This window comes from Schistocerca gregaria, chromosome 3 (assembly GCF_023897955.1).
Source record: "Schistocerca gregaria isolate iqSchGreg1 chromosome 3, iqSchGreg1.2, whole genome shotgun sequence".
NCBI lineage: Eukaryota > Metazoa > Arthropoda > Insecta > Orthoptera > Acrididae > Schistocerca > Schistocerca gregaria.
Window position 1 is genome coordinate 890,131,724 of NC_064922.1, and position 72,089 is coordinate 890,203,812.

Sequence of the window (72,089 nt, forward strand, 5' to 3'; positions counted from 1 at the left end):
TAACACCGGTAGCATGCCGCGACAGCGTGGACGTGAACCGTATGTGCAGTTGACGGACTTTGAGCGAGGGTGTATAGTGGGCATGCGGGAGGCCGGGTGGACGTACCGCCGAATTGCTCAACACGTGGGGCGTGAGGTCTCCACAGTACATCGATGTTGTCGCCAGTGGTCGGCGGAAGGTGCACGTGCCCGTCGACCTGGGACCGGACCGCAGCGACGCACGGATGCACGCCAAGACCGTAGGATCCTACGCAGTGCCGTAGGGGACCGCACCGCCACTTCCCAGCAAATTAGGGACACTGTTGCTCCTGGGGTATCGGCGAGGACCATTCGCAACCGTCTCCATGAAGCTGGGCTACGGTCCCGCACACTGTTAGGCCGTCTTCCGCTCACGCCCCAACATCGTGCAGCCCGCCTCCAGTGGTGTCGCGACAGGCGTGAATGGAGGGACGACTGGAGACGTGTCGTCTTCAGCGATGAGAGTCGCTTCTGCCTTGGTGCCAATGATGGTCGTATGCGTGTTTGGCGCCGTGCAGGTGAGCGCCACAATCAGGACTGCATACGAGCGAGGCACACAGGGCCAACACCCGGCATCATGGTGTGGGGAGCGATCTCCTACACTGGCCGTACACCTCTGGTGATCGTCGAGGGGACACTGAATAGTGCACGGTACATCCAAACCGTCATCGTACCCATCGTTCTACCATTCCTAGACCGGCAAGGGAACTTGTTGTTCCAACAGGACAATGCACGTCCGCATGTATCCCGTGCCACCCAACGTGATCTAGAAGGTGTAAGTCAACTACCCTGGCCAGCAAGATCTCCGGATCTGTCCCCCATTGAGCATGTTTGGGACTGGATGAAGCGTCGTCTCACGCGGTCTGTACGTCCAGCACGAACGCTGGTCCAACTGAGGCGCCAGGTGGAAATGGCATGGCAAGCCGTTCCACAGGACTACATCCAGCATCTCTACGATCGTCTCCATGGGAGAATAGTAGCCTGCATTGCTGCGAAAGGTGGATATACACTGTACTAGTGCTGACATTGTGCATGCTCTGTTGCCTGTGTCTATGTGCCTGTGGTTCTGTCAGTGTGATAATGTGATGTATCTGACCCCAGGAATGTGTCAATAAAGTTTCCCCTTCCTGGGACAATGAATTCACGGTGTTCTTATTTCAATTTCCAGGAGTGTACATGCAACACACCTAACATACAGGTTAACTGATCAAAGCTACTAGGAAAACTACCGTAGTCTACGGTAGCCAATGGTAGTTTTACAACTCTTAGTATGTAGCCCAGTGGCGAAAAGTATCAGATATATTACTCCTCGGCAGATCGTTGCAGACTTGCAACAGCTACCGTCACACTAGTCTCTGCCAGAAACATTTCGCAGCAATGAATAAATCAGGCTGTTTTGTATGCTCTGAAGTCTATGAAATGCATCACACCTCAACCACACCATCGTTGAGAAAGAGGTCGTTGGTGTAGAAAGCAAATTGGTTGGGATTTGTAATAACGAATGGTCGAGAATGCTGTTCTCCGGCGAATTACTCTTCACTTTGGCAAATGACTCTGGCCACCATTTAGTCTAGAGGAAGAGGGGAACACGTTAAACATCACAGAATGTTCATGAACGTCATAGGTACGACCTAGGTGTTATGGTGTGAGAAGGCATTGTGCACTGCTACATATACTTGCGTGAGGTACCTTTATAGCGCAGCAGTATTGCAGGGAGATTATTCAGAATAATGTCCATCTGTTCAGAGGTGCGGTCGGTCCCGAGTTTCTGTTTATGGACACAGGAGGTCTCGGACACACTGGAAAGTGGAGGTATTGAGGGTGTGGAATGCCCCGCGTATTCTGCGGACCTAAACCCTACAGCGCATGCTTCGGATGCCTTGGCAGACTTGCTTCTCAGCGAACGCCCTCTCCTCGATCTGTGCAAGAACTAAAAATCGCAGAGAGAGAGAGGAGTGAGATAATATGGCCCAAGGATTCCTCGAAAGTTTGGTACTCAGCATGAATAACAGGTCAACAATGTGAATTACTGCCCGAGGAGGACACATTCCTTACTGAGAGTCAGATATCAATATTTATGTTGGGACTCTGCCCTGTGTCAGAAATGTTCGTCGTTTATGACTGTTGTCCTGTTTTCCCATGTGATGAAATCTGTATCATATTTCGTTATAAATATACCACTCCACCTCTAGTACATATATTGTGTGTTTCATGGCGTTCATAAGTGCCTGTGATTATTCCTGTTCATCAATGTCTCTGTCCCTTAACAATTGTCAAGCACTGTAATAGCAACACTTAAACCACGTGTAAGGTCCGATTCACATTTCATTGCATTACAGGCAAAAATTATGTTGGAAAACGTCTTTTAATTCACATGTGTCATTCTGTAAATTCATGCAACGCATGTTTTCACGGGCGGTATTAGGAGTCCTTGATGATTTTAATTTTATGAGCTTTAGGTCGTAGTGGTACTTAATTATATAACTTGAACCACGGCCTATTGGACATAAACCAAAAATATCGTCAGGACGAACATGCCGGTATTTGAGTCCTAGATGATTTTGATTTTATGGGCATTAGGTCATGGTGGTAGACAATTATATAAATTGAACCATGACCTAATGCCCATAAAACTAAAATCATCAAGGCCGAACCTGTGTATTAATTCAACTGCGATCAGTAATAGCAACCAATGTATGAAACACAAATAACAGCTACCAGTGCACGAAACACATGTGAGTAACTAAATCACAGTTCACAGTACCAGCGATGGCAGTTTATTTAAACGTCTTTCACCCTGTATGTTGCACTGCGTATGTCAGTTCAGTGGAAACATATAAAATAGTAATTAGAGTACAAACCACGCTCAAACCACAGTTCGTTACAAGGCGAAAACCAGTCCACTTCAAAAAGATCCTTTGATATCACAGTGTGTTCTTAGCAGTCTACATTATAATACAAGGAAGACGTGTGTTTGACGGTGAAAGCGTTAGTATAACTAATTGCCCGCTTCTGCTGAACTTCACATCTAAGCAAACACATATTCTCTTATGGGGCTACGTTCCATGCCTCTCCCTGTCTCTCTCTCAACGAGTCTCCGCTCTATCCAGATTGCTTCGGTACCGCTTCACGTAGCGGCCTGTCCACGTAGTAGAAAGTTCCCTCTCTCGCAAAATATTAGATGAATTACAGTCCTTTAAAGTTTTCACACGAGTATATAATTTTGTGCCCAAAGAAATAGTGGCTCAAAAGTAACAACATGATATTAAATGAGTAAGTACACAACAGCACAGAATGAAAATAATGAGCATTCCATAATTTCGCGAGTTGAATTAGTAATCTTGTTGAAGAAGACGAGCGCACTGGGAGTTCCAGCACGTCATCAACCGATGAAACCGTGGAAAAAGTGAAACACATGATTATGAACGATCGCCAGATCACAGTCACAGAAATCTCTCATTACGTTGCCACAATGTCACGAAACTTTTTCGAATGTTTTGGTTATGAAACATGTGACAGCAAAATTTGTCCTAAAATTGTCGAATTTCGAACAAAAACAGCGGCGAATGCAAGTTATTCAGAAATCGCCAGCTGAAGTCGATGTAAAACTACATTTGATGAAATATGGATTTAAGGATACGACATGGAAACAAACGCTCAATTTTCCCAGAGGAAGCACTCTGGATCACCAAGCCCGAAAGAAGCTGAACAAGTTGCGGTAAAATGTATAAAATTCTCTCTGTGTTCTCCAGTTTTAAATGCATAGTGCACCACAAGTTCTTGCCAAGTCCAAAGGTCAATAAGGAATACTACTTAGTAGTTCAGTGTCGTTTACGTGAAGCAACTTGAAAATAATGCCCAGATCTGTACCGAGCTAATTAATGGGTTTTGCCCCGCGAGAATGCATCTGTTCACTTTTCGTTGTTTGTGCATGATTTTGGGAAAAGCCAATACCGTAATAATGGCCCAGTCTCCATATTAGACATAGCGTCATGGACATTTTCTTATTCCCAGTAAAAAATGGTTCAAATGGCTCTAAGCACTATGGGACTTAACATCTGAGGTCATCAGTCCACTTGACTTAAACCTAACTAACCTAAGGACATCACGCACATCCATGCCCGAGGCAGGGTTCGAACCTGCGACCGTAGCAGCCGCTTGGTTCCGGACTGAAGCGTCTAGAACCGCTCAGCCACCGCGGCCGGCTATTCCCAGTAAAACGTGATATAACCTTAAATGGCCTTCTATTTACAGGCGCAGATGTAAACAAAACCTTGAAGGCCTGTCAGATTTAAACATATCGCTGAGAGAGCTGGAAGCTATCGCGAATATAGAGTTCTAAAAGTGCTTTGGAACCGGAAATTTCTGGCTTAAACGTGCTATATCTGAGCCTATTTTGAAGGGATAATACTGACAAGAAGAACAAACAAAATTCCTTTAAAAAAAATCCGTTTCTGAGGCACCTCGGAAGCATTGCTTTGGAATGTTTTTAGAATGAAAATTTTTGGCAGGAGTTGCAATCTACACCAAAAGACGCAATTTTTTTCTCGTTTGCGATCTAGTTGGTGTAATGACGTAAATTTCTCGCTCTTTTCATTTGCGGTAAACAAGTGTTTTTCCGTTCCTAATTAAGAAGGTAATTGCAGATAGCAGATTATCAGTATTATTCATAGAAATGTTATTAATGAAATGCCCGATAAGACCGAAAGCTGTAGATAAATATACGAGAGTGTGCTGAAAATAATGCCTCCCAATTTTATCGTGCAATCTCTTAGAATAAAACAACATTAAAAATCTATGTATTTATTCTTCATATCTACCGCTACCTACGGATTATGGCTCGGAGAAACCGTGACAGCAACGCCACCATGTCGAATAATGCTTTTCGTGCAGCCACGGAACGTTGTGTTACGACTCAAACTGTGCGCTATAGGCTGCGTGATGCGCAACTTCACTCCCGACGTCCATGGTAAGGTCCATCTTTGCAACCACGACTCCAGGCATCGCGGTACTGATGGGGCCAACAACATGCCGAATGGACCGCTTAGGATTGGCATCACGTTCTCTTCACCGATGAGTGTCGCATATGCCTTCATCCAGACAATCGTAGGAGACGTGTTTGGAGGCAACCCGGTCAGGCTGAACGCCTTAGACACATTGCCCAGCGAGTGCAGCAATATGGAGGTTTTGGGGTGGCATAATGTGAAGAAGAATTAAATGATCTGCTGAACGGAATGATCAGCCTAATGAGTACACAGCATGGTTTGAGAGTAAATCGGAGAAAGACGAAGATAATGAGAAGTAGTAGAAATGAGAACAGCGAGAAACTTAACATCAGGATTGATGGTCACGAAGTCGATGAAGTTAAGGAATTCTGCTACCTAGGTAGTAAAATAACCGATGACGGACGGAGCAAGGAGGACATCAAAAGCAGACTCGCTATGGCAAAAAAAGGCATTTCTGGCCAAGAGAAGTCTACTAATATCAAATACCGGCCTTAATTTGAGGAAGAAATTTCTGAGGATGTACGTCTGGAGTACAGCATTGTATGGTAGTGAAACATGGACTGTAGGAAAACCAGAACAGAAGAGAATCGAAGCATTTGAGATGTGGTGTTACAGACGAATGTTGAAAATCAGGTGGACTGATAAGGTAAGGAATGAGGAGGTTCTACGCAGAATCGGAGAGGAAAGGAATATGCGGAAAACACTGATAAGGAGAAGGGACAGGATGATAGGACATCTGCTAAGACATGAGGGAATGACTTCCATGGTACTAGAGGGAGCTGCAGAGGGCAAAAACTGTAGAGGAAGACAGAGATTGGAGTACGTCAAGCAAATAATTGAGGACGTAGGTTGCAAGTGCTACTCTGAGATGAAGAGGTTAGCACAGGAAAGGAATTCGTGGCGGGCGGCATCAAACCAGTCAGTAGACTGATGACCAACAAAAAAAAAAAATGTGGGGCCGGCTAGGCCCCTGGTGGTCATGGAAGATGCTGTAATAGCTATACGATACGTGTATGCCATCCTCCGATCGATAGTGCAACTATATCGGTAGCATATTGGCAAAGCATTCGCCTTCATTGATGACAATTCGCGCTCTCATCGTGCACGTTTTATGAATTACTTCCTTCTGGAAAACGACATCGCTCCACTAGAGTGGCCAGTATGTTCTCCAGACATGAACCCTATCGAACATGCTTGGGATAGATGGAAAAGGGCTGTTTATGGACGACGTGACCCTCCAACCACTCTGGGGGATCTACACCGAATCGCCGTTGAGGAGTGGGACAATCTGGACCAAGAGTGCCTTGATGAACTTGTGGACAGTATGCCACGACGAATACAGGCATGCGTCAGTGAAAGAGAACGTGCTACTGGGTATTAGAGGTACCGTTGTGCGCAGAAATCAGGACCACCGTTTCTGAAGGTCTCGCTTTATGGTGGTACAACATGCAATGTGTGATTTGCATGAGCAATAAAAAGGGCGGAAATGATGTTTATGTTGACCACTATTCCAATTTTCTGGACAAGTTCAGGAACTCTCAAACCGAGGGGATGTAATACTTTTTTTGATGTGTTTATTACTTCCGCCCACATACGTCTAAATGATCGCGTCGAGAAAATTCGAGAAATTAGAGCTAATACAGAGGCTTACCGACAGTCATTCTTCCCACGGGACATTCGAGCATGGAACAGGAAGGCAGGATCACTTAGTGGTACCAGATCTGTCCTCCGTCACACACCGTCGGGTGGCTTCCGGAGTGTTGATGTAGATGTAGAGTGATTGTCGGATGTGAGACACTGGACAGTATGGTACGCTCGTGATGGAAGAGGCATTGTGGCTGTGATAGGTGTCAGCCGTTTCGCGATTTGGCGAGGACAGGGGGCTGCGACGCGCCCGTTAAACTGGATATTGTCTGAGTAGGAGAGTCATCCAGATGCAGTGTAGGTATACTGAGAATCGCTCCGTTGGGTGCGTAGACTGCAACCGACTCCATCCAAGACGGACTGAGTTGGAATTCTAAACTTGACCACCGCTTCATTCACAAAGACTAAAAATAATATGTGGAGAGCTAGTTTAAAAAACATAAACTTGGGTTCGAGTACATGATTTTCCAATTGCAACAATTAGTTCCTCTTTCCTAGTGAGTCACTTTAAAATTAACTGTTGCAAGAGAGGATACCATGTTTGACGTTTCTATAAAAGACAAGTCACTTGTAAAATTTATGAAAGTGTTGATTTAGTTCTGCCGTTTAGGTAGGAAATGTGTCTAACATTCCACTATACAGGCTAATCGCTATTGTCTAAGTAACTTGACGTAAACTGTGATGCTTTTAGTTGATATGTTTGTGTTAGCGTGACTAGTAAATGTGTTAATATGAATGCCTCGCTAGATGAATCCCGTTTCTTTATTATGGTCAGTTCTTTTATCTTGGAATAGGTGATTAGTCTTTTACCCAGTCGGTAAAATAGTAACCCTTTTAAGCGTTAGGACTGACATTAAATGTGTCTCACTGCCCTGCAGAAATATTTTATTTTACCACACAAGTTGGAACGATGGCATCCCATAGGTCTACTCCGCGACTCTTTTGCGTAATAATGCTGCAATTGGTTTTTCAGTTACCTTGGACTGTGCGCATGTCATAGTTGTTAACTTTTAGTACTACAAATATGGTAACAGATATTCCGCAAAGAGCCGTTTCATCGCAGTGTATAGGTGTTACCGTGGAAAAATTGGACAACGGAATTTGCTAACAAATAATTTTATCGGCGAGTAATAAATGTGACCTGGCCAATCAAACGTACGGATATGGCCACGCTGAATTTTGCAGAACGTCAGAGGGAGATGTTTTTTATACAACCTCGTACTGCGGAACACTTCGCTGTTAGTCTTGGTGTGAGATATATCAACCTCTGCTGGGAGATCGCTCAGGTTTTTAGACACGGGTGAAACTGATGGCTGTTGGAGTCATTGATCTAAAATGACACTGCAGTAACCTAGCTGCCGCTTCATTCAAATAACGCCCACCGTCCAGGATTGCTCCCAACTCGTATGCAGACGAATCTCTTGAGGTCAACTCATCTGCCTCACATCACCTGATAAAGGAATGTACACATCTGTGTAACGGATCACTTTCCAAAATTCCATTGGCCTCAAAGGAATAATTAATACATTGATATAATCACTAAAGAAATGGCCATGTTATTTTCTTGTCAATCTTATTGTGTGATGTAAAAACGTTGAAAGTTTCAAAATAAATTACTTTTTACATAAAAACACATTTCATGTTTTCTGTTTGGATTTTTGCATGTGACAACTGCAAACAACAACCAACATCATTCAAAAGCTACATGGGGCAATCTCGGAAACACCGGCACCCACCCTGCATCATTCTTCCACCCTGTATCTTGTCTCCTCAACTGCTTACTACTTTGTAGCTGTTTGGCTAGACAGCCCACAGACGCATCTAACTAAAGAAAAAAACAAAAAAATTTTAAAATGATTGTTGCTGTTACCTAATCAGCTTCTACGAAATGGTCACCAGTATTAAGCCACATTCCACCTCCTCAACTACAACTTATAAATGCCCTCACATAGAGTAGGTCGTGGATAATACACTCCTGGAAATGGAAAAAAGAACACATTGACACCGGTGTGTCAGACCCACCATACTTGCTCCGGACACTGCGAGAGGGCTGTACAAGCAATGATCACACGCACGGCACAGCGGACACACCAGGAACCGCGGTGTTGGCCGTCGAATGGCGCTAGCTGCGCAGCATTTGTGCACCGCCGCCGTCAGTGTCAGCCAGTTTGCCGTGGCATACGGAGCTCCATCGCAGTCTTTAACTCTGGTAGCATGCCGCGACAGCGTGGACGTGAACCGTTTGGGCAGTTGACGGACTTTGAGCGAGGTCGTATAGTGGGCATGCGGAAGGCCGGGTGGACGTACCGCCGAATTGCTCAACACGTGGGGCGTGAGGTCTCCACAGTACATCGATGTTGTCGCCAGTGGTCGGCGGAAGGTGCACGTGCCCGTCGACCTGGGACCGGACCGCAGCGACGCACGGATGCACGCCAAGACCGTAGGATCCTACGCAGTGCCGTAGGGGACCGCACCGCCACTTCCCAGCAAATTAGGGACACTGTTGCTCCTGGGGTATCGGCGAGGACCATTCGCAACCGTCTCCATGAAGCTGGGCTACGGTCCCGCACACCGTTAGGCCGTCTTCCGCTCACGCCCCATCATCGTGCAGCCCGCCTCCAGTGGTGTCGCGACAGGCGTGATTGGAGGGACGAATGGAGACGTGTCGTCTTCAGCGATGAGAGTCGCTTCTGCCTTGGTGCCAATGATGGTCGTATGCGTGTTTGGCGCCGTGCAGGTGAGCGCCACAATCAGGACTGCATACGACCCAGGCACACAGGGCCAACACCCGGCATCATGGTGTGGGGAGCGATCTCCTACACTGGCCGTACACCTCTGGTGATCGTCGAGGGGACACTGAATAGTGCACGGTACATCCAAACCGTCATCGTACCCATCGTTCTACCATTCCTAGACCGGCAAGGGAACTTGTTGTTCCAACAGGACAATGCACGTCCGCATGTATCCCGTGCCACCCAACGTGCTCTAGAAGGTGTAAGTCAACTACCCTGGGCAGCAGGATCTCCGGATCTGTCCCTCATGAGCATGTTTGGGACTGGATGAAGCGTCGTCTCATGCGGTCTGCAAGTCCAGCACGAACGCTGGTCCAACTGAGGCGCCAGGTGGAAATGGCATGGCAAGCCGTTCCACAGGACTACATCCAGCATCTCTACGATCGTCTCCATGGGAGAATAGCAGCCTGCATTGCTGCGAAAGGTGGATATACACTGTACTAGTGCCGACATTGTGCATGCTCTGTTGCCTGTGTCTATGTGCCTGTGGTTCTGTCAGTGTGATCATGTGATGTATCTGACCCCAGGAATGTGCCAATAAAGTTTCGCCTTCCTGGGACAATGAATTCACGGTGTTCTTATTTCAATTTCCAGGAGTGTAGAAATCTACTAATCCACCAAGATATCGATGACGCCAACCATAACGGACTCGCCTTAGACTACCATTAACAAAATCAGGAAGAAACAATGTCGAAGATGAGTTCACCTTTACCGACACTTGGACTGCAGAATGAATTGGACAGTGAAATAATAATACGACGTGGCTCGCGCAAACACCACCGGATTTAGACCTGAGCCACAAAACACAGTCCCTGGTAATAGAGCTAGAGTCCAAAATGGTAGATGTGCATATTTTTTACACAAGTTTGGTAAGCAGTCATACCCACAATGTGATAGCGCAGAACTACAAATCATCAGCCACATCGCAGAATAGTGTCCCCAAGGTCATACGATGGTTAGCCAGAAGACTTCCTGATGGCGACCCCATAGTCGACAGATTACATATGTACCTTAGATGTTCGGTTTTAACGTTTTATATTATGTAATTATATAAATTATGCTGTGTTTTCTGTTATTACTTCTATAAAATTGTTTTAAAATGTATCATACGTTTCTAAAGGTGATAATATTGGTCAAAACTAGAAGAAAACCTTCCATAATTATATTTAAGAAAATTAACATCTGTCGAGGTATGGGCTGTTTTACTTGTGACGAGTGGCATAGTAAATTACCACAAGACGAACGTTGGTCAAATGCAAATCTTCGAGCAATAACGGGAGCGAGACACCAGGGTCGCCTCAGTATCAATGTATGGGCAGTAAATGTCGGTGACTCATAGATCCATGCTCTTCACCAAAGAGATCACCAGATGTTGTTTATCGCCTACTTCTGCACAATTAATTATCAGCCCTCCTGGAAAACGATATCTTTGCAGAAAGACAACGATTGTGGTTTATGGACGACGGGTCGACACCCCATTTCCTAAGATCCGAGCGACATTACCTCAGCACAACGTTTCATAGATGATAGATTTGTCTAGGAGGTCCGGTAGCATGGCCTCCCTGTTCACAAGTCCTAAATCCATTAGACTTCTCGCTATGTGGACATTCACAAACATTGGTGTATGCCCAACCCATCGACAATGTGGAGACATTACAGGACCATGTGAGCAATGCAGGTGACGCAATCCGAATTCAGATATATGTATTTGAAAAAGTTCGTGATTCTTTGCGGAGAGTTGAAGGATGTGTCAGGATGCGTGGTAAGCATTTCCTGTATTGTCGATCTCCGCATAACATATACATGGAAATGAGGGGACAGCTTGACCAATATCTCAATGGATATTGGTTTCCGGATATATTTTGTTCTAGTTTTGAGTAATACTGTCTCCTGTAGAAATAAGTGAGTTTAAAAAAAACCGTGTAGGCTATATATATATATATATATATATATATATATATATATATATATATATATATATATATATATATATATATATATATATATATATATATTTCTACTTACTTCTAACAATGTCAGTAGAAACAACACTGGTGATGATTTTGCAGCTACGTTAGCTGCATTACGTAGAAGATATTACCGACTGGTAATACATGTAAATTAGTACCAGTCGGGGACCCGAACGCGGATTCTACGCTTGTCGCGAGATGTTGCCATAACCACCTCGGCTATCGATGCACGCTTCCATATGTCATGCTGTCTACGACCCCATCGCTCGTCACTGTACTTGGATTACTGCCATAGGGTTTCAAGAAGACAAACGTATTCAACGTCAGTATTACGATCGTCATTTTGCCCCACCTAACAATGTCTGAAGAAACAGATACTGGTGACGATCTTGCAGTTGTACTAAATTTATTCGCAACTGTGGAATCTTTCTGACATTAGCTGCATGAGATGTGAAGACATTACCTATTGGTGACACATGAAAGTTTGTGCCAGACCGGGGCTCGAACCTGGATTTTCTGCTTGTCGCCAATAGGCAATGTCTTCATTCCTAATGCAGCTAATACCAGAAATATTCCACAATTGCGAAAAAATTTCGTATATTTTTGTTTTGTCAAAATGCCAGGCGATAAGTAAATAAATTATAAATTGTCCATGTCACATTTAGGTGCATTGTTTATAATTAATAAATGTAATCAATAACACTTAACTTCTCTCCGAGGATAGCATGTAAACCTATCACCATATAAGTTAACTACCCGGCGTATGGCAACGAATATACAACTACCAAGTTTCGACCCCTTTCAGCATAAAAGAGACACTTGGGAAACGGCTGTGCAACAACAGTCCAACGTAGCCGAGAATCATTAAGCGTGGACTTACGTGTGGCAGTATAATTGTTCTGTTCTCTTCCGCTTGGCCCGCACACAGGACTGTGCAGTCGGCTGACGGAGATGCAGGCCGACGTCGCATTAACTACGGCGGAGCCCTGCAGCTGCCGTCACGTCCTGTCGCATAGCTCGGCGACGTAGCTGAGGCTGCCCGATACGCGCGACAGATGAGAGTCAACAGAGACGCGTAGCTACTTAGCATGCGGCACGCCGAGTGACTATCACCGACATGCGTTTGCAAACTTATCGTAGGGCAACCGCAATGTTGTTAGTGAAGCAGGAAAATAGCGTATCTTTTCTGTCCAAGCACAATTTCTATTTCACATCTTCCCTGCGAAATACAAAACGTTATTAAAATGAAGCAAACTTATTTGTTTGTAAAATGAAGAGCCAAGGTTAACTGCTTCCTCTCAACCCCAATATTTCTGGAAAAACAGAAACAGGTTTTTTTGCCTTTCTCCTCCATTCATTAGTGCACAGCTTCTATTTACCTCTAGGAAATTAATGAGTTGGGGAACAAAATTTTTAAACACATATTTTATTAATACGAATATTTTAATCTGGGTCTGTTGATTACCTTCTTGGTAGAGAATGACTGTAGATAATACAAATAACATAGAACAAGAGTGTTAGTTTTTTGTCAGAAGTGTTTCCGAGATACTTATTCACTAGTAATCACAGTGAACATCTTTTGTATGCCAGAACGAGTAATGATGTCCATAATACTAAGCCAAGCCTACTGGGAGAAATAACTTAGTTACTATTAACTTTCCTGCTACCAAAGTGTGTGGTCACTTATATAATGATATAAAGTGCCAGTCAGATAGCAATATATTGAAATATAAATGAATGAATGTTGTCATGTCAAATACGAATTACTGTAAATTACTTTTAAACCGACTCACTCCAAATCGTGGTGCAATATTATAGGAATGTTTCAGAGAACTTCCAACAGCCTTAAGATTAAAAAATGGACTCATTACACCGTCAATATGTGACACTAAAAAGTGTTGAGCAGCCTCAGAGAACTAGCTAGCTATCACTCTAAGTGCACAACACATTATAGTGTCATATATTAACGACGAAATGAGTACATTTTTTAAGCTTAAGGCTGTTGAAATCGAGCAAGGGACACAATGCAGAGACCAGGCAAAAGTGGTAGCGTTTAGGTTACCAGGGGTAAACGGCAGCTACTGCATGTGTGTGGGCATGTGGGCATGTGGCCATATGAGCATGTTGGCATGTGGGCATGTGGGCGTATGGGCATGTTAGCATGTGGGCATGTGGGTGTGTGGGCATGTGGGTGCATGGGGGTGGGGGTACATGGGGGTTGGAGGGGTGGAGGGGTGGGGGTGGGGGTGGGCATGTGGGTGTGTAGGCATATGGGCATGTGGGTGTGTGGGCATGACGGGGTGCGGGCATATGGGTGTGTGGACATGTGGGCATATGGGTGTGTGGGTGTGTGGGAATGTGAGGTCTGGGCATGTGCGTGTGTAAGGATGTGGGGATGTGTGGGGGGGGGGGGGGGGGTGGGTGTGTGTGTGTGTGGGCATGTGGGCTTGTGGGCTTGTGGGCTTATGGGCATGTGGGGGTGTGGGTGTGTGGGTGTGTGGGGATGTGGAGGCATGGGAGCGTGTGTGGGGGGACTGAAAGCTCCACACACACACACACACACACACACACACACACACACACACACACACACACACACACACAAGATGATCACGTCTTAGCAAAGGCAGCAAGCTTGATACTTGCCCCTGAGAGCTCCACTGTCAGTAGTTTGGACTGTTTAAAGTGCTACAAAACTGGTTCTCACTCAAGAGGGGCCGCTGGGCAGGGTCAAGTGACGTAAAACACTGTTGTTCATAGCCGTAAGAGGAAGGACAATGATGTTTAGTTTTCCGCAGAACGCTGTCGCTACCAAACTTTGAGTTTGTTAATTTTAAGTCTAGAAACATCCCTACCTGCCGAGTAGGAGAAGGGGAGGAATCTGACCGTGGTTGGCCAAAGGCGCCCTGGACGTGCAGAATCAGTCGTCACGTTGGCCGAATCCGGTAAAGTGACAGTGGACTGGTGGGTCGAGTACAGGAAGGCGAAAATAGTGCACCACCACAATTCCTTAAAAACCTAAGTTTTTTAATTCAGAGGGAGTTCTCAGAGAGTTTGGGTGCCTACTCCGTCTCGCTCATTACCTGCCTCAGGTAAGCTCCGACAAGTCTGTTTTTCACAGTTGTAGTGCTGCTGTAAAAGTTCGTTCTTTGCAGTGCTGCTAGTGACGGCTATCTAGTGACGGCTATTTCTGTTAGCTCTCACCCATGCACTCAAACACTAACTTCTTTTGTGCAAGAAATTGCATCCTTTGCTTTTATAATGTTTAGAATTAGCCTTTGTAGTGCTGCGAGCATTCTGTCGATTCTCAAGGTGCCTTCTGACGGTGTTTGGCGCTGATTCATGTAAACAACCTGCCTTCACTGGAAGTTTGTCTTTCTTCATTTGTGCCTAACCACATGGAAATTGCAGACTGACCTCTAACCCCCGTCTTCCCTCCATCCTGTAGGCAACCACCTTATGTCACTATATCGTGCGAGGTAATCAAACTAATTAAAAGTATAAACACATTTAAACTCCCGCGCCCGGGTTCCCGGGTTCGATTCGCGGCGGGGTGAGGGATTTTCTCTGCCTCGTGATGGCTGGGTGTTGTGTGTTGTCCTTAGGTTAGTTAGGTTTAAGTAGTTCTAAGTTCTAGGGGACTGATGACCATAGATGTTAAGTCCCATAGTGCTCAGAGCCACGTGAGCCACACTTAAACCAGAAAGCAAACTGCCAGGCAATACAAGAGAATAGAAATCTATGACACACATAAACCATTCGTCTAGATTAATATTACTTGAACTTGTAGCGGCGTTGATGTCACTCAGTATCATAACTAATGATAAACGTACAAAAATCTACGTCTACAAAACAAATAATCTACCTGTGCCTAAAAGCCACTGCAAACTTAACAACAGCCAGGGTTACATTATATTACTCCATGTGCCTTCTCATGAGGAACCAGTACACGTGAGGAGCTAAGAATACCACAAAAACTCATTTCTGTTCGTTTCAATGCTTCCGGCAATATAATCAATCGACAGTCTGATGTATAGTGTTGCGACAATTGCTGTTGTGAAACTTGTCACCGTTTAATTGCTGGAGCGGTAACACACGGTCCAGTCACATTAATGTGATCACTGGCTAAGTCCCACAACATGCAAGAAACACTCACAGACCGCTGGTGGCAGCATTTGCATTGGAGATTATATGAAACGTGTACGGGGAACGCCGAAAACATTGCAGTCGTCATAATGTGGAAAGGAAGCGATTCATCCCTAGCGTCCGAAAGGGCATGATGATTGGCTTTCGGGTCAAGAGTGTAAACATTTCCGAAACGGTTAAGTCTGTGAACTGTTGGCGTGCCGCTGTGGTTAAAGCATACCGTGCATAGCAAAATGGCGCTGTCCAAAGCTGGCGCCATGGCAACTACGGTGCACCAAGAGCGTAGGTGGCAGGGGTGAGCCACATGCAGAGATGTATACAGGCGAAGACGCGTGCAGCTGTTGAGCAAATGACTGCCCAGGTGAACCAAGAAGTTACAAACATTTTCAACGACAGTTCAGCGAACGATGTAGCGGTTGGGCTCCTCCAGCAGGCGCCTGGCTCATGCACCCATGCTGACTGCTGTTCATCAGTGACGGAGGCTGGAATCTGCACGCCAGTAGCGAAACTGGACGTCCACTGAGTGGTGACAGGTGGCCTTTGAAAGTGAATCACGTTTTATGTTCCATTGGACAGGTGGGCGTGTTCGAGTACGGCGTGAAACCTCTGAAAGCGAACACGCTGCAACCAGGAGGCAGCATTATTGTCTGGAGAGTGTTTTCGTTGCATACCCTGTGTGACCTCATCATTCTGGAAGGCACAGTGAATCAACAGAAATAGCCATCTGTCCTCGGGGGACCATTCTCCCCTACACACAGCATGATTTCCCTAAACCTGATGGCATCTACCATCGGACAATCCTTGGGGGACCATGTCCCCCTTTATGGAGCTTGGTTTTCCTCAACACAACAGCGGCTACCAGCAGGACAATGCAACAAGTCACGCAGCTCACAGTGCATGTGCTTGGCTCAAAGAGCACCAGGATAAGATTACCCTATTCCTCTGACCACCATACTTTGCGGATTTAAATCCAATTGATAATCTTTGGGACTACCTGCATAGAGCTGTTCGCGCCATGGATCCTCAACCAAGAAATCTAGCACAGCTGGCCAAGGCACCGGAGTGGACATGGCTCTACACCCTGTCAGTAACTTTCATAACCTCATTGTCTCTCTCTTCCTGTATGTCTCACAGCAGTCCGTGCTGCAAAAGGTGACTACCCAGGCATTTGACAGGTCATTATATTAATGTGACTGGACAGTGTATGTGTACACAAGGTGCAACAATAAAGTAATGAGACTGATTTTCCTTGCAAGATGTGGCAACCCTGCAGGCTTGTGTAGTCACAATATCTTTGACCTTGGTCTATAAACTGCTTCTAGTCCAAGCGGCACATCGATGTAACTGCTCAGTCGTGAGTTGTGCTGTAATAAGTTCAAAAAATGGTTCAAATGGCTTTGAGCACTATGAGACTTAACATCGGAGGTCATCAGTCCCCTAGAACTTAGAACTACTTAAACCTAACTAACCTAAGGACACCACACACATCCATGCCCGGGGCAGGATTCGAACCTGCCACCGTAGCAGTCGTTCGGCTCCGGACTGAAGCGCCTAGAACCGCTCAGCCACCGCGGCCGGCTCTAATAAGTTAACATATGTTTGTGTCTCTCGTTACGGAAATGGAACCGGATAATATTGCGTAACGGTATGCAATTTCTATTTGCGTTAAATTGAGTGAAAACGAGACGACAACTTACGGTAAGCTTCAAAAGGGGAGAGGAGGTTATGACAATAGCTCGCCAAAGTTCGCAATGGCGCTCAAAGGGATCACCCAGACCCAAAAAAGCTCGCATGTCAAAGACAAAAGTGAAATGCATGCTTGTGTGCTTCTTTGATTCCAAGGGAATCGTTCATAAAGAGTGGGTGCCTCCTGGACAAACAGTTAAACAATATCACTGCAAAGATATTTTGAAAGACTTCGTAAAAGAGTTCTTCGTGTCCGTGCCAACATTGCTGATAATTGGATTCTGCATCACGATAATGCGCCATCCAACACTACATTGTCAGTACAGCAATTTTTAACCTCAAAACAAAATTAAGTACTACCAGAGGCACCTTATTCACCAGATATCGCTCCATGCGACTTTCTTCTATTTCCAAGAGTCAAAACGGCGGTCAAGGGACACCATTTTCAAACAACACTAGGTGTCCAAAAACTGTGACGACGGTCTTGAAGGACATTGCAGAAGATGAGTTCCAGAAATATTACTATCAATGGCAGAAGCGCTGGAAAAAGAGGGTGCAATCAGAAGGGAACTACTTTGAAGGAAACAATACTAAACTTGACTCAAACGGTAAGCAACATTTTTTTTCACATCAGTCTCATTACCTTATTGACGCAAATCGTATAGTTACCACGAAGAAAGAATTTCCTGACAACCGGTAATGCTGCTGCAGGCTTTCAACCGTGAAGTGCAAAAGGCCGATGGCAATACCAAAGCTGAAAATTTATTGACAAAATGTTCATACAATAGCAGTATTTACCTCTTTACAAACACACACACACACAAACACAAACACACAATGCCTAATAGCTTTCTACCACTCACAAAGAACAACAAAGTACAGAAACCTTACGTATGGAGCAACAAATGAAGACCTTACTTTTAATTTTCTTGCAGGAGAACAGAAATACCAAGGTCATCGTTATCTGATTCGCATTGTGTCGTCTTGACAAGATGATCTTCATCACTGCCACTGACCTCGTTATCTTATATACAGGATGTGTTAGGGGGAATAGTACACTATTGGCCATTAAAATTGCTGCACCACGAAGATGACGTGCTACAGACACGAAATTTAACCGACAGGAAGAAGATCCTGTGATATGCAAATGATTAGCTTTTCAGAGCATTCACACAAAGTTGGCCGGCCGGAGTGGCCAAGCTGTTCTAGGCGCTACAGTCTGGAACCGCGCGACCGATACGGTCGCAGGTTCGAATCCTGCCTCGGGCCTGGATGTGTGTGATGTCCTTAGGTTAGCTAGGTTTAAGTAGTTCTAAGTTCTAGGGGACTGATGACCACAGCAGTTGAGTCCCATAGTGCTCAGAGCCATTAGAAACATTTTGAACACACAAGGTTCGCGCCGGCGGCCACACCTACAACGTCCTGACATGAGGAAAGTTTCCAACCGATTTCTCATACACAAACAGCAGTCCACCGGCGTTGACTGTTGAAACGTTGTTGTGATACCTCGTGTAAGGAGGGGGAATGCGTACCATCACGTTTCCGACTTTGATGAAAGCCGGATTGTAGCCTATCGCGACTGCAGTTTATTGATCCCGACATTGCTGCTTCCTCTGGTCGAGATCCAATGACTGTTAGCAGAATATGGAATCGGCGGGTTCAGGAGAGTAATACGGAATGCCGTGCTGGATCCCAACGGCCTCGTATCACTAGCAGTCGACATGAAAGGCATCTTATAAGCATGGCTGTAACGGATCGTGCAGCCACGTCTCGATCCTTGAGTCAACAGATGGGGGCGTTTGCAAGACAATAAGCATCTGCATAAACAGTTCGACGACGTTTGCACCAGCATGGACTATCAGCTCGACCATGTGTGCGGTTACCCTTGGCACTGCATCACAGACAGGAGCGCCTACGACGGTGTTCTCAACGACGAACCTGGGTGCGCGAATGGGAAAATATCACTTTTTCGGATGAATGCAGGTTCTGTTTACAGCATCATGATGCACGCATCCGTGTTTGGCGACATCGCTGTGAAGGTTCATTGGAAGCATGTATTCGTCATCGCCATACTGGCGTATCACCCAGCGTGATGGTATGGGGTGCCTTTCGTTACAGGTCTCGCTCACCTCTTGTTCGCATTGACAGCACTTTGAACAGTGGACGTTACATTTCAGATGTGTTACGACCCGTGGCTCTACCCTTCATTCGATCCCTGCGGAACCCTACATTTCAGCAGGATAATGCACGACTGCATGATGCGGGTCCTGTACCGGCCTTTCTGGATACAGAAAATGTTCGACTGCTGCCCTGGCCAGCACATTTTCGAGATCTCTCAGCAATTGAAAACGTCTGGTCAATGGTGGCCGAGCAACTGGTTCGTCACAATACGCCAGTCACTACTCTTGATGAAGTGTAGTATCGTGTTGGAGCTGCATGGGCAGCTGTACCTGTACACGCCATCAACGTTCTGTTTGACTCAATGCCCAGGCATATCAAGGCCGTTATTACGGCCAGAGATGGTTTGTCTGGGTTCTGATTTCTCTGGATCTATGCACCCAAATTGCGTGAAAATGTAATCACATGTCAGTTCTAGTATAATATGTTTGTCCAATGAATACCCGTGTATCATCTGGCCAGTAGTGTAAATATTTCAAGAGATAATAGCACAAGCCGGAAATGAAGAGAAAGTGGTGCGTAAAGTTGATAATAGCCAATGGCTTTCATTAAATTCCTTTCCTCTCCCCCAGCTGTCGTGAAGTGAGTTCACGTGACACTGTTGATGGTGATGCTCCCGTGGGACAGGAACGTTAAGCCGTGCAGCATCCTTGGTACTTTTCTAAAGGAGTAACCTACGTTCTGGCACTGTGTTTCACCCAGTTCACTGTACATGTACTAATCGCAGTCATCACAGGGCACAGATAAACACTTCATAACAGGTCAGAGGAAGGCAAGCCTCTTAAGATGTCTAGTGCAGTTCTGAACGAAACGTTAGGAACAGAAGATTTACGTGGACTACGACCTTATACCCAGAAAAGTTTACCAGCGGCAATGCCATCTGGTCGTGAAAGACTTCATTCTATCATAAGGGAATGGTAAAGATCCTCAAAGAGGACTGTCTAGAACGGCGATGCAGGATTTCTGCATCTCCGTTCCTACGCTCGCTCCCAGACTATGGAACCGAGGGAGGTGGCGCAGTGGTTAGCATACTCGGCTCGTATTCTGGAGGACGACGGTTCAAACCCGCGTCCGGCCATCAAGATTTAGGTTTTCCGTGATTTCTCTAAATCCCTTATGGCAAATGCCGGGCTAGTTCCTTTGAAAGGGAAAGGCCCTTTCCTCCCCCTTCCTTCCCTAATCCGAGCTCGTGCTCCGGTCACCTCTAAGTCGATGGCATGTTAAACACTAATCTGCTCTTCCTCCTACAGAGTATGGGACTACTTTGACTTTTTGATAACTTGTATCCAATTATTACTGACTACGCAGATATAAGTTTTCGTTTCGCGTAGTCCAGTTGCTATGTATTTATTTATAGAGGGTCATTTTTGTTTTGAAGTTCAGCTTTTGAAGTTATGCTCGATTTTACGCTTTGGTTGGCTAGTTCTGCTTGTGAAGCAATTTAATACAATTTTCGTTTCTTTTCGCAACCTCGGGAACTGCAATAGTACAGATCTTTAGTTTCTTTCTATAAACGTTCTATAAATGTCATCGAAGGAATTATTATTTTTCATTTTCTGATATTGTGTGGCTACAAATTTATTAACAAGTTGTTAAAATAAGTGTACGTTCGTGAAATTGCGTGCTAATGCAAAACAGTAATTAGTGTAATATTTTACTAGAGAGACGAGCTCTAAAATCTGTCGATAGGTCGCTGAGTGCGGTGCTAAGAAAGAAGTGTGGGAGAAGTGGAGAGACGTATTAGTGTAGCACGTGACCGAGGAAATTGTGTGTAGCAGCAGCTTCAGGATGTTTTTTCAGTCTAGAACGCGGACTGTTTTCCTTGCAGAGCGTGAACTGTGTACTTAATAACGATAAAATCAGGGTGATTCTTGTTATAGACTATTATCTCAGAAAATAATAAAGGCTGCGACCTGCGCCCACTAGAGTAACGTGTTTACCGAGTAGACTGTTTTCGATGCCTGGAGTGGAATATAAATACGGCGCCGCAAGCTGTGCTGCATGCAGTGTGGCGTAACAATTAATGTCACTTATCTGGCGTGTTGGGGTCGCCACCCACCAGCAATTACTCCTTATTTGGCATTTACAATTTCTGGAAAGTTCTCTAAATTTCTTATTTCCGTAATGTTTGTACGTGCTCGCGTGTTCGATGTCTGTATAAAAGGCAACAGTCGGCGTCCCGGAGTTCAATACCAACTGCTAGTCTAGCCGCTGTATTCGGGAAAAGTTCTATCTGTACGCTGATGTTCGTAACGAACGTGCTTTCAGTAGTCAGTGCTGTTCTTCACTGATGAGCCTTCTTTTGGATTTGGACTTTGTGGTTACGAAGAAACATTGTTTGGTGGAGACGCCAGATACATCAAAACATCTGCATCGTCGTGGCTCCAATATTCGGCAACGTAAAAGTCGTCACCTACACAGAAAGGAACCAGAGTACAAGCCAGACATCGTTCCCAATGTCTGTATATTTAGGAAGCCAATGGATTCCAAAACAGTACTAATTCAGCTATACAAGAGGCATCCGTCAGTCCTTTACGGATACACTGATCAAAATCCCACGAAACCTCTGAAAGGATTCTACAGAGTCGCCAAATACAAAGGTAGGATGGCATGGCATGTTTGAAAAATACGTACTTTTACTTGGACGGCAAGGCCCAGCAGTGGTTCGAGAACAATGAAGGCAAACTCATTATCTGGGACAAATTCTAAACCGAGCCGAAGAAAACATTTGGTGACAACGAGCAGGAAGTCCCTTTAGCGGAAGAAAAATTGAGGAACAGAGACCAGCATCATGGGAAATTGACACAGACGTACATACAGAATGTTGTGGCACTGTGCCACATCGTGTATTCGAATATGCCAGAAGCTGACAAAATCTCGCGCTTGATGAAAGGCGTCGCATAAGACATGTAACAAGCTTTTCTGGTAAGTGATGTCAAAAGAATCGAGGAAGTGATCACATGGAGCCAGAGCACGGAGGAAATCCAACAGTAGAGATTCGGACGAAAGAATTGTGGCCCACTCCCGAATAAGGTACTTGTGACAGTTGTCTAAGACCACCATAACCTCGTCTCGCTCATATGCCAGGTAGTAAGAGACGAAATGCAGCAGTTCGTGGCAGCCAGAACTGTCGAACCAAGTAAGCAAGAGATACCTGTAACACATATGGACCTCATAGGCCAGCAGGTAATAAATAATGTACGAGAAGTTCTGTACCGTTCTTTAGCACCAATCTCCGCCACTCGAACGCACCAGGAAGAATGGTTAACTCGGACGTATGCCGCGATCCTCAAACGACAACCCAACACCCGACCAATGTAGATATAACCAACACCTCCCCCCGAAGTATAACGCTTCGCATTTAGAGGGAAGAGGACAACACCACGCCGATGTCTCCAGTGTGGGCGTTTTACGTTACTTCAGATAAAGAAGACTAGTGTTCGACGGCTACTACGCCACTTGATGTGTATCGCAACAGTTCTGATGTTGTTCTTCCTTTTTTCAGGTATTAGGCGAAATAGCCTATTACGGTACCCACCGTTGCCAGGGTCTTCCTCTATCTCTTTTTCGTTTGCACGTGTATTTTCTAACCTTTAAGGGGAATCTGTCGCTCTCGATTCTTTCTAGGTGCTCATTCCATTTTCTCCTATGCTCAACAATTTTATAATTTACACTAAAAAATTTCCATTCTACTCTAATATCTTGATTCCTTAGTCTATCTTCTTTTATGTAATCATTAATTCATCTCAGGAATTTCATTTCTTGTGTCTTAACACGGCTTTCTTGCTTTTTGCTAAACAGCCAGGTCTCGCTTCCGTAGAGCGGTGTGGGGACTGCTACTGTTTTGTAGGATTCAATTTGAGTATCTTTCCTTGCTTTGTTTTCAAGTTTTCTGTTAATTGTTCCACATACCACGGTAAATTTACTAAGCTTATTTTCTATATCTTTGCTGTAGCCATAAGTCACTTCACAGCCTAGTTAACTCAATTGGTTTACTTGCTCTAAAATCTTGCGATTTACCTCTGGTTAGGTTCCAGTGTCTTCTTTCGCCAAGAAGGCCATTGTCTTAGTATTTCTGTTGCTATTTCCATGTCAGATTTCATACTTACTTGTTTCTGTAAGTAAATTCCTTTCTGAAAGTCCTCTTCTTTATGTGCTGTGGCCACTGCTTCGTCAGCATATAGCAAGTTATTTACAAGAGTCGTCCTGTCTAGGTATATACCTTTTTGAAATTCTTTTTTCATTTATGCGTTATTTCATGTGTGTAAATGTTAAAGCTGGGAAGATATAGTGGCCTTGTCGCACTCCTTTGTTATTTGGCATCTCATTAGTCATTATTCCGTTGAGAACTGATACACGCTTTTTATCGCACTTAGATGCTCTGCATATCGATGATTCGTCACTATTTTCTAAACTTTCTGTCTCTTGAGTGTGTCAAAAACTTTCTTTAAAACAGATAAAAGCAATATGTGTGTCCTTATTATATTCTGTGCATTTTGCGTTATCTGTTGTAAAATAAAAACTTCCTCTATCGTGTAGCGTCCTTTCCTAAAACTCAGTTACTCCTCATGCAGTACTACTTCTGTTATGTTCTTAAGTGTGTGTTAAAAATCTTAGCATACTACTTGTATGTTGAATCTAATAAACTTATTCCTCTGTACTTGCTGCATAGGCTTTTGTCTCCTTTTTTAAAAACTGATATCACTCTAGCATTTTTCTAGTCTTTGGGGATGCTTTTTCTCTTCTAACATTCGTTTAAGAGACTAAACAGTAGTAGATATAGCACGATTCCTTCACATTTTAGCAAGTCAGCATTAATACTATCTCTTCCTTTCGCTTATCTGTTCTTGAGTGATGTTAAAGGCAGATTTTATTTCGTCAGGTTGCATTTCATCTAATCCCTTGTCATTCATTGTTTCACTTGCAGTTTCTTGAGCTGTTTCATCATACCATAATGCTCTGTTCGATTTACTCATTGTTCTTCTTCAATACTGTTTATTTGTATCTTCTCTTTTGCTGTTGTGTTTAATGTTTTTAAAACATTATAGGCATTTGCAATCTCCTGTGAACATCATTCTCGATATTACAAATTAATCTGTCCCAATGATCCTGACGTGCCATTCTTACCACACATTTAGGTATACTTCTTCTCTCCTTCTGAGACTGCATCTTTTCAGCTGTGGGGCTGCTTATGTGTTTTATACATGCATCCTGTTTTTCTTTAACAGCTTTTCTTATATACTCATTCAAAATTTTTATGCGGTCTCTTTTCCTTATTTTTTTTTCATTTTACTTCTACTCTGTATATCATGTTCTTTAGATTTTGCCGTTCTTCTTTCATATTACCTTTAATTTGCAAGTTTTCTAGTTCTTTTGTTCAATTTGCTTTGGTAAAGATGTTTCATACTGTCCTCTACCAACAAAAAACGCTTTGATCTTGTTGGTTACTTATATCTTTTGTCATTTTCTTCCATTTTGCAAAAAAGATCTTTTATGGAGATTAGTAGAAAATGATCTGATACTATATCCTGTCTTCTATAATCTCTTGGATCCCTTACTTGACCTGCTAGCTTATCTTTTACTAAAATATAGTGGATAATTGATCTAAGACCTCTACTGGCCCAAGTATTCTTATGTATATCTCTTTTCTTCAAAAGTGAGTTCGTCATTTTCCGATTATTGTAAGTGACAAAATCTGTTGGAATTTTTACGTTTTCATTACGTACCAGGTCTCCAAAAGACCATAATAATGTTCCTTACTAGGATGTTTCCTATTTTGGGACTGAAATCACCCATCATAACAATCTGATCAGCAGTGCTGCGTTTGTTCAGAATCTTCTGTAGTTCTTCATAGAAAGTTCTAGACTCATGCTTTTTTCCTTCTTCTGATGCATACACGCTTATAATGGTGGCGTTACCTATTCTCAGTTTCAGTCTGACTATGAGTATTCCTTCGCTTCTGTATGTGCAACCTTTGATTTCTTTTTCCCATTTCCAGTGCAGGAGTAACACCACACCTTTGCTTGCTCTTTCACTTTGTTCGACTCCATTATAGAACATAATGTAATCGCCTACATATTTATTACCTCTCATTTTCATTTTCGTTTCTGTGATTGCTACATTAAACTCCATACGATTATAGTCTACCTGTGGAACAAAGTCCATTCCCGTACCCTGGACGAATGGAGCCCAACATGTCCTAGTCCATTTTGACGCCGTAGAGAAGTACCACCTGCCCCCATAGCCGGCGAATTCGGGAAGAATGAGGCGACCATTTATAGAGGTGAGGTCGCCACAGATACAAACCTCCATGGACGATAGTTACAAAGATGTCACGAAATCTCATCAGCATCGTTACCGATGGCCAGTTTTTCCGGATGCTAGTTCACTCAGAGACTTCTTTATTCGTAATGTCGAAAGTTTGTCGTCGTCAGATAAAGCTATGTTCCTTGAAACGAAAACAATCGTGCTGAAGGTCTCAGTTTGGAAACACGTCCGACGGACAGGAACCACGCACTGCAAGAATAACTATCGACGACAGAATGCAGCCCTTCTACTTTGTTGCTTTAGCAGAAAGTAGTTGTGATGCTATTCTGGGATGGGACTTCTTGCATAAATCACACACGCTCATGGACTGTTGAAAGTCAGAAGTCCAAATTGACGAAGCTATTCCAACAAGCACACATAACTAAAATTGCTCTGGAAGGGTTTGTTTAGCGCTGAAGACGTTCTTATCCCGCCATCATATATGAGTGGCGTTCAATGTCAGTCTAGATGCATAGTTAAAGTGTAAGGCTTTTGTCAGTCGCAAAAACCTACTCAGGCTTACAAGAGAGATCTACAGGGTACGTTCCGAAAGTAATGCAATTGAATTTCCCGCGCCGCTCCTAGTAGTCGGAGTGGGAGCGGGCCACATGGAGTAGGTGGGGGGGACCGTAAGCTTTGCCGCGAAACCGGTTTCAGTGCTCTCCGAGCTGTGGAAGCGGCAGGACGTCTGTTATTGTAAACCTCTGCGCGCCGACCGTGTCACGGAAAAAAGGGATCGAGCAACGTTACACGATTAAGTTTTGTGCTAAACTGAGCAAATCTTTTGAGGAGACTAACAAAATGATTCGTGAGGTTACGGGGACTCTGCTCTGTCCTACTCACAAGTTTCGAGGTGGTTAAAGGCCTTTAAGGAAGGCCGGGAAGAGGTTCACGACGAACAACGCTCTGGGCGGTCGTCAACCAGCAAAACCGACAACAAAGTGGCTTGTGTGCGACAACTGTTGGACTCTGACCGTCGATTGAGTATCAGGATGGTTGCCAATGAACTGAACTTGTCGTCTACTATTGTTTTTCGCATTGTTACTGAAGATTTAGCGATGAGGAAAGTGTGCGCCAAGCTCGTGCCCAAGGTGTTGTCAGACGACGAAAAGACCAACCGAGCGGAAATTTCAAGTGAACTTTTGCAACGTGTTGAAATTGAACCTGATTATTTGGACAACGTCATCACTGGTGATGAAACCTGGGTTTTTGAATACGACCCAGAAACAAAACGCCAAAGCTCTGAGTGGCACACTGATCAGTCCCCCAAGCCCAAAAAGGCAAGAATGAGCAAATCAAAAGTGAAAACAATGCTCATTGTCTTTTTCGACAGCAAAGGAGTGGTCCATAAAGAGTTTGTTCCTCAAGGACAGACAGTTAACGCTGCCTACTACGTGGATGTGCTGGAAAGACTCCGCAAAAGGGTCGTCAGGACGAGAAAGGACATCTCCGCTACCTGGCAACTCCATCACGACAACGCGCCTTGCCACAACGCGCTACGAGTCCGCGAGTTCCTGGCCAAACACCAGGTGCCAACGCTGCCCCCCCCCCCCCCCCCCCCCTATAGTCCTGACCTCGCCCCAGCTGACTTCTTTTTGTTTCCTAGGATTAAGTCAGCCCTGAAAGGAACCCGTTTTTCGTCCATAGACGAGATCCAATCCGCCGTGACGAAGACCTTGCGAGAGGTCCCAGAAGACGCCTTCCAGGGCGCGTACCGGTCATGGCAGAGTCGCTGGAAAAAATGTGTAGAGGCCCAAGGACAGTACTTTGAAGAATTTTAAGTGTTTGTGCAAATCTGTTCAATAAATTACTTTTAAAAAAAATAATTGCATTACTTTCGGAACGCACGCTGTACGTATCAGCTACGGTTATTAGTATTGTCAGGAAGTCAAGGAGAACTTTGGGTCACTAGCTGTCACTAGCAACCACTTCTCAGTCCTAAAGATACGCATGTAGGAACAGTCGAACAAGTGCAGGATGCTCGAACAGTCCATGGGTGTACTGCCGGTCCATAGTGATCAACGGGCACAATATTTCGGGGATCAGACATGTCGCCATCGTCAGGTGCGCTGACGAACTGAGCTCCTGAGGGCAGGCGGCCGTCCTAAATCCCATCCCCCCGCGAGGCGTTCTCTCCGCGGTCCGCGCCCCGGCCGCGCGTCGGCGGTCGCTGAGAGGCTGGCGTCGGCGAATGTGGTGCGTCGGTGTAACTGCCTCGTCCGCCCTGGTCGCTCGTTCGTTTTCGTTGCTGAACCTCTTTTTAATTAGACTCAGTGCTGGTTCCCATGCCCTGCTGAGGTTATAGCCGCAATCTCTGTTGATGAGGATGGGCACTTCAGTGTCACCTATGAAGAATAGTGCTCTCCAACCACTATGCAGTGGAGGACGATACTGTCGAACTACCAATAGGATCTGACCGAGGAATAACGTCGGCGAGCGTTAGATGTCTGTACAAAAGGCAACAGTCGGCGTCCCGGAGTTCAATACCAACTGCTAGTCTAGCCGCTGTATTCGGGAAAAATTCTATCTGTACGCTGATGTTCGTAATGAACGTGCTTTCAGTAGTCAGTGCTGTTCTTCATTGATGAGCCTTCTTTTGGATTTGGACTTTGTGGTTACGAAGAAACATTGTTTGGTGGAGACGCCAGATACATCAAAACATCTGCATCGTCGTGGCTCCAATATTCGGCAACGTAAAAGTCGTCACCTACACAGAAAGGAACCAGAGTACAAGCCAGACATCGTTCCCAATGTCCGTATATTTAGGAAGCCAATGGATTCCAAAACAGTACTAATTCAGCTATACAAGAGGCATCCGTCAGTCCTTTACGGATACACTGATCAAGATCCCACGAAACCTCTGAAACGATTCTACAGAGTCGCCAAATACAAAGGTAGGATGGCATGGCATGTTTGAAAAATACGTACTTTTACTTGGACGGCAAGGCCCAGCAGTGGTTCGAGAACAATGAAGGCAAGCTCCTTATCTGGGACAAATTCTAAACCGAGCCGAAGAAAACATTTGCTGACAACGAGCAGGAAGTCCCTTTAGCGGAAGAAAAATTGAGGAAGAGAGACCAGCATCATGGGAAATTGACACAGACGTACATACTGAATGTTGTGGCACTGTGCCACATCGTGTATTCGAATATGACAGAAGCTGACAAAATCTCGCGCTTGATGAAAGGCGTCGCTAAGACATGTAACAAGCTTTTCTGGTAAGTGATGTCAAAAGAATCGAGGAAGTGACCACATGGAGCCAGAGCACGGAGGAAATCCAACAGTAGAGATTCGGACCCACTCCCGAATAAGGTACTTGTGACAGTTGTCTAAGACCACCATAACCTCGTCTCGCTCATATGCGACGATTTTCATATGCTTTCAAAACCAGTGTGGAGGAAATGCAGACCAAGCTGACGATAGTCAAATGGCGCATCAACACCGAGGATCATCAGTTAGCTAGCGCTCGTATAGGGTGTCGCCGACTGAGTGACGCATAGTTCTGAAGAGGAGATGATAGTGTCAGAAGTCATCTTTGAACACTCACAGATTCCTTGGTCCTACCTGCTGTCCTTAGGAAGAAGGATTATCCACACCGTTTCTGTGTCGAGTACCGACGACTGAACAAAATCACGAAGGAATACGTCTACTCATTACCACCGACTGATGACAACCTGGACTGCTTGAAAGCAGTAAGATATTTTCCAACTATGAACATATGGACAGGCTACAGACAAATCAAGATTGATATATAAGGGGCAGTCAAATGAAAACGAGACGGTTGAAAAAAAAGAAAAGTAAGTAAACTGGTTATTATTTCAGGATTAATAATTAGTACATTCATCCCAGTGAGAAAAAAACTGTCAATGCCTTCTTGAAAAACGCTATGAGGTTGCCTTGCTTCTTTTCGGCCTCAGTCTTCTGACTGGTTTGAAGCATCCCGCCACACGTTCCTCTCCATATTTCAATCTCTGTCTTCCTCTACAGTCTTTGCCCTTCACAGCTTGCTCTAGTACCATGGAAGCCACTCAGTAATGTCTTAGCAGATGTCCTATTATCCTGTCCCTACTCCTTATCAGTGTTTTCCACATATTCCTTTCCTCTCCGATTCTGTGCAGAACCTCCTTACCTTATCAGTCCACCTAATTTTCAACATTGGTATGCAGGTCCACATCTCATGCTTTCTCTTCTGTTCCGGTTTTCCCTCAGTCCATGTTTCACTGCCATACAATTCTGTACTCCAGACGTACATTCTCAGAAATTTCTTCCTCAAATAAAGGCCTAAGTTTGATACTAGTATTCTTCTCTTGGTCAGGAATGCCCTTTTTGCCAGTGCTAGTCTCCTTTTGATGTTCTCTTACGCCGTCCGTCATTGGTTATTTTACTGCCTAGGTAGCAGAATCCCTTAACTTAATCTACTTCGTGACCATCACTCCTGATTTAAGTTTCTCGCTGTTCTCATTCTGCTACTTCTCATTACTTTCGTCTTTATTCGATTTACTCTCAGTCTATATACTGTACTCATTAGGTTGTTCATTCCGTTCAGCAGATCATGTAATTCTTCTTCCCTTTCAATAAGGATAGCAATGTCATCAGCGAATCATATCATTGATATCCTTTCACCTTGAATTTTAATTCCACTTCTAAACGTTTCTTTTATTTCCATAATTGCTTCTTCGATGTACAAATTGAACAGTAGGGGCGAAAGATTACACCTCTGTCTTACACCCTTTTTAATCCGAGAACTTCGCTCTTGATCGTCCACTCTTATTATTCGCTCTTTGCTCTTGTACATAATGTACATTACCAGTCTCTTCCTATAGCTTATTCAATTTTTTTCTCAGAATTTTGAACATCTTACACCATTTTACATAGTCGAACGCTTTTTCTCCATGTATTTTCAAAATCGACTCCTATTTCTTCATTTATCACATCATACAAATCTTCCCCTTCATAGAGGCTTTCGGTGTATTCTTTCCATCTATCCGCCCTCTGCTCTGCGTTTAACAGTGGAATTTCCTTGCTTTTAATGTGACCGAAGGTTGTTTTGACTTTCCTGTATGCTGAGCCAGTCCTTCTGAGAACCATTTCTTTTTCGATTTCTTCACATTTTTCATGGAGTCATTTCGTCTTAGCTTCCCTGCACTTCCTATTTATTTCCTTCCTCAGCGACTTGTATGTCTGTATTGCTGAGTTTCCCGGAACGTTTTTGTACTTCCTTGATTCATCGATCTACTGAAGTATTTCTTCTGTTACCCATGGCTCCTTCACAGTTACCTTCTTTGTACCTTTTTTTCCAATTCCTATGACGGACCTTTTTAGGGGTGTCCATTCCTCTTCAACTGTAGTACCTACTGAGCTATTCCTCATAGCTGTATGAATATTCTTAGAGAACTTCAAGAGTGTCTCGTCATTCCTTAGTACTTCCGCATTCCACTTCTTTGCGTATTGATTCTTCTTGGCTAATGTCTAAAACTTCAGACTACTCTCCATCACTACTGTATTGTGATCTGAGTCTGTATCTGCTCCTGGGTACGCCTACGGGACCATAGCTGTGTCTAGGCTGCACCTCTTCGAAGCAAATCGACGACGACAAATGTCTTTCTTGAGATCTCAAAAATACGGAAAGCGTGAAGGAAGAGACCGTAACTGTATAGAGAATGTGTAAGGGCTTCCCAGTGAAACTTCTGCAGCGTAGTCAAAACAACCCAAGTAACATGCAGGCGGACATTGAATGCTCATGTATTATTACCTTTCTGGAGATAGAATTTGTCTTCTATAGGAATTAACATGGATTCTTAAACAAGGATTATCTGCTGTTCATCTACGAGACCCACAACACTGTAGTTACCGGCGCCCTTGTTGAGGCCATGTCCCTTGAGTTTCGCAAGGCGCTTGGTACAGGTCCACATAATCATTTGATGAGTAAAATAGGTGCGTACTGAATACCGAGGAGTTCCTAGCAGGTAGACACAACGCGTCAATCTTAACGGAGAGAAATCATCACCTCATAGGTGCGTTAGAGAATCATTGATGCCCGCATCTCGTGGTCGTGCGGTAGCGTTCTCGCTTCCAACGCCCGGGTTCCCGGGTTCGATTCCCGGCGGAGTCAGGGATTTTCTCTGCCTCGTGATGGCTGGGTGTTGTGTGATGTCCTTAGATTAGTTAGGTTTAAGTAGTTCTAAGTTCTAGGGGACTGATGACCATAGATGTTAAGTCCAATAGTGCTCAGAGCCATTTGAATTTGAATCATTGATATTTATTACATGAATGACGTAGAGGATTACGTGAGACACTCTTTGAGGCTGTTCATGGATGATGCTGTTGTATACAGCAAAGTCGCAACGATAAAAATTGCCGCGAAATGCAGGACGACTTGTAGAGGATCGATGCTTGGTACAGTAAATGGCAGACCACCCTCAATATAAACAGATGTAACGTATTGCGTATAAAAGGCAGAAAGACGGATTATCGTATGATTACGCGATTACTGTGCAACCACTGGAACATTTATATCCATTAAATAACTAGGAGTATATGTACGGAGCGAGTCAAACTAAATCGTCAGGTAGTGAGATGCCAGACTGAGATTCACTGGATGAACTCCCGAAGTTTAGTCCACCGACAAGTGAGAAGCTTACAAAACCTATTTTCGACCAATATTGAATATTGCTGGTGTCTGGACCAGTAACAGATAGGAAAGATAAAGGAGACATAGAGAACCAAAGAAGAGCAGAGCGTTTCGTCACAGGTAGACGATACAAGAGAGATGTGTATCACGATATGGTTTACTGCTAAAATTCTGAGAAAGTACGGTTCTAGAAGCGTCAAGCGATATATTGTTTCCTCATATGTAGATCTCGCAAAAATGTCGCGAAAGAAAAGTTAGAGCTGGCGCGGATTCTTACAACAGTGCTTCCTGTGGACCATTCGAGACCGGGATAGGAGAAGGGGAAGGTGTTTAGTACGAAGATTGCCATCCGCCACACATCATAAGTTGGATTGCAGAGTACGGTCGTAGCTGCAGCTGGAGAACGGTTCAAAAGCCTCGGTTCAGACATCCTGCGACTACACTGAGTAGACAAAAGTCGTGGGACAGCGATACGCACATATACAAGTGGAGGTATTATCGAGTACACAAGTTATAAAGGACAGTAGATTGGCAGAGCTATCATTTGTACTCAGCTGATTCATGTGAAAACGTTTCCTGTGTAATTACGGCCGCACGACGGGAATTAACAGAACGTGGTCCGGTAGATGGAGCTAGACGCGTGGGACATTGCATTTGGGAAATCGTTAGGGATTTCAGTATTCCAAGATCCTAGTGTCAAGAATGTGCCGATAATACCAAGTCCGAGGCATTACCTCTCACCACGGACAACGCAGTGGCTGACGGCCTTCACTGCACCGAGAGCAGTGGCGTAGAATTCTGGGAGCTAAAAGACAAGTAACAATGCGTGAAATAACGCAGAAATCAATGTGGGACATACGACGGATCGCATCCGTTACGACAGTGAGGCGAAGACTGCCTTTAACGGGCTATGACAGCAGACGACATACGCGAGTGCCTTTAGTAACAGAACAACATCGCCTGCAGCGCCTATCCTGAGTTCGTGACCACATTGGTTGAACCCTAGACGGCTGGAAGAGCGTGGCCTTGTCAGGTGAGTCTCAGTCGTTAATAGGTGATGGTAGGACTCAATTATGGTGCAAACCCCACGAAGCCGTACACCCAAGTCGTCAACAAGACACTGGGCAAGCTGGCGGTGGCTTCGTAATGGTGTGGGCTGTGTGTAAATGGAAGTAACTGTGCTCTCTAGTCCAACAGAAGCGATCGTTGACTGGAAATGGTTATCTTCGGTTACTTGGAGACCAACTGTAGCGATTCACGAACTTCATGGAATTTTTTTATGGGTGACAATGCGCCATGTCACCGGGTCACAATTGTTCCCGACTGGTTTGCAGAACATTCCGGAGAATTCGAGCGAATTATTTGTCCACCCAGATCATCCAACATGAATTCCATTCAACATTTATGGAACATAATCGAAATATCGGTTCTTGCACATGACCGTGCACCCACAACACCGTCGCAATTGTGGGCGGCTATAGACGCAGCATGGCTCAGTATTTTTGCAGGGAACTTCCGACTTGTTGAGTCCATGCCACGTCGAGTTACTGCACTACGCCGGGTAAAAGGAGGTCCAGGAGGTCCGACAGGATATTTGGAGGTATCCCATAAATTTTGACACCTCAGTGTAGACTGTAATGTGAACGCAGGATGAGAGAGAGAGGGGCGAAATACTAAATTCCTTTTTTTCGGAGTTCGTTTCACTTCCAACTGTAGTACTTGCGTTAAAATGACAGATATCGAAAAGACTGCTGGATAGAAAAACAACCAAAACCTGGGGGACAAGATAGGCACCTGTGCCAGTTAACATAATAGTAAGCAAAACTGCTCGTCTTTTAGCAGCAGTCTCCCATTGGTCGCTGTAGAAACAAAGGGTTCCTGAAAATGCGCAACGATCCCTGTTTTCAACAACGTTTGTCGAACACTCGCGACAACTGTAGGTCTATACGGCTGACGTCAATTTGTTGCAGAATTCTGGGACACATTTAATGCTGCCTCATGAGTAAAACACGCTGATCCATCTGCCAGAGAGTGTTTGGTTTAGAAGTAGGGCCTCCTGTCGACTAGAATAAGCAAGAGCACCATCACGTTGGAAGAACTTACCCATCCGTTTAGAAAAAGGAACCTCTTCCAGTAACGATGGAAGCTCGTTTTCAATAACGTCCAGATAACAGGGCTCAGTAAGACCACCAGGTATGATTCTCTATCACACTATACTTTTATTGAGAAGAGTTCTGCATAAAGTGTCTCCTCAAAGGCATGTGGATTTTCATCGGACCACCGACGTGAGTTAAGAGTGTAGCTGATACAGTCGTGAGTGGAAGTGGCTTCACCAGTTAACATTATTAATTGGATTACTCGGTGATTTGCAATTAACCAGCGACAAAAAATTCAAACTGTCTAGTTTCACACCCCTCTCGAAGATGTTGAATCGCTGTAAACGGTGAGGTTAAAGGCGGTGCGTACCTAATGTCCAGCTGAGGCGTGCCTTCTATATCGTAGAGAATTGAAAGGTATAAAAAGTCATTGTAGATGCAGGAAGAGAATATGGTTTACTGCATCATATCTATTCAGTTAGCACTGTTTTTACCTCAAAGGCTCTTTTTCCCCTTGATTTCATGTCAGAATAGTGAGCAAATTGGTTAACGGGTTTGTTAGACGGCGGGTGACCGATCAGCCTACAATTCTCACTAAAAATATCACGTAAGCTATTGAAGAATGATCGGTACAAAATATCTCAGGGCCGCTTTGATTTCATTTAAAGAAGCAAACAATTCCTCACCAGTCCCTCTTATTTGAACCTGAAACAAAATTCTAAAAACACGCTTAAAATTATTTGCATGATTAGGTGGTGGAATCGAAATGACCAACACAGCAATATACTAGATATTACGACAATTATTCAATTAACTTAATATAGAGAACAAACTTACGTGTGTCCTACAAAATACCAGGCAAGAGAGAATGGGAGCTCGCAGGTTCCAGACAGTAAAAGCGCGGTCGTTTATCTTTTTTTTTAAGTTTCACAATAATTAAACGCTAAAGCGATTCCGTAAAACCGTTTACAAAAATATGTGTTCTACCTTAGGAGGTAAGTTTCAAGGATGTATCACTAAGATTCCCGTTACTTCTAAAAACGACACAGTTTTCATTTACACTCCTGGAAATGGAAAAAAGAACACATTGACACCGGTGTGTCAGACCCACTATACTTGCTCCGGACACTGCGAGAGGGCTGTACAAGCAATGATCACACGCACGGCGCAGCGGACACACCAGGAACTGCGGTGTTGGCTGTCGAATGGCGCTAGCTGCGCAGCATTTGTGCACCGCCGCCGTCAGTGTCAGCCAGTTTGCCGTGGCATACGGAGCTCCATCGCAGTCTTTAACACTGGTAACATGCCGCGACAGCGTGGACGTGAACCGTATGTGCAGTTGACGGACTTTGAGGGAGGGCGTATAGTGGGCATGCGGGAGGCCTGGTGGACGTACCGCCGAATTGCTCAACACGTGGGGCGTGATGTCTTCACAGTACATCGATGTTGTAGCCATTGGTCGGCGGAAGGTGCACGTGCCCGTCGACCTGGGACCGGACCGCAGCGACGCACGGATGCACGCCAAGACCGTAGGATCCTACGCAGTGCCGTAGGGGACCGCACCGCCACTTCCCAGCAAATTAGGGACACTGTTGCTCCTGGGGTATCGGCGAGGACCATTCGCAACCGTCTTTATGAAGCTGGGCTACGGTCCTGCACACCGTTAGGCCGTCTTCCGCTCACGCCCCAACATCGTGCAGCCCGCCTCCAGTGGTGTCGCAACAGGCGTGAATGGAGGGACGAATGGAGACGTGTCGTCTTCAGCGATGAGAGTCGCTTCTGCCTTGGTGCCAATGATGGTCGTATGCGTGTTTGGCGCCGTGCAGGTGAGCGCCACAATCAGGACTGCATACGACCCAGGCACACAGGGCCAACACCCGGCATCATGGTGTGGGGAGCGATCTCCTACACTGGCCGTACACCTCTGGTGATCGTCGAGGGGACACTGAATAGTGCACGGTACATCCAAACCGTCATCGAACCCATCGTTCTACCATTCCTATACCGGCAAGGGAACTTGCTGTTCCAACAGGACAATGCACGTCCGCATGTATCCCGTGCCAACCAACGTGCTCTAGAAGGTGTAAGTCAACTACCCTGGCCAGCAGGATCTCCGGATCTGTCCCCCATTGAGCATGTTTGGGACTGGATGAAGCGTCGTCTCACGCGGTCTGCACGTCCAGCACGAACGCTGGTCCAACTGAGGCGCCAGGTGGAAATGGCATGGCAAGCCGTTCCACAGGACTACATCCAGCATCTCTACGATCGTCTCCATGGGAGAATAGCAGCCTGCATTGCTGCGAAAAGTGGATATACACTGTACTAGTGCCGACATTGTGCATGCTCTGTTGCCTGTGTCTATGTGCCTGTGGTTCTGTCAGTGTGATCATGTGATGTACCTGACCCCAGGAATGTGTCAATAAAGTTTCCCCTTCCTGGGACAATGAATTCACGGTGTTCTTATTTCAATTTCCAGGAGTGTACTTTAAAAGTAGTACTTTAACGTGTAGAAATTCTGCGTGTGCTTGTTGAAGCACTACGTTCCACCAACTGAATAATGTCTTCTATTTCATTCACACTTTATTCATTTGACGTTCATATGAAACATGACTCCAGGGTACTGCACCAGTCTCACGCAGTTTTGTGAAAATACGCAAAAGACTCTTGAATGTGGTACTCTGCGGTTAGTAAATCGTTTACCATATTCTCTACGAGCAGCAGCAGCGTTTCCATTACAGAACCCACACACAAATATAATTTGTATAGTCTGCATTTGTAAACACACTGAGGTGACGAAATTCATGGGCTAGTGATATGCACATATACAACAGGCGGTAGTATCGGGTACAAAAGATATAGAAGGGCAATAAATTGACGGAGCTGTCGTACTCAAGTGCTTTATGCGAAAAAGTGTCCGACGTGATTATGGTCGCAAGACGCGAATTAGCAGACTCTGAATGCGGAATGGTAGCTGTACGTAGACGCATGGGACATTCCATTTCGGACATCGTTTGAGGATTCATTATTCCAAGATACCCAGTGTCAAAAGTGTAACGAGAATACCAAATTTCAGGCATCACCTCTCATCACGGGCAACGCAGTGGCCGACGGCCGCCATTTAACGAACGAGAGCGGCAGGACTAACAAACAACCAGCGCTGCGTGAAATAACCGCAGCAATTAATCTGTGCCCTACGACGTATGGGCGTTAGGACATCGCGGCTAAATTTGGCGTTAATTGGCTGTGGCAGCAGAAGATTGAGACGAGTGCCTTTCCTAACTGCACGACATCGCCTGCATTGGCTCTCTTGGGCTCATGACCATTATCGATACGACCGCAGACGACTGGAAAGCCATGGAATGGTACGATGAGTTTGGATTTCAGTTGGTAAGAGTAGATGGCAGGGTTAAAGTGTGGCGCAGACCCCACGAAACCACGGACCCAAGTTGTTACCAGAGCACTGTGAAGGCTGGTGGTGGCTCCTTAATGGTGTGTGCAGTGTTTACGTGGAATGGACCCAGTGCTCTAATCAACAGAACCGATCATTGACTGGAAATGGTTATGTTTGGCTACTTGGAGATCATTTACAGCCTATCATTGGCTTCATGTTCCCAAACAAGGATGGAATTTTTATGGGTGAGAGTGCGCCATGTCACCGGGCCACAATTGTTCGCGACTGGTTTGAAGAACATTCTGAACAATTCGAGCGAATGATTTGGCCACTCAGACCGTCCGACATGAACCCCATCGAATATTTGCGGGACATAGACAAGAGGCCAGTTCGTACACAAAATCCTGCACCGGCAACACTTCGGCTATTGTGGACGGGTATAGAGGTAACATGGCTCAATATATGTGCAGGGAACTTCCAACGACTTGTTGTGTATGTACCACTTCGAGTTGCTGCAGTACGCCGAGCAAACGGTCCGACACCATTCGACTTCTGTCAGTGTTGGAGCGGCATGCTTAAATAATACGGTATGGAACGAAACAGGAGCCCTCCTCCCCGCCCCGCCCCCCCCCCCCCCCCCCCCACACCCAATATTAATTGCACTAGGAATGACGGTTTCCTTATAATAAGTTTGATAATAAAAGTAACTTATCTTTCAAACTGAAGAAGAAATCGAACGAAAATATTAACAGCGGAGCACATTTAACAAATTTCTAAAGAAATTAACATCCCTGCAGGTGTATGTAATCTTGAAATAACTAAAAATATAACAATTTGACTGTTCCCAGGATTCACTGAATATTGCACTCGTTAGGACTGAAAAAAGTACTGATATTCACAAAAACAGGTAAGCAAGGTCCCTGAATAGCTCTGGAATACTGTGGTATGACGAGTTCTGAGATGTAAACAAACTGTATCTAACACTCAACTGTCAGATTTAAAGGTTTCCCGCGGAGTAAATGCTACACTAATGTAATTCCAACTACTCTTTTTTGATTGATTGTAACCAACTTTAAGACATGAGTATTTTACTAGCACAGAGCATGAAACAGTGTGTAAGTCGACATGAAATTTGTATAAACATTCACAGGAATGGAGTTTTACTCATAAACATTGGCAATGTACACTTGTATTTAGTAGTTCAAAAATGTTCAGATGTGTGTGAAATCTTATGGGACGTGACTGCTAAGGTCATCAGTCCCTAAGCTTACACACTACTTATCCTAAATTATCTTAAGGACAAACACACACACCTATGCCCGAGGGAGGACTCGAACCTCCGTCGGGACCATTTAGTAGTAAAAGAGCAAAACAATAATAATCATATGTTTGTGACAAGAATGCCTTTTGAAGAAATGCATTAAAAGAGCTTCTTAATAGCCATAAGAAGCACTTAGCTGTGGAAATTAGCGTATCTTCATCCACACTGGTGGCTCATAAACTACTATGAGGTGGCAAAAGTCATGGGATATCTGCCAATATCGTGTCGGATCTTCTTTTCTCCGGCGTAGTGCACCGGTTCGACTTGGCGTCGACACAATAAGTCGTTGGAAGCCCCTTGTAGATATACTGAGCCGTATTGACTTTATAGCCATCCTTAGTAGCGGGCCGGCCTGTGTGGCCGAGCGGCTCCAGGCGCTTCAGTCTGGGACCGCGCGACTGCTCCGATCGCAGGTTCGAATCCTGCCTCGGGCATGGATGTTGTGTGATGTCCTTAGGTTAGTTATGTTTAAATAGTTCTAAGTTCTAGGGGACTGATGACCTCAGATGTTGAGTCCCATAGTGCTCAGAGCCTTTTGAACCATAATAGCGGACGTTTTGCCGGTGCACGATATGGTGCAGGAACTAACCTCTCGATTATGTCCCATAAAGGTTTGATGGGGCTCATGTCGTACGATCTGGGCGGCCAGATCATTCGCTCGAACTGTCCAGAATGCTATTCAAACCAGTCGTGAACAATTGTGGCCCGATGACATGTTTGGGAACATGAAGTCCATGAACGGGTGCAAATACACTCCAAGTAGCAGAACATAATCATTTCCAGACAATTTTTATTTATTTATTGGGCGTACGGCATCTACAGAGTAAAATTGCACACAAACTATTAATTAATGTAATAAACGAATTACAAATATATTATTAAATGATTGACTGCAAACAACAATATGCGAAAGATTAGGGAGACAGCCACTGTAGCTAAAACAAGACCACATCTAAGCAGGTCACCCACTGAACGGCACTTGGAGTAGCATTCATGATATCCCTCCATTCTCCTTCAAACCTCCTCGCAGGACATTCGAAGATCAGGTGAGGGACTGTTTGTTCTTCTGCACCACAGTCGCATCGTGGGTCATCAGTGGGTTTCCATTTGTGGAGAATGGCCTTACAACTGCCGTGGTTAGTCCTCACAGGATTAAGTATGCACCAAATTCTTCTAGGCATTTGCATTCCTTCCGCCAGTATCGAAGGATCAAAAATTGATTTCAGAGTTCCTGAGACAAGCCTCATGGTGGTATTAAGCTGGACATCTATTTTCTTCGTGTGTGTGCTCTTGTACCAGACTGGGGCGCAATATTCTGCCACCGTGTAAACAAGAGATTATGCTGTGGTGCGTAGGGTATTAGCTTGAGCTCCCCAAGGAGTTTCCAGTCAGCTTTCTTAATGTTATTTCGATTTTTTATCTTTTAACTGGTTATTTCTAGGTGTTTTTTTATAGGTTAGTGTCCGGTCAAGTGTGATTCCTAGATATTTGGGATGGCTGTTGTGTGTCAATCGCTCATTGCAGAATGTTACTTGTAACTCTCGTCTTGCCCCATGATTGTTCAAGTGGACACTAGGCGACCGAACTAGAATGAATTTCTCTCACGGTCAAGAAAATCTACAGAGAAAACTCCATACAATGATCGGTTCCGTTGGGCCAGAGGACGCAGTCCATTCCACGTAAACACAGCCAACACCATTATGGTTCAAATGGTTCAAAAGGCTCTGAGCACTATGGGTCTCAACTGCTGTGGTCATCAGTCCCCTAGAACTTAGAACTACTTGAACCTAACTAACCTAAGGACATCACACACATCCATGCCCGAGGCAGGATTCGAACCTGCGACCGTAGCAGTCGCACGGTTCCGGACTGCGCGCCTAGAACCGCGAGACCACCGCGGCCGGCACACCATTATGCGGTCACCACCAACCACACAGTGCCTTATTGATAACTTGGGTTCACAGCTTCGTGGGAGCCACATTTGAACCCCACCATCAGCTCTTACCAACTAACATCGGGTCTCATCTCACCAGGCCACTGCTTCCCAGTCGTTTCGGGAATAGCCGATATGGTCACGAGCCCAGGGGAGGTGCTGCAGCCGATGCCATGCTGTTGGCAAAGGCACTCGCGTCGATCATCTGCCGCCATAGTCCATTAAAGTCAAGCTTCATCGCACTGTCTAATAAGATGCGTTCTGCGGTATTTCACGCAGCGCCGATTGTCTATTAGCACTGATAACTCTACGCAGACGCCGCTGCTCTCGGTGGTTTACTGAAGGCAGTCGACCACTGCGGTGTCCGTGGTGAGAAGTAATGCATAAAATTTAGTATTCTCGGCACGCACGTGACACTATGGATCTCGGAATATTGAATTCCCTAACGATTTCCGAAACAGAATGCCCAATGTGTCTAGCTCCAAGCACCATCCCGCACTCTGCTAATTCCCGTCGTGCGGCTATAATCACGTCCGAAACGTTTTCACACTAATCAGCTGATACACTGCCCTTTTATACCGTGTGTACGCAGTACAACCGCCATCTGTGTATCTGCATGTCACTATCCCATGACTTTTGTCACCTCCGATTATACTCATTTTGCTAAGGTTTGACGATCCTTTTGATGTTCTTCAGTGTTTGCTATTTAAAAATTGGGTTGTTTTGAAAATAAACTTTATTATGAAAATAAACTAATTGTGTTTGCATCAGGCTGATTTTCAAAACAACAACTCCAATTATAGTTGCTTAATCGAACTGTCGTTGGAATTGTTCTCTTGAAAATGGCCACTTACGAGGGTTGTTCAGAAAGTAAGGAACGATCGTTAGCGAAACGGAAACCACACTGCTAATCAAAATTGTTTTCTTTGCACATTTAGCTAACACCTTCCAGGTACTTGTCTATATAGTCGCCGCTCCGACTTAGAAATTTGTCGGAGCGTTATACCAAATTTCCAACATCATCGTCGTAGAGGGCAGCCGTCTGTGCTTTCCGATAATTCTCTACGCTGGTCTATAGCGCGTAGCCTGCGCCCAAGTGCTGTCTTTGTATCCAGCGTTTCATGTGAACAGAGATGATACTCAGGACGAGCCAATTCGGGCTGTGTTGTGGGTGATTGAACACTTCCCCTCGAAAAGGCTGCAGGAGCGTCTTCACGGCCCCTGCAGAGTGCGGCTGAGATTTGCCATGAAGAAGCAAGTGCATAGCAGTTGTGTTAGGTGGGCTGCATTCATTAAGGCGAAGCCTCTCAGAGGGGCCCTCCTACTCGGCGGGATACATTGTTGTTATAGGCACCTTTACTCGCTCAGAGTGCGCTCACAGCTGAAAAGAGCGTCCTGATGCAATCGACAGGAGTACTAGAGACATTGCGACCAATTGTTCCTCACTTTCCTAATAACCCTCGTACATACAGATGCAGTATAAAATGCGTTATTTGCAATCTACTCATTGTTTGAAGTATCTGTGGTATGAGATGCAAATCAATCGTGCTTCACACAGAAAGAACGTGACGTTTACCAACGTCACTGCGCTTATTAAACATCTCTCATCCCTGTTCCAACATTGTAATTTTTATATTACTTTCTAAGATGCTAGTTTATGGTGGGTCGCACTTTAGTGTATTTATATTTCACCGTATGCGCTATGCATCGGCAACAGACCACCCAGAAAAAAACATTACTTTACTTTCCGCTCACCGTAAATTTAGTGATAAGATAAAAGAAATATGATACAAGAAATATTTCAGATAGTTTAGGGACATGAAAATTTGATTGTAATGAGGGATTGGAATTCGATAGTAGGAAAAGGAAGAGAAGGAAGAATTTAGGCGATTGTGGACAGGGAGAAAAAAACGAAAGAGGAAGTTACATAAAGCATAATTTAATCTTCGCTAACACTTAGTTTACAAATCATAAAAGAGGTTGTATACTTGGAAGAGATCTGGAGACACCAGAAGGTTTCAGATTGATTATATAATGATAAGACACAGTTTCGAAATCGGATTTTTAAATTGCATGGCATTTTCAGGGGCAGATGTGGACTCTGACCACAAGTTCTTGGTTACGAACTGTAGATTAAAACAGAGGAAACTGCGCAAAGTTAGAAAATTAAGAAGCTGTAACCCAGATAAATTGCAAGACACAGAGTTTCAATGGGAGCATTAGACAACGGATGACTAGAACAGCAGAAAGCAATACAACAGAAGACGAATGGGTAGCTTTAAGAGATGGAATAGTGAAGGCACCAGAATATAAAATACACATGTCCACATGTCGTCAGTACTAAAATTTTAATATTGACGACATGTGGACGCAAATTAACGGACATCTACAGATTTGTGAAATAGGTATAAAGCAGGAACAAGAGAAGAAGCTCAGCAATCTTTTTGTCTGCTTTCTAACGAAAAATGCCGTCAGAATACATTTCAAAAAAGCAGTCGCGTCTTTCATGACAGAATTTTAAATAAAACCAACATCATCTTTACTCGGAATGAAAAAGTTCTGTTAGGAAGCGGACTAAAATACAACGCCAGGCCTAGCCTGTCAGACAGAAATGTGAGAGAAAATATGCTTGTTGATTTAAAAATCGGTCTCGATTATAATAAGATAGATAATGCTTCTCAAGCCAGAACTGCGTATGATGTAACCCGCATACTAGCGAAAAATACAGCTACTTTGCCTAATGCTGCGCATAACGGCAGAATAATAAACTTAAAACAGCAAATGCTTTAATAACTAAATCCGATAAAGGTTGTTATCTAGTTATTGCTTATATTTCTGAGTATATTTCTAAAACTGAAAATTTCTTCAGTGGAAACAACATATCAGAGCTGCATGTGGATCCGACTCCTAAATTACAGAAAGAAGTGAGGTCAGCCATTAACAATGCAAAATTTCTTATAAAACCTTTCCAAAAGAAACTACTCATTAATATAAACCCTCAGCCCCCTAAACTTCGGTCCCAGTTACGAAATTCATGAACCTAATCATCCAATACGTCCAATTTCCAATAGCAGGAATAGCGCATAGCACGATTTGGCCCGGTTTCTACAAGAAACTTTGAAAAAATCTTTCGTTTTGGAAAATAATTATTCCGTTCCCAACAGCTACGTTTTGGTCCAAAATATTAAAAACTTGGTATGCAGTACAGACATCAAGCTCTTTTCCTTAGATATTAAAAATCTTGATACCAATGTCCCGGTACACGAGACGCTCATCATTGTGAAAGAAGATTTACGTCAATTTAAAAGAGATCTATTTTATGAACAGATTATCGATTTTATGAATCTCATTAATATCGTTGTCAAGTACAACTACTTTGAATTCAACGGACAACCGTACCAGCAGTCTGATGGGCTCGCTATGGGCAACCCTTTAGCTGGCATCCTTGCCGAAATCTTTATCAATTCCTTGGAGAAAAAGCTGTTTAACCGTTTCTCAACCGCTTCACTAGGTATCCTTTCTTACACAAGATACGTTGATGATATTCTAGTCATCTATAACGGACCCGCCGATAGCATTGATCATATATTTAAACTTTTTAAAGTTCTCCATGAAAAAATTTCTTTCACATTTGAACTCGAATACAAAAACCGCCAATTACATTATTTAGACTTGAGGCTTACAATAGAAGACAATAATATCACTTTCAATATTTTTCGAAAAGAAGCGTATACTGACCAAATCGTGCCTGCTTCCTCTTTTCATCCATAGTCTCAAAAAATGGCCTTATTTCACTCGGCCGTCCACCAAGCCACCTCTATACCACTTTCAACAGAAAAGTTTAATGAGGAGATTAATTTACTTAAAACCATAGAAGTCAATAATGAATATACGCCTAACATAGTGGACGACATCCTCAAAAATAAAACTGCAAGAACTACTAAGCTCAACACCTCACACGCTGAAGTTAACCCATAGAAACGTTTTTCTATTCCTTTCGTAGAACCCATTTCCTATCAGATTCAGCGCATGCTTCGCAACAAATACAACAGCAATGTTACCTTCTCTGCTAATAACAATCTGAAGAGAAACTTCGCTCAAAATTTAAAATCTATTCGCTCCCCTACAAAAAGTTCTGGCATTTATAGGATCATCTGTGATACCTGCTCCTCCAATTATATAGGGCAAACTGGACGTGCTTTCACCATCAGATATAAAGAACATCTTTTGAGAAAAAACGGCACCAGTCCCCTAAATTCATCCTTTGCCGATCATCTCTTAATTACTGGACACGTGCCTAAAGCCACTGGCGATAGCAACATTCTGCAAACCAAAAAGAAGGGGCGTAGGTTAGATGTTTTAGAGGAATTGGAGATTTTCAACCATCTATCTCGTCACGATGGCCTCATTCTCAACGAACAGCTGCAGCTGCGAAATAAAAACTTTTTCGACTGTATAAAGCCGTTGCTTGATCTTTGATTCAGATTTCCTCATGCAGTTTGCCGAAATGTTATTTTCCTGTTACGTCTTTGCTGTTTTCTTACACGACATAACTGACGTTTTTTATGTTACAAAACGTATCTCTGTTTAAAGCAGATAAATATTTAACTTCATCTTATTATTATTAGCGCTTACGTTATGCCTGAATCAGCTTCATTACAACTTCATGTTTCTATTTTTGAATGTACAGTAGCCTAGTTGTTTCTGCGGCTACTAGAGGGCGCTCGTAGCAACACCATGTTTACTTGCACACACTTTCTAACGTGGACACCTCAGTTTTGTTGCAACCCGTGTTCACTGAGGTACGAGAAGTCTTAGCGGCTCGCCATCTTATCTAATTTACAACTTTTCATGACGTCGCATTAACGGCTTAGATTTTTTTAAGAATGTGACTTGTAAGTACTGCATCTCTTTCCAGTCAGTACACACTTTAGTTTATTAATTTCTTATATACCTATTATGTTTTAGAACAGTTAGTTTACTTCTGAAGACGATGCTCATAGTAGCGTCGAAACCTGGACAATTTTAACTTAAATTTGTGACCGAGGGCTCTAATATAATCTCAGTTCTACTTTCAGGGTGAAGCAAAGGATCTTTCGAAACATAGACCTATCACATCAGGGAATTTATCGATTGCTTGGGGGAGGGGGGGGGGGGTGTTATTATGCAGAGAGTCCAAAAATTGCAGTCAGACAAGCAAAGGTTTTTTTGGTCTTACCGATACTAGGGTATGACACGTCAACCAACTAAGGCAGTTAATTAATGATGTGTGTAATCATTTTAAGGCATTAGAGGCTCTTAAACCTAAAGTCCCGCTTCATGAAGACATTCTTTCGGAAGCAGACCTGGCTTGTTTGCGACCACAAACCGTCATGAGCTGGAGGTAAAATGTCTGGATCCACGTCACCATATTGAATCAACTGATTGATTTTATTCGGAACAAAATTCTAGGCTCTTGACTTGATCAGATTCTGAGATATCACCTCAAAGGATTCGCAAGTGAATGCCAGTAACTCAAATCAAGTGGAACATGTGAGAAAGTCACACTTGGCTTATGCTGACAGAAACAAGAGTTGCAGATTTTGTAACCAATATCACTGTGTCACCAAGTGTATGGGATTTCGAGAAATAGGTATTGACGATCGACGGGCATTTATGAGGACAAATAAACGGTGTTTTAGCGATCTGTCCTGATCACTTTGCTTGTAAATACAAGGCTCCTACTAGGAAGATCTGTAAGGTTACTTGCAATATATGTAATGGGAGGCATAATACACTGCTCCTCAAGTTAGCTGATGCAAGGTGTAGTCAGGTCGATGGCTGTAGAAGCTGCCAGTTGGCACACCACATGGCAACCGTAATGCATGCAACTGTAATGCAACTGTTGTCAGTATTAAAGACTACATGAATAGACAGCAATCTTGTACAGTACGCCTAGACAGTGCAATGAAACTTGTAACACCACAGTTTAATACTGTAAATAATTTGTATTGATTCAAAATGTTCAACTGTGTGTGAAATCTTATGGGACTTAACTGCTAAGGTCATCAGTCCCTAAGCTTACACACTACTTAACCTAAATTATCCTAGGGACAAACACACACACCCATGCCCGAGGGAGGACTCGAACCTCCGCTGGGACCAGCCGCCCAGTTGCATTGATTCATTGTGAGTAATATAAAGTATATATTCTTTAATATGTAATGTCTTTGATCTACTCTAAAGAAATGTAAAGGTTTCGGGACATGTATACTCTTTGCAAGTCAAGTTCTTTGTATTATTTGGAGGAGAATGGCAATTAATTATGTTTAATTGTGCTGACTTCTTAATATGCTTAAATGATGAGATTTTTAAAAATATGTTTGTTGGTAACGACATTGTAACTGGTTCATACATAAGGACTTTGCATTATATAAAGAAAAACCCAATGTAGCTCCCCGCTCAACGGAAGCGAGTTGGCGCACTAGGGAAAGGTAGATGTGGCGCTCGTCTGGGTGCCAAACGAGAGAGAAAACAGGAGGCAGTCGACAGCAGCAAGCAACAGACGAGCAAACAGCGCAGGTGCCAAGTGGGGCTTATAGTATTACAAGTGGAATGGAATGGCCTCGGATTTAATATGCGGCTGTAAAATGGAGCTCTCGATTTGGGAAAAGCTCTAAAATTATCATTAACAACGCCATGAAGAGGTAAATAGAGCTTATTATTATTGCCAATGAAAAGACCACCTAGCCGCCACATACTCGCCACCTCGATTGCGCAACCACTTCGCCACACTCACGAAAAGTCAGAAATGTATTAATGTGTGAACCAGTAATGTTGTGTCTGGTTCTATGGAAATATAATCCTAACGTTCAAAAATGTGTTTTAACAATGTGTCCATCCTATGCACTTTTCCAAGAGGATCCTCTCTGTTAAGTAATGAAATCCGAGACTGTCCTTTGCGTAAAGAGCATTAACAATCTTATAATGCATTTTTTTGATGTGTGGTATAGCTTTATGCCAGTACACTTAATGTTTTCGGCAATAATTACTTGTGACTCATACATATAACAGTGACTGTCCATGTGTGAATATTTTGAAATTTAACTAGGCTCAAATGGTTCAAAAGGCTCTGAGCACTATGGGACTTAACTTCTGAGGTCATCAGTCCCCTAGAGCTTAGAACTACTTAAACCTAAGTAACCTAAGGACATCATATGCATCCATGCTAGAGACAGGATTCGAACCTGCAACCGGAGCGGTCGCGCGGTTCCAGACTGTAGCGCCTAGAACCGCTCAGCCACTCCGGCCGGCATTTAACTAGGAAATGAACTTGTTAGGAAAGAGTATTACTTGGGAAAAAGTGTTTTAATGTTCATTTGCATTAAAGTTGTCAGTGAAACTCACTTGCCTCACCAATGATATTATAAAGCATTTATTTTTGATGGTGTTTGCAGTTGAACTCTTATTGGGAGTTATCTCTGAAGTTGTAGAGGTTATTGTTAGTGTAAGTAGTGTCAAAAGTTTGTAGAAGTCATGTTTTTAAGTGGAGAAGTAATCCAAATTTTACCATAAAGCTAACTGTTTCTGAAAATGTGTATAGTTGGCTCATATAATGAAAAGATTGTTTATGAGATTACATTTCATTCTTTATATCAGAAAAAGATCGATTTGAGTAGTTGTTTTGCAACCAGAGAAACCTGAACTGATTACTGAAAGAATAAATGTAAAAGGTTTGTATGCAGTGTTGTCTTATTGCATTTGTACTGTAAATGTATGTTAACCAAGCTGGGCTATTATCGTGTGCTATTTCGTCTTGTGCGCGTGCTGAAAAACAAGTTTAGGCTGAATTAGTTAAAGGTAGAGGTAATGGCTGTGATATATAAAAGAGAAGGTCTCAATTGCAGTTCCATGACTGTTTTTGTGTGAAAGTGATTACTACTACTACCCAATTTGTAGTTCGTATAGTTGTGGGAGTTCATCTGCATTTCACTGATCAGTAATTAATGAAAGTGCCTTTTGCTATAGTGGAACTAGAACCTTTCTAAATAATCTTTTCACATTATTATGCCTAAATAGGCTAGCGAGCATATATCCACTTCATTTGACAGTTATCAGTTAGTATTACTTCTTGCAAAATTGTTTCTTTCTATCATCTTCCTACAGTTATTCTTACGAAATTAATGTTCGATTCCAACTTTCCGTTAGGTAAATTCGGTCAAATTTCTAAATTCCTCTCAGAGTGTAACATTTACTGCAAGTTTAGGCCATATTTGGCAAATTTAGTACTACCGTAGTGTTATGACAAGAATAAACCTTGTTGTCACTAGGTAAATTGCATGTACGTGTAACGAGCTGAGCAATAGTGTTAGAAACTGTCCTTTATATTTAAGGGCATGGCACAGAAACTGAAATTGAAAGTAATGAAATAGTGATTTCCATTGAATAGCATTAACAATACCTTGGCACGTCTGTATCACAAAGTCTTGAGTCTTACAACTACTTGTGCTGTTGTGGACAGTGTCAACAGTGAGTTGCCATCTAGATACACAGACGCAACAGGTTGTAACATTCCATTTCGTCAGCCTCTTGCTGATAACGAGCTCTACAAGAGTACCAGAATAGATTTTGTTCTTGAGGCAGATGTTTTCTTCGATATGTTACTCAACTAGAGAAGCCAAATCATCCTTCACTGGTTAACACAAACCTTGGTTGGATGTTGTCAGGTTGGATTCCTCCAGAACCTCGCTAGGCTGTACGCCACAAAATTAAATCATGTGAAGCACACATTCAGCAATATACATCGGAGATTGTAGGCCGATTTGGTGAATCATGACAAGCCCCTGAACGACTGAAACATTGGAGATTTAATGGAGAATCCTCTTTGCTGGAATCCTGAACCTCATCCAGAACCCTCTATCCCTGAGATTCCTGTCAACAGATTGCACAGGTGGCAAATTGTACAGCACCTGCATCAGTCCTTTTGGAAGAACTGCAGCAACGCAGTAGATGGACATATCGGAAGAAGCATGGCAGCCCTATATCGGCGATCATGTTCTGTTCAAGGAGGGTAACTTGCCTCCCTTGGTGTGGAGGCTGGGTGTTGTCGAGTAGCTGTTTCCTGGACATTCTAAGTGTGTGTCTGCAGTGATGGTGAAAACTGCTAATGGGCAGGTGAAGAGGACTACAGTAGAATTGTGCCCTCTGACTAAGCAGTGTGTCTGCTCTGATTTGTGTGGTGGTAAACGGTAGAAGCTACCGCCTATTCACAGCAACAAAATTTTAGTTCATAATATCAGCTACAGAAGCTGTGTATGTTTTCTGGTGGATTGACTGATGTCAGTAGTGATTTCCTAAGTTCATATGCCTTATGGCAGTAATATTTCTGTTGCTTTTGCTACTTCAGTGATAGCACCTTTCATGTGTCTTGCGCAACTGTTCACCAAAAAGTACCCCTTCGCCACACAAGAAATAAAAATCTTGAGACGCCTGTTTACCAGCAATGGAGTCCGTCCAGAAGCAGAGAAAATAGTAGTCACAGATTTTCTGACTCCTTGTCACATTCGTGATGTGCGAAGTTTTCCCAGAATATGCTTGCACTAACAGCGAGTCACACAGGACTTGCATACACATTAATGCTAGAAATAATGGCCTATGAAAACTTGAACTCAACTTCTGTAAAGAGCGAGACCATTGCTTTGACATATGCATCCCTTACTCTGTATGTCGTATTCATCCTTCAAACAATAGAACAGTAGACAAGCGTGGGTCGCACAAAAGCGTTTTACCTGACCTGCTTTTCTAGCTGAGCTGCTCTTCAGCTCACCTCAGACACGTTTATGACTTTAACAGTGCCAGTACACATAGATTAATGTGTTTCACGTACGACATAGCCGCTGTAGCCAGCGATGTGCGACACAAAATACCAGGGATGCAGACTTCGACTGCCACATATGCTCTGTCCCGTTCCTTGGACTTGGCAGGTGGCATATCGGTCCTAGAGAACTTTGGCATGGAAAGGACACCTCAGACTGGTGAGAGAGTAGGACACCTCAGACTGGTGAGAGAGTTGCATCTGCTCACAGAGCTGTGCATAAACTGAAACTGGAACCCTACAAAGCAATGGCAGCGTGACTATTGACCAATTCAGATACTATTTGCAGATACTGTTGCTGCACGCCACTATAGCAACATGATACTGCGGTCTCTGCTTGATAAAGAAGTTGATCCTGAAATACTCTCTCTCTAATAGAACATGGCTGCATTTTTTTGGGTGAACGCGCAAAATAATAGATGTTGGAGTTTGAAAATCCTTATCAATCACATTAAGGGCCCGTGCATGATTTAAATAACAGCAGTCTGGTGTGTAGTTTGTGCAACACAGATTATTAGAGCGATCTTTTTCCATCAAACCATAACTTCGGGCAGGTATGCGAATAACACGAAGTGTGTTCAAAGATTAACGATAATTTTTGTTTCTTGGAAAGAATGTTATTTTTTGGTATACGTCAAAATAAAGCCCTTCAAAACCGTCCTCATTAATTATTATACAGTGATACTGCCGCGTTTTCCAGTCCCCAAAACACATCTGGAATATTATCCTTGGGATAGCTTTGAAGTCTCTCAGCGAAGGTTTTTTTAATTTCATCTAAGCTCGCAAAACGACGGCTCTTTGATGTTTTCTTTATTTTTTGAGAATAGAAAAAAGGCAAATGAGGCTATGTCTGCTGAATATGGAAGATGGTGCATCATTATAGTATTCTTTTCGGGAAAAATTCGAGATCAATTAACGAAATGTGAGTAGATGGATTATCATGATCCAAAAGTCGATCCCCGCTGTTTTTGTTCGAGGCTCAACTATTTTGGTGGAACAAATTATGCTGTCATGTTTCATACCTAAACCACCCGAAAAAGTTCATGGGATGAGCGAGTTGAAAAGTCAACATCATCAGCGAGTTTTCTGATTGTGATTCGGCGATCGTTCGTAATCATTTCTTTCACTCTTTCCTCAGTTTTATCGGTTGATGATGTGCTGGAGCGTCCAGGGCCTTCGTCATGTTCTACGCCTTCGTTTATTGTTATTCACAGCAAACTCACTGAATTCTACATTTAACATTTGCAAAACTTCGCTGCAATTTAATCCGTTCTTACAGCGTAATATAATACAAATTATCTGGTCCATTTTTATAGAAAATAAGTAATCGCCGATGCTACTGAAATACCTGCAACCTTTTCTATAGATGACAAGAGACTAAGTATCATGTATGACTAACACTGCACAGATACGATTCAGACATATTTACCAATATAATCATGAAAAAATAGCGTGAATGGGATTAACACAACACGCGGAATTACAAAACCCCTGTTGCTTCTTCAACAAGTTTCATATGACTTTTCGCATAAGTAACAACTAACAAAAAGATGTAGTGTTATTGCAAGAAGTAGAATGCGAGAGTATACATTCCCAACGTGTCTGTGGTAGTACTACGAGGCGTTTTTGATGACAGGAACCATGACACTTCACAACAGCATTTCGGTGAGCAAACGTACAGTCACTACGTTTACATGCCATATGACTTCCTGAAGACGAAAATCGAGTTTCATAAACCGTGTTCCACTGTCGTGTTCACATTTTATGCCTAAATCGATTTTACTAGCCCGATAAAATTGGCCTATCTGTTTTGCGATCGCCAATTGCTTTACACGAATGGTGTCTGCAAATCAACTTTTCGATTTCGTCTGCACAATGAATGAACATTTTAATGAAATCAGCAACTAATGCAACAAATGTAAAATGTGCTTCCATTAAATAAAACGAATGAATAACTTCTTCCTCGCTGGAAAAAAGTCACATGGGGCCATGACTGGTGAATATGCAATCTAGTGCAACATTATAGCAGTCTTTTCGACAAAAATTCACGAACAATTAATGAATTATGAAAGTACAAGTGCTTCGTGGACATCAAGCGACATTCCAAACGTGAGTAGGAACTTGACGATCCAAGCATGTTCCAAGAACGGTCGAATGTTTGCATGGGAGCGGATATCGATTGGGAAAGAGGAAATCCGGCGGCTGAAGCCGCATTTAGAGACTGGGTATCGACGTATTTGCAAGACCAGTCAGAAGCGTAAGTGAGGAACTGGAAATGAGAGCCTCATGTAAGCGTTGTAACAGGTACCGTAGTCCACAGAATTTTTGTAAAACCTTTCCTTTGTGTAAGTAATTTTCTTTCTTCCTCATCAGTTATTTAGTATTGCCTTCTAATTTCATTAACAGTTGCATGTACTACATTAAAAATATTGTCCTGAGAATTGTCTGCCGATCCCCAATATCTGTTTTGTCCCCACAGTTGTGTTCTCTGAAGAAATATAGAACATTACTTGTGGACTACGCTACTGCATCCTTGGAAACAACTAAAATGAATTGGAATGCCCGAGAAACGTGCATCTAAAAAAGTTGTTGTAATTTGCGTGACCTAATAAAACCCCTTAGTAGTCTTCATCTGAAAATAATAATAACGTTAATAAGTAATTCCAGGAGAAACGTGTGTGTCAAGAAAAATTGGTTTGCTTTAAAAACTAATTACAGAAGAATCGCTGCTGGACACACAGATAAGTAGCTTGTATCACTGTAGAAAAAATTGATTCCGAAACCTATAATTACGCGCACGAATGGATAGAGCAAAATGGTTAATTAAAACACGTAGTAAACTATGATTTATTCAGACGTTTACTGCAATCCTATTAGAAAATCAAAGATCCTATGTCGCATCTAAATTGCTATAAAAATATTAATAAATTTAAAAATAAGAAATAAAAAGAGTATTTTTATTTGTGAGGTTTGTTTCTGCTACAGTTTCAGATCTGCGGCGTAGCAGCATTGTTATTGGCACTGGTTACTCAGTGACGAAGTGATAGCTTTTGGGCTCATCCAACTTTTGGAAAGGACTAACTACGCGCTTTCTAAGACTGATTTTTGCTAATTAATGATTTTAAACAACGCGCTTTCTAAGACTGATTTTTGTTAATTAATGATTTTAGTACCACTGGTAGGTTACTAGTATATTGATTAGTATGGAATCTGGACTTGATTAGCATTTAACGTATCTAGCCAAATTCACTAAGCACTTAGAGGTATCAAATACTCCACGTTGCACTTTTTTTTTAATTTAAAGAAGTTTCCAATAAAAGAATCTGAATCTGCATATCCAGTAATTAATTAGAATTGAGTGACTTATGAAGAGAAGCTGTTTTTTAAGTCAGAATAAAAGGGTTTCCATTTGCTCAGCGCGACTACTTGATGTGCTCTTAGAGATTAAACAGTTCAAGTGTTGAGTACTTCCTCTTCATTGTACCGTTTGTCCGTATGTTTGCTTCATGTTGCATTTGAAACAGTGGTTCCAGTAAACCAGTTACCTGAATGCCGATAGATAACCTGTCACTGGTCATTGGAAGTTCCTAGTTTGTTATGCAACACACAAAATTTTACTTTGTTGGCAATAATAATTCATTAGGCAGAGTGTCCCAACCTCTAGGACAAAAATGTTATAGACAGAAGAGAAACCTGAATTGAGGTAAACATTTAAGAGGCCACCATAGTAACACATCACAATAGTGTTACATTTTAAGTACTCATGACTAATTTAGAAGTTCTGAAGTTCATCTGCTGTGTGACAGTTATTGAGCAACCTTATAACTTACGTATGAATCTTCGTGCCATTTTGAGAGCCCATACTATTATACTGTGTGGAATGAAATGACGAAAATATAGTTAGCGTAATTACAGCCGTATCGACTAATACCAGCTTGCATCCGAGCCATTACGATAGCACCTCTTCTGCTGAAATGTTTACAACACCCCCACTTGGGTAACGCAAGCGCAGAAGTGGAGGGGTATATTGATTGCTAGCAGTTCGTACGAGCGGCGAATAATCACACTCGTTTCGCGGATTGCGGAACGGGATGTAAATTACCACCTTGTGAAATCACTATATAAGGCAGGCCGAGTCGTCCAGCATGTCGAAGAGGCAGCCACTACAGCAAGCTGTAGGCTGTGACCCGACTCTGAACAAATTAAGTCTGTCGCGCGGGACTCCGAGAACTTATTTGGCTCCCGCAGGCTGCCTGACAAGTAATTTGTCGCCACCCGTTCTTCCTGAAAGCTCGATACCTGAAGCACGATTTATATCAGAAGAAGGCACCAGTAGGTGCAAGGAGAAAATTTATCGCACTCCCACACAGATTGAGTTGATCGCAATGAAAAAAAAACTTGTTTTTGTCACGTTGATACGTGCGCAGCAATAATATCATTCAAATTTCAGCTCGATCTGTGGAAAGAGTCCTGCAGACGTTCAATATTTATTGACAATACTTTTTTGTCAAACCTTCACTATACTGAAGCAACGCTAACACCATAGATAATTTTGTCAACATTGTCGGACGTCAGTTGGCAGAGCGATTTAAGAAGGCTACAGTTGGCAAGAAATAAAACAACGAAGAAGAGGTACTGAGGTCGAGAATGGCTGTAATGGAGCGACTGATTGCTTACTAATTTAGTGATTGAAATCAAGACTACGGACCCGAAAGATTGCTTAAGATGTGTTCAGATGAATCCTGCATTGTACGACAACTCATTAATATTGATACGGCGTAAAACAGAGAATCAAAATACGTTAATGAGAAAGGAATTGCATTCGACGAGAGATTAGAAGTAACTCTGTACTTTATGGCGACAGGAAAGTCATACGAATGCTTGGAATGTAATGATGTAATATCAGTAAACACAACTAGAAAACTGTTACGGCGATCCCTGGACCCTGTAGTACATTATATCTGCATGCAAGGATATATTTAAGCATTCAACGCACCTTTCCTTAAGTTTAGTGAGAAGTTCTTGAGACTGGCATTCGTTTCGCCGACCTCTTACTAGTCACTGAATATCTACAACGTACTTTGCCAAGTAGACAAGTTTCTCCACACCGCTTTGCAATTCAATAAGAAAATATTGTGTTTTCAAATTAATAACACAGTCATCTCATAGCAAATCCTCTACTGACAAATGTAACGACTAACTCGACATTGGCCTATTAACACTGTTTTGTGTCAAAATACTGCTTGAAAAATTTAACCTGAAGTATGATACGCACAAAAAGAACTGAAAACTAACAGCGCACACTAACGCCGTGTATCTGATTCTTTAAGCTCTGTCGATATCTCAGTGGAGAATGCTGTGAAACAGTCATTGCCCACGTGCTCAGTATATACGTATCAACAATACTGAGGATATTTTTTGGATCATCCTTACTGCTCGACACTGTTTCTGGTAATGACAATATGTCACCATGCGCACTCATGTTGTCAATATATTGACGGTTTGACAATATTATTAAACATGTCAGAAGCTTGAACGTGGCAGGGAAACTAGAAAATCTGAGAAGGGAAATGCAAAGGCTCAATCTAGATATAGTAGGGGTCAGTGAAGTGAAGTGGAAGGAAGACAAGGATTTCTGGTCAGATGAGTATCGGGTAATATCAACAGCAGCAGAAAATGGTATAACAGGTGTAGGATTCGTTATGAATAGGAAGGTAGGGCAGAGGGTCTGTTACTGTGAACAGTTCAGTGAGCGGGTTGTTCTAATCAGAATCGACAGCAGACCATCACCGACAACGATAGTTCAGGTATACATGCCGACGTCGCAAGCTGAAGATGAACAGATAGAGAAAGTGTATGAGGATACTGAAAGGGTAATGCAGTATGTAAAGGGGGACGAAAATCTAATAGTCATGGGCGACTGGAATGCAGTTGTAGGGGACGGAGTAGACGAAAAGGTTACAGGAGAATATAGGCTTGGGACAAGGAATGAAAGAGGAGAAAGACTAATTGAGTTCTGTAACAAGTTTGAGCTAGTAATAGCGAATACCCTGTTCAAGAATCACAAGAGGAGGAGGTATACTTGGAAAAGGCCGGGAGATACGGGAGGATTTAAATTAGATTACATCATGGTCAGACAGAGATTCCGAAATCAGATACTGGATTGTAAGGCGTACCCAGGAGCAGATATAGACTCAGATCACAATATAGTAGTGATGAAGAGTAGGCTGAAGTTCAAGACATTAGTCAGGAAGAATCAATACGCAAAGAAGTGGGATACGGAAGTTCTAAGGAATGACGAGATACGTTTGAAGTTCTCTAACGCTATAGATACAGCAATAAGGAATAGCGCAGTAGGCAACACAGTTGAAGAGGAATGGACGTCTCTAAAAAGGGCCTTCACAGAAGTTGGGAAGGAAAACATAGGTACAAAAAAGGTAGCTGCGAAGAAACCATGGGTAACAGAAGAAATACTTCAGTTGATTGATGAAAGGAGGAAGTACAAACATGTCCCGGGAAAATCAGGAATACAGAAATACAAGTCGTTGAGGAATGAAATAAATAGGAAGTGTAGGGAAGCTAAGACGAAATGGCTGCAGGAAAAATGTGAAGACATCGGAAAAGATATGATTGTCGGAAGGACAGACTCAGCATACAGGAAAGTCAAAACAACCTTTGGTGACATTAAAAGCAACGGTGGTAACATTAAGAGTGCAACGGGAATTCCACTGTTAAATGCAGAGGAGAGAGCAGATAGGTGGAGAGAATACATTGAAAGCCTCTATGAGGGTGAAGATTTGTCTGATGTGATAGAAGAAGAAACAGGAGTAGATTTAGAAGAGATAGGGGATCCAGTATTAGAATCGGAATTTAAAAGAGCTTTGGAGGACTTACGGTCAAATAAGGCAGAAGGGATAGATAACATTCCATCAGAATTTCTAAAATCATTAGGGGAAATGGCAACAAAACGACTATTCACGTTGGTGTGTCTGGCGACATACCATCTGACTTTCGGAAAAGCATCATCCACACATTCCGAAGACGGCAAGAGGTGATAAGTGCGAGAATTATCGCACAATCAGCTTAACAGCTCATGCATCGAAGCTGCTTACAAGAATAATATACAGAAGAATGGAAAAGAAAATTGAGAATGCGCTAGGTGGCGATCAGTTCGGCTTTAGGGAAAGTAAAGGCACGAGAGAGGCAATTCTGACGTTACGACTAATAATGGAAGCAAGGCTAAAGAAAAATCATGACACGTTCATAGGATTTGTCGACCTGGAAAAAGCGTTCGACAATATAAAATGGTGCAAGCTGTTCAAGATTCTGAAGAAAGTAGGGGTAAGCTTATACAATATGTACAACAACCAAGAGGGAATAATAAGAGTGGACGGTCAAGAACGAAGTGCTCGTATTAAGAAGGGTGTAAGACAAGGCTGTAGCCTTTCGCCCATACTCTTCAATCTGTACATCGAGGAAGCAATGATGGAAATAAAAGAAAGGTTCCGGAGTGGAATTAAAATACAAGGTGAAAGGATATCAATGATACGATTCGCTGATGACATTGCTATCCTGAGTGAAAGCGAAGAAGAATTAAATGATCTGCTGAACGGAATGAACAGTCTAATGAGTACACAGTATGGTTTGAGAGTAAATCGGAGAAAGACGAAGGTAATGAGAAGTAGTAGAAATGAGAACAGCGAGAAACTTAACATCAGGATTGATGGCCACGAAGTCATTGAAGTTAAGGAATTCTGCTACCTAGGCAGTAAAATAACCAATGACGGACGGAGCAAGGAGGACATCAAAAGCAGACTCGCTATGGCAAAAAAGGCATTTCTGGCCAAGAGAAGTCTTCTAATATCAAGAGGAAGAAATTTCTGAGGATGTACGTCTGGAGTACAGCATTGTGTGGTAGTGAAACATGGACTGTGGGAAAACCGGAACAGAAGAGAATCGATGCATTTGAGATGTGGTGCTATAGACGAATGTTGAAAATTAGGTGGACTGATAAGGTAAGGAATGAGGAGGTTCTACGCAGAATCGGAGAGGAAAGGAATATGTGGAAAACACTGTTAAGAAGGGACAGGATGATAGGCCATCTGCTAAGACATGAGGGAATGACTTCCATGGTACTAGAGGGGGCTGTAGAGGGCAAAAACTGTAGAGGAAGACAGAGATTGTAATACGTCAAGCAAATAATTGAGGAGGTAGGTTGCAAGTGCTACTCTGAGATGAAGAGGTTAGCACAGGAAAGGAATTCGTGGCTGGCCGCATCAAAAAAATAAATAAATAAATAAACATGTGAAGATTCCTTGAAGAATTTCCTTAATAGCTATTTTTCAAGTATTAGAAAAATGTGTGTTTCGTTAGCATGGATAAACTGTAATATAGAACCGTCGCAAAATTCTTTATTGCTCCACTGCAAACCGTTAACGAAGGTCCGAGAGTCGCGGGGAGTGGCCGCGCGGTTTGAGGCGCCATGTCACGGACTGCGTTGCCCTCCCGCCTGAGGTTCGAGTCCTCTCTCGAGCATGGGTGTGTGTGTTGTTCTTAGCATAAGTTAATTTAAATAGTGTGTAAGTCTAGGGACCAATGACCTCAGCAGTTTGGTCCCGTAGGAATTCACACACACAAGGGCCGAGCATAAGGAGTAGGTACCCAAATATGTAAGTGGCCCGAAGGCTTGTTAAGTAATAGAACTCAGTACGCTGCCGTCGACGGCACGAGTTTATCCGACAGAAGGATATCGCCAGGAGCGCCGCAGGGAAGTATGACTAGATCGCTCTTGTTATCCATGTACAGGGCGAATAATAACAAAACCGACCAACTGCAGGGACGGATTCCTGGCTGGAAATTGAAGAAAAAAGATCTTATGAACAACTGTCCGGAAATGCATCTTTGCCACAGTAGACGGTGCTGACGAACGACGGCTCCTCTGACCATGTGCCATACGTTCCTTGGGTGTTGCAGGAAGTGTGATTGACGCAACGTACTATAAGTAACAGAATGGTCTGGTATTCATGTGAGAAACAAGCGGAGAAAATGTTCATGTACAGTCAAGCAGATGGAAACCGTCAAGAGGTAGCATGGCTATGCCAAAACAAGCACCCTCACAGACACCAAGCATATCACCCAACATTTTGGGCGTTTGTATGATCATACAACGATGTTGATGTTGTGGTCTTCAGTCCTCAGACTGGTTTGATGCAGCTCTCCATGCTACTCTATCCTGTGTAAGCTTCTTCATCTTCCAGTACCTACTGCAACCTACACCCTTCTCAATCTGCTTAATGTATTCAGCTCTTGGTCTCACTCTACGATTTCTACCCTCCACGCAGCCCTCCAATACTAAATTGGTGATCCCTTGATGCCTCAGAACATGTCCTACCAACCTATCCCTTGTTCTAGTCAAGTTGTGCCACAAACTTCTCTTCTCCCCAATCCTATTCAGTACTTCCTCATTAGTTATGTGATCTGCCCATCTAGTCTTCAACATTCTTCTGTAGCACCACATTTTGAAAGCTTCTATTCTCTTCTTGTCCAAACTATTTATCGTCCATGTTTCACTTCCATACATGGCTACACTCCATACAAATACTTTTAGAAAATACTTCCTGACAAATCTACACTCAATGTTAACCAATTTCTCTTCTTCAGAAACGCTTTCCTTGCCATTGCCAGTCTACATTTTATATCCTCTCTACTTCGACCATTACTCCCCAAATAGCAAAACTCCTTTACTACTTTAAGTGTCTCATTTCCTAATCTAATTCCCTCAGCGTCACCCGTCTTAATTCGACTACATTCCATTATCCTCGTTTTGCTTTTGTTGATGTTCATCTTATATCCTTCTTTCAAGACACTGTCCATTCCGTTCAAGTGCTCTTTCAAGTCCTATGCTGTCTCTGACAGAATTACAATGTCATCGGCGAACCTCAAAGCTTTTATTTCTTCTCCATGGATTTTAATACCTACTGCGAATAATTCTTTTGTTTCCTGTACTCCTAACTCAATATACAGACTGAATAACATCGGGGAGAGTCTACAACCCTGTGTCACCCCTTTCCCAACCACTGCTTGCCTTTCATGTCCCTCGTCTCTTAGAACTGCAATCTGGTTTCTGTACAAATTGTAAATACCCTGTCGCTCCCTGTATTTTACCCCTGCCACCTTCAGAATTTGAAAGAGAGTATTCCAGTCAACATTGTCAAAAGCTTTCACTAAGTCTCCAAATGCTAGAAACGTAGGTTTGCCTTTCCTTAATGTATCTTCTAAGATAAGTCGTAGAATCAGTATTGCCTCATGTGTTCCAATATTTCTACGGAATCGTAACTGATCTTCCCCGAGATCGGCTTCTACTAGTTTTTCCATTTGCCTGTAAAGAATTCGCGTTAGTATTTTGCAGCCGTGAATTATTAAACTGATAGTTCGGTAATTTTCACATTTGTCAACACCTGCTTTCTGAGGGATTGAAATTATTATATTCTTCTTGAAGTCTGAGGGTATTTCGCCTGTCTCATAAATCTTGCTCACCATATTATAGAGTTGTGTTATGACATACAATGATAATGAAATTTATAACAAGGCCAGGATTCAAACCCAGGTCTCCTGAACACTCGACAGATGCGCTAACTGCTATGACACCCTGGCACAGTGGCTATGCACAGGTACATGGCTTACCCCAGGACGGCTTCTTCCTCAATCCAAATTCCCATTCATGCCACAGCCCACTTGGTGCGTTCTTGAAGAACATGGCCAATTCAGCACAGTAGGTCAATACAGTGGGTGGACAAAAATATCGAAACCTAGCGTCACGCCTAATGAGGTGTAGGAAACTTCGCATTCGAAACAGCTTACAGTCGCCTCGGAATGAATAAATACAGGTCCTTTGTGGTTTTCAAGAGAATTTTATACCATTCTTCCTGCAAAATTGTGGCAAGTTGGGGCAACAAAGACGACAGCGATCACGCACCCTTCTCTCCCTCGTAGACCACAAAGGCTCGATAATATTGAGAACTGGTGATGTGGTAGTCAGGAGGTATGCGACAATCGATCCTCGTCCTCATAAAACCAGTCCTGTACGATGTCAACTGTGTGAATAACGGACATGTCGTCTCGGAACAAAACATTACCACTGGGAAACAAACATTGTACCGTAGACTGGGGCTGATCAGCCTATAGTCACATAATCCTTGGCAGTAATATGACCTCGTAATAGTAACCATGGCGCCTGTGGGATACCACTGCGCAAATCATAACCGAATCCCCGCCATGTTACACTCTTGGGAAGTATACTCGGCTAGAAGCTGGAAACAATATGTAACAATAGTGATTAAAATTCTTCTAGGTATTATGCCGCGTCATTGCTAAAAACTGACAATAATAATAAACTAAAACCGGCGTTTCGGCCGAAATGCAGGGCACGGCTGGTTTTGCATGGGGATAGGTGATAGGAGAAACAGGGAGACCTGCCAGCTTACGAGTAGCAGAACACGAACAATATGTACGATTAAAACAACATAATAAATCGGCGATAGCGGAACACCACCGTGACTGTGGACAACCTATCAGATTCCAGAAAGCCCGAGTACTGGCGAAAGAATCGTGGATGCGAGAAAGCAAAATACGAGAGGCGATCGAAATTATTAAGCAGCCTGACAACATCAATAGAGAAGATGGCTACAAACTCCCGGCGTCCTGGCTGCCGGCGATCCCTGTCCAACGGGCCGCGAGCGGTCGCGGGGCAGAAGCTACACGGGGCACGGACGTTTCAGCACAAACAGCTGTAGAGCTACTGTCAGTTCACTTCCGCACACACCAAGAGGAAAACTTGCCGACCAGAAGCCGAACGCTGATTCGCGGACAGCTACCAATCGTTGACGACATGGACGTCCACTAATAGCCTCTTTCCTCCCATCTTCCCTTACGTCATGACCAGCCAATCATATTAGAGGGCCAATTAAAAGTTTTACAACAGTGACGTCAGACATCGATAGTATGTAATAAATAGAAGCACCTATCCCCATGCAAAACCAGTCGTGCCCCGAGGAAGGCCGTTGCAACTCGGCCGAAACGTCGGTTTTAGTTTATTATTGTTGTTAGGTTTTAGCAAAGGCGCGGCATAATACCCAGAAGAATTTTAATCACTATGACACCGGCCGTGGAAGCCTACGTTCTTATAATATGTAACAACTCACTCCACCAACGGAAATTCTTCTGTTGCTCCATAAACCAGGCTTGATGGTTTCGGTGTCGCTGTTCCCTGTTTATGGAGCTTCTTTCACGTTGATTTGGTGGTGACAGAGCTCGAGAGTGCGATATTCAATTCTGAAGTGACTTTGTCATCTGTCGTCCCCTTATTTTTGATCACAATTCTGTTTAGTGGCCATCTGTCGCGATCAACACAGACTTTCGTCCGCGGATGACTGTTTTCCCGCTTTCTCTGTATGCACTGACGTGACAAATGTCATGGGATACTTCCTAATATCGTGTCTGACCTCCTTTTGCCCGACAAAATGCAGCAACTAGACGGGACATGCACTCAACAAGTTGGTAGAGGACCGCTCATATAGAGCTATGCTGCCGGTACAGCTATCCGTAACTGCGAAAGTGGTGCCGGTGCAGGATTTTGTGCACGAATTGACCTCTCGGTTACGTCCCGTAAATGTTCGGTGGGTGATCAAATCATTCGCTCGAATTTGAAGTAAACCAAGCGCTGTATCATGTGTGAGATACAGAGGCGAGCGAGTGCGCCGGGACTTAACCCCAGTTCACTGCTGGTAGCGCCACTTCACCTTAACGCGCCTGCATGTAGCGCACAAGTATTGCACCACAATTTAGTATGAAATTAAAAATCAAAATTTATGTTTAAAACTTTGTTAAATTATAGTTTTGTGTAATAATGTTCCAAATACCAAGTCTTGATGTTCTAAACTTAATAGTTTACGGAAAAATGCCGTTTTAAGAGAAAAATCAGAGACGCCAAATAATGACTCTAGGAAGCCAGAATTTGGTCAGAAGGTGCAGTTAGAAGTTATAAATAAGTGATGCTTGTTTCCAAAACCATAAAACAAAAATTATCGTCAGAATCCACGTTTTTCGGAAAAATCAGAGGCGCTAAATAAAGGACTTAGAAACTTGAAAATTTGTTTTATGCTTCAGTACACCCCAAAAATAATAACAGAAAGTCCACGTTAATCTACCTCTTATAGTTTTTGAGTAATTAAATAAAAACTAATTTTGCAACTAAAATGTACCTAAGTGTTGTAGATTAAGTACTTGAAATTTTAATGATAGAGGATTTTCGTTAAACCAGATGATCAAATATATCAAATAATAGAGCTAAACCAAGTTTAAGAATTGTAACATAAATAGCAACTGATATAAGTCTTAGCAAACGTATGGTTCAGAGGTAACAATCTACCGTTAGTTTCACTAAATAAATTCTGTTAAGCCAAGTTTTCATTCTAGCGAGCTGAAACTTTCTGTGTGCTTTGAAACTGCTTATCTGCATACCAGCAAAAATTAAGAAGTTTCTGAAGTAATTGGTAACTATATTATTAAAGTTTATGTGCCCGAGATAGCGGTCGTTTGTAGACTGCCGCCGTATGCAAATAGACAGAGATAACAGATGTTTTCTGGGCAGTCCGCACCGGCACCTTATAAATACAGCCCCTGAAGCAGTAAAAAGCTTCACTTCGCTCTCAGACACTGTGAGGTCCAAGCCAGTTAAACGTCTGGTCGCGCTCTCACTCGGATGACGTCAGAGCCGAGCTGTGACAAGCGCGTATTTGGCAGTGAAAACGGATAGTGAACTCGCGAGGACTGTACACCGTCCTGGATCGTTTACAATTAGGTAAAATAACTGTTAGTGTGTCGTCCGTGTGAAATTCAATTCCGCATGGCAAGTGGTGAATTTATTTCCACTATTATGGCGAGCATTAATTTTTGAACATTTATTGCGAACTTTCAATTGCGTGATGTTAGTCATCGCGAAAAACAATCGGGTAGGAAGTTACCGTAGAGGTCGCCTCTGAACTGCTAAAGGTGCTGTTAGATTAGGACTTGTTTTCAATTGAACGTAACGCAATTTTAAGTGTTGTTTGTGAGAAACTTTAATGAAATTAAATCTTGATTGGAACTTTAAACTTTTACTGAAGTCATAGTCTCGATCCCGCAAAGAAATGGGAAATAGACACTTTTCTTTCAGTGAGCTGGACCGGAATGTGGCCGTGCAGACTGGAACTAAGGTCAGTATGTTTCCCTTCGCTTTCTGGCTGACCACCAAATTAGTTGCCAGGCTCACGTGATTAAAGACGGCATCAAAACTTTAAACCAGTGAAGTAACCTGCTTGCCGTCCCACAAATTGTCCAGAATGTTCTCCAAACCAATCGTGAACAACTGTGGCTCGGTAAGATAGCGTATTGTCATCTATAAAAATTCCATCATTGTTTGGGAGCATGAAGTCCACGAATGTCAGCAAATGGTCTCCAAATAGCTGAGCATAACCATTTAGAGTCAATAATCGGTTCAGTTGAGCAAAGGACTCAGTCCATTCCACTGCACTGCACACACTATTACGGAGGCACCACGGGCTTGCACAGTGTCTTATTGACAACCTGAGTCGATGTCATCATAGAGTCTGTGCCACATTCCAATCCTATCATCAGGTCATATGAAATGAAATAGGGACTCATCTGATCAGGCCACCGTTTTCCAGTCATCTAGGGTCCAACCTACACTCCTGGAAATTGAAATAAGAACACCGTGAATTCATTGTCCCAGGAAGGGGAAACCTTATTGACACATTCCTGGGGTCAGATACATCACATGATCACACTGACAGAACCACAGACACATAGACACAGGCAACAGAGCATGCACAATGTCGGCGCTAGTACAGTGTATATCCACCTTTCGCAGCAATGCAGGCTGCTATTCTCCCATGGAGACGATCGTAGATATGCTGGATGTAGTCCTGTGGAACGGCTTGCCATGCCATTTCCACCTGGCGCCTCAGTTGGACCAGCGTTCGTGCTGGACGTGCAGACCGCGTGAGACGACGCTTCATCCAGTCCCAAACATGCTCAATGGGGGACAGATCCGGAAATCTTGCTGGCCAGGGCAGTTGACTTACACCTTCTAGAGCACGTTGGGTGGCACGGGATACATGCGGACGTGCATTGTCCTGTTGGAACAGCAAGTTCCCTTGCCGGTCTAGGAATGGTAGAACGATGGGTTCGATGACGGTTTGGATGTACCGTGCACTATTCAGTGTCCCCTCGACGATCACCAGAGGTGTACGGCCAGTGTAGGAGATCGCTCCCCACACCATGATGCCGGGTGTTGGCCCTGAGTGACTCGGTCGTATGCAGTCCTGATTGTGGCGCTCACCTGCACGGCTCCAAACACCATCATTGGCACCAAGGCAGAAGCGACTCTCATCGCTGAAGACGACACGTCTCCATTCGTCCCTCCATTCACGCCTGTCGCGACACCACTGGAGGCGGGCTGCACGATGTTGGGGCGTGAGCGGAAGACGGCCTAACGGTGTGCGGGACCGTAGCCCAGCTTCATGGAGACGGTTGCGAATGGTCCTCGCCGATACCCCAGGAGCAACAGTGTCCCTAATTTGCTGGGAAGTGGCGGTGCGGTCCCCTACGGCACTGCATAGGATCCTACGGTCTTGGCGTGCATCCGTGCGTCGCTGCGGTCCGGTCCCAGGTCGACGGGCACGTGCACCTTCCGCCGACCACTGTCGACAACATCGATGTACTGTGGAGACCTCACGCCCCACGTGTTGAGCAATTCGGCGGTACGTCCACCCGGCCTCCCGCATGCCCACTATACGCCCTCGCTCAAAGTCCGTCAACTGCACATACGGTTCACGTCCACGCTGTCGCGGCATGCTACCAGTGTAAAAGACTGCGATGGAGCTCCGTATGCCACGGCAAACTGGCTGACACTGACGGCGGCGGTGCACAAATGCTGCGCAGCTAGCGCCATTCGACGGCCAACACCGCGGTTCCTGGTGTGTCCGCTGTGCCGTGCGTGTGATCATTGCTTGTACAGCCCTCTCGCAGTGTCGGGAGCAAGTATGGTGAGTCTGACACACCGGTGTCAATGTGTTCTTTTTTCCATTTCCAGGAGTGTATGTGGTCACAAATCCAGGAGAGGCGATGCAGGCAATGTCGTGCTGTTAGCAAAGGCACTCACGTCGGTCGTCTGCTGCCGTAGCTTGTTGACAGCAGATTTTGCCGTACTGTCGTAACGGATACTGTAATCTTGCCCTCTCACACGTCACCATTAAAGTTCTATGTCTCTGAAAAAAGTTTAGAAAGCGTAGGGAGGCGTAAGACATACAAAGTAAAAACATTTTATTTACCTTCATTATCTCGTTGTTGCTGGCTCCAAGGCTTGTTGTGTCTAGTGGTACATTCTTGCGGCTGAAATTTTGATTTAACGCGTTCCTAATAACTGAATAAGTGATGAAGATTTGGCTGTTACAATGAATATATTCTTATTTTATTGCATTCTCCTAAATCACATTGACTTTACAATTTTCACTTCTATCACACCACAAATTACATTATTGGTGGAACAGAATGAGATTGTCACTCTACAGCGGAGTGTGCGCTGATATGAAACTTCCTGGCAGATTAAAACTGTGTGCCGGACCGAGACTCGAACTCGGGACCTTTCCCTTTCGCGGGCAAGTGCTCTACCAACTGAGCTACCCAAGCACGATTCACACCCCGTCCTCACAGCTTTACAGCCGCCAGTTTCATTGGTGGAACAATCAAAAATACGTCTGATTCCATTAGAAACATGCCCACTATTACTTACAGTCTCCGGTACTCACAATATTTCAAAGAGTTTACAAAATAAAACAGTTTACAAACTTTCTTGACAAAAAAAAGAATCTTCGCTAAAATATACCATTATTTTATAAATGAGTCCAAAAATAAATTTAATAATTAGTGTTAGATTGTGCAATTAATAATATGAATTTTAAATATGCCAGAAATTTCATAGTTTCAGATATTTTTAAAAGCCGGGTAATTTCAACTGTATGTACAGAATACTAACAAATTGATTTCTTTTTACATAATTTATTGTAGCCCGAAACATAACACATCGTACACAGAATCATATAAAGGTCATTCAGTTAAACAGCCGAGAATAGTCACCTGTACAAGATTCGATAGTATACATGGATTCGCATTCGGGAGGACGACGGTTCAATCCCGCGTCCGGTCATCCTGATTTAGGTTTTCCGTGATTTCCCTAAATCGCTCCAGCCAAATGCCGGGATGGTTCCTTTGAAATGGCACGGCCGACTTCCTTCCCCATCCTTCCCTAATCCGATGAGACCGATGACCTCGCAGTTTGGTCTCTTCCCCCAAACAACCAACAAACCTATACATGCATCGGTTATTTCTATAAAAGAAAAGGTAATGTTGGAGGAGGGTATCCCATAATAATATCCCATTATAATACGTTCATCGTAAGTCCCACATTGATTCCTGCTGTTTTCAGGCAGTGTTTCTTGTCTGTTGGCATTGACAATTCTACATAAAGGCCACTTCTCTCGGTCGTTACGTGGAGATCGTCGGCCACTGTATTTTCTGTGATGAGAGGTGTTGTGGTTGGCAGGAGAGCCAACACCGTGTTAATAGAGGAGGCCGAAAGGCACGCGATTTAGCTCACGCAGGCTGGCGTGAGGTCTGGAACATGACAAGGAAATTAGAATTTAGAAACAACGGACGTAGCTGGTGGAATACTTAACTTTAATCCATTAATGACGAACGTCGGTCTTGACGGTACATTATTTAATATCAATAATAACTGATAATGGCGCCTTGCTAGGTCGTAGCAAATAACGTAGCTGAAGGCTATGCTAACTATCGTCTCGGCAAATGAGAGCGTAGAAGTCAGTGAACCATCGCTAGAAAAGTCGGCTGTACAACTGGGCGAGTGCTAGGAAGTCTCTCTAGACCTGCCGTGTGGCGGCGCTCGGTCTGCAATCACATAGTGGCGACACGCGGGTCCGACGTATACTAACGGACCGCGGCCGATTTAAAGGCTACCACCTAGCAAGTGTGGTGTCTGGCGGTGACACCACAAGAGGTAATGCCTGAAATTCGTATTCTCGGAATACTGACTTCCCTGATGATTTCAGCAGTGGAATTTCCCACGCGTGTAGCTCGAACTACCACTCCGCGTTCAAAGCCGATTATTTCCGTCGTGCGGCCGCACCACATCGGAAACCTCTTCACGTGAATCACAAAAGTACAAATAACACCTCCGCCAATGCACTGCCCCTTTATATCTTGCGTGGGGAGTACTACCATCATCTGTATATGCACATATCGTTATCCCATGAGTTCAATCAGCCCACTGTAAATCTCCGATATGGTATTCGTTGAAGTACCAGACACTTCGGCTACCTTGGTTACGGATGGACCCACAATATGAGCACCAGGAATTTGTTCACGATCGAAATAACTTATATCCGACATAATGCAGTCACAACTACACAGAACACTGTTATGTTCAAGCATGCATTTCTCTCAGTGTTCCCCTATTTTTGTTCAACCCGTGTACATATATAAATGTGTAACGGCACGAACAAAGGCGCGAAGAAAAAACATCGTTTTCTGGAATAAAAGAGAGTGAATAAAATTATGAAAAACATTACACATTTGGAATGCAATAACTTATTTATGTCAAAAATTGTCATGTGTTTGAATCTTGCCCCCTATTAGACAAACTTCTGTGGACGCCCTTGAAAGTCATGCGAGACACAGCTGCCCCTCTTTGTGCATGATATACAACAGGCTCTAGATACCAGCTCCCAGGCTGATGCCATATTTCTCGACTTTCGAAAGGCGTTCGACTCAGTTCAGCACTGTCGCTTGTTCAAATGTTCAAATGTGTGTGAAATCTTATGGGACTTAACTGCTAAAGGTCATCAGTCCCTAAGCTTACACACTACGTAACCTAAATTATCATAAGGACAAACACACACACCCATGCCCGAGGGAGGACTCGAACCTCCGCCGGGACCAGCCGGCACTGTCGCTTGCTGCAAAAAGTGCGCTCTTATGGTCTATCTGATGACATATGCGGTTGAACAGAAAGTTTTCTAAGAGACAGGGAGCAGTATGGAGTCCTGAACGGCGTGACTTCGGCAGAAACAAGAGTGACTTCAGATGTGCCCCAGGGCAGCGTGATAGGTCTGCTGCTTTTCACCGTTTACATAAAGGATCTGGTTGATGGTATTGACAAGGGCATTAGACTGTTTGCTAATGATGCTGTAGTCTACAGGAAAGTAGTATCACACGAAAGCTGTGAACAAATCAATGAGGATTTGCAGAAAATAAATGCTTGGTGTAATGACCGGCAGTTATCTCAATATTAGTAAGTGTAACCTACTGCGTATAACAAGGTGAAAATCCCCGTTGATGAACGAGTACAAAATAAATACCCAGTATTTGGAAGCGGTGACATCCGTCAAGTACCTGGGTGTGACTATTCGAAATGATCTCAAATGGAACGATCAGATTACACAAGTAACTGGCAAGGCGAACTCCAGATTGTGGTTTATTGGTAGAATCCTGAAGCGATGCAGTCCTTCAACATAGGAAATAGCTTACAATACGTCCAGTCTTAGAGTATTGTTCGTCTGTATGGGACCCTTACCAGTTGGATCTGATTCAAGACACTGAGAAGGTCCAAAGAAGAGCGGCAAGATTCGTGACTGGTACATTTAGCCACTGCGAGAGCGTTACAAATCTCATAGAAAGTTTGAAGCGGGACACACTTGCAGATAGACGGCACGCTAAACGGAACGGGCTACTCACTAAATTCCGAAATCCGATTTCACCGAGGATGTAGAGCATATATTGTTACCACCATCTTTCAAATCGCGCAATCATCACTATTCAAAGAAGAGGGAAATTAGAGCTCGCACTGAGGCGTTCAGGCAGTCGTTTTTCCCTCGCGTGACCCGCAAATGGAACGGAGGAGGAGAAATATGACTTTGGCGCGAATTGTGCCCTCCGCCACACATTGCTTGGTGCCTTGCGGATTATATATGTAGATGTACATGTGGAAAGTGTGTTTAGCCGTTCTGAAATTAGCCAGCTGTGTAAAACACAGGGATGCTGCCAAGCAGTTGGATTGTGCTAATTCAGCAAATATGTCAGCCTCTCCTCTTCGCATCTAATAAAGACGAGATGTGCCTGCCTTCAGTTAAATAAAGAAAATAACCTTTATATCAGTTAAATAAATCTTTTCCTTCGCTCCACGCACAATCACTTCATGCACTTTAATCAACATTTCAGAAAGCCAATAGCAGCCTGGTAACCCAATCAAAAGTTAAATTGGATAGAGAGCTTATGCGTGTGAACGAACATTGCTTTTGGGGGATCAGAAATACCGCATCTGGAACAGAATTTCCAGAATCAATAGTGTACTGTATACACGACCAATCAGAAGCATTATTGGGAAATCGGTTCAAGGAAATCCTGCTGTGGCAGCCTGTTTAACACTTTCGCTGCGGCATTGGTGCAGGCGCGCAACTCTCCAGTGCGGCCCGGCAACGCGCGAGTGCGGGCCGTTAACACACTGAAACGGAACGTACCGCTCGGAGTCGACGCTCCTAAGCACACCTGAGCTACGGGCTGACGTCAAGACCTTGTAAGATCTGTAGGATCATGTTCTGTACTGACTTAATGATGACACCTTAGATGCATTACTTCAAATAAGCTTCGACTGTATTGTGGTCAGGTTTTAAAGTGTGTTTGCTGTCTGACACATATAGGGGTCACAGGCGTCATTCAAATGATCGTGATTTGTTGATAATGTAACAAAAAATACAATCCAAACAAGCAACAAATCCACCTCATTCAGGAAAAATTTTTACTCCAAAACTCAAATTCTTATGAAGGAAAGAAAGGGAAAAGGAAACTGGATTCATTTGAAATTATATTTACTTCAAATGCGCATTTTTAAGATTGACTCCGATAGAAGTCATCAATTTAGTAGCGGAACAGATTCGAAAGCTGTGCTTCCACGCTATCATCACTCTGCAATTCATCTGCAGCTTCT